Genomic DNA, 69,366 nt, shown 5'->3' with positions numbered 1-69,366 from the left:
TAAGCACCCATATTTACATTTGAGCACATAGATACAATGAAATACATGCTAATCGCTGCAAGATTTAAAAATAAGAAAGCTCTCAAATGCTCCCATCTGGAGGAACACACAAGCGGGTTGTTGCAGGCTCCGGGTTCGCGGCAGCTGCAGGAGCCCCTGCGAGAAGCGGGGCAGGACCGCTGCGTCTGCCCCGCAGGACCTCCTGCCAGAGCCGGGACCTCGGGCTTAGCAGACGGTGCTGCCTAAAACAAGTACATGGCTGCTTTAGGCCTTAAGTTTGATACAAGGGGGACTGGATAAATGTCTCTTGTCTCTCTGATACAGAAAACCAGAGTGGATGGTGCCACTGGGCCTTCCAGCCTACGAATCCCAACTTTTTCACCTCAGAGTGCTACAAGTGAGAGGCTGAGACCGACTATGATGGTCACTCCAAGCTTTGGGCTGGGCCAGGTGGGTCCATCTGTGGGTGATTTGTAAGGAGACTGACCGATGCCTAGAGCTTTCAGAAACTGTCCTCGAGGCTAGAAAAAGGCATTGGCATCAGTCAGTTTGCTTTCTAAGGGAAGTGTCATCTTACCCATCTCATCAGATCCTGCTCGAGTCAGTGGGCTTCATCTGCAGTGTAGCAAGGGGAGAGCAATCTCTTTAGGATGATGACAACTCCTCATTTGCCACTTCTACCAGAATAACTTAATGAATTAGATAGGAACTCCAGAGCCAAATATGGGATTGTTTGTCCTTCTTTTACTGGGTCAGAGTGTGACGGAGATTTCTTCCTTTCTACAGCTGATATTCAGCTGGGAATTTGGAAAAAAAATAGCTGTTTTCTTTAAAACCTTATAAATAAAGCTTATAGTCAGCATGGCTCTAGGTTTCATTTCTGTATGAGCTGCTGAAATTAAAAATTGAGGAAGAAATTACCCTTGTCTCCCCTTGCAAATGTTATGCATCTCTGAGGCATGTTTTCCAGATACAAGGTTTTTTAACTTTATTTTCAGGTTAGCTACATAAAACATTTTCTATCATTTCTTTTGTGGATCCAATCTGACCTACATTTACAAAAGTGTTGTTCATTTGTCCCTCATCGCCACAGCCCACTTTAGTCTCAGATTCACTTTTGCTCTAACTGACCTGATGTGATCTCAAGTTTATTGCCATATGTTATCTATGCCAGAAAAGCTGAATCACAAAGCTGAAATTACAGCCTCTGTGTCAGATTCTTAAATCCATGCCTGAGCACAGCCTGGTATAACTAACCAACTGAAAAATTTCCCAGCATGGAGACAGGAAACATATAGTTGACTAAGTTGACATAAGATCAGTAGATCCACCATGGATTACCCTCCAGACCTGCCTCCAGTGTAGAGGACATGCTGGAGAAAAAGACAGAAGTGTCTCTTTTTCTCTGCTATAGCGTTCTCTATTTGGATCCCTCAACAAGCCTTAAGTAATAGTTATGCCAGCTGCATAAGAAAAATGTTGGATGGATGATTCTTTTAAGCAGCTACACCAGACTGTGTTTTTCTTCCTGAGCTTGAGGCTAAATGTGCTAGCAGAAACTCCGCAGGCACCTTTCCCCAAGGAACAAACACACTACTCGGTGTCTGTATATTGCTGGGTGAGGCAGCAGCTTTCACCTCCAGCCAAGCTGAGAATTCAGTGGGAGCGGGGAGCTCTTGCCTCTCAAGTATGTTCTAGCTCCCAGCTCTCACCCCTGCACCCAGCCCAGTTGTGTCCTATGCAAATCTTGTCCATGTGCTGTTTTTGGCACTGGACATTACTGACACCAGAATTTGGTCACTTCTATGACTCCTCAAATAAATATCAGGACCCATCTTGGTGCAAATCAGCCCATAGAATCAGAGAGACGTAATTAATTCCTTGGTCATCTCCTCCCACATTCCTGCCTTAGTCTGCTGTGTTAAGCAGAGCTTAAACACCAGGGAAAATCATGTCCAGAGTTTTTAATGTTAGAGGAGCTCAGGTAACATTATTCACAAAAATGGTTCTACTTGGAAAAATGACTCCATAGAAATGTCATGGCAGGATTTCATGTTTATTATCTCTCAGTGATTACCACGACAAATCTGCTGATTTGCCAAGCAGAGAGACATTTGTTTGTTTTCAGATGGCAAACCTGCAACCCAGCCTGGAATCCAAGCAGCTGTCTGGGACCTCTCTGGCTCTTGCACTACCAGCAATGAAGATTCCACAGCTGAAACATAATCAACGTTTCTGGTGATGGCGCATGAGCCAGAATGGGCACGACCTTTAGTACTGTGCTCAGTTGAATCTGCAAAGCTAAAAAATATGGACTACCTACCTGTAAATAAAACTAATGTAAGTGTGCTAGGCATGAGCTGCCTATGGGGAAAATGACATCTTTGTGCAATCACTTTCAGGGCAGAATAACACACCAAGCTCTCTGCACAGTCACTTCTCAGAGATCAGGCTTTATCTATTGTCAGGTTTTATCTAGCTCTTAGGTTTGGACAGAGAAAGGATTGACACTAGAGAGTTTGAAGGGCATGCTGAAAGGTGAAGTGTCAAGGTTGGAAGAGCAGAGGAAGAGTTGTGGGAGCAGAATTAGGAGGAGGAAGGGGAGGGTTAGGGAGATCTGTGACAGAGCAGGAAGAGAGGGAAGGCAGAAAAAGGAGAAGGAAAGGTAGGGGGTGGTGAAAGGAAGAAAGGCATTTGCTTTTGGTGCAGAGTTCTTGCAGAGAGCAGGCACAGGGGGAATTTCTGTGTCTGTGGATCCATGTCCCAGAGTGGGGTCAAGAGAGAGCTTGCTAATCCTATCACATCAACTTTCCTCTTCGTTTCTAGATGCTGATAGTTTCCTAAACTGAATTCTCCTGTGCAGGAAGAATAAGTCTGCGCCTCCAGACAGGAGGTGGGTGACAGTGAATGCAGTGAGTGTGTGGACCTAGATCAGGAGAGTGGGAATATCTCTACCGGGATATGGGGAATCTGAAGACCTGTGGGATATGAAAACCTACAGACCCACCACCACCACCCACCTCTGCATGTAGGACAGCAAAAAGATGCCCCTTGTCTACAGGACAATGACTGAAATCTTCTCTCTCCTCCTGTCTAATTCCAACACACTCCCTGCATAACCAACAACCCTGTTCCAACAGGGTTGGAACATCCCCAACATCCCTGACAAGCTGGTTACGTTTTTTAGTCTAATGCATTATGACTAGGGCTGTGACTGTAACTTAGAGCGGTTTCTAGCCTTTATTTCAGCTGAGGCAAAGGCATTTGCCAACACAGTGTCTAGACTCTAAACAAGACTTTACTGAACACAAATAATTCTTGCTCTTGCCCATTCCCCCCTCTACCAACCTAATCTCCCACCATGGGGGAAAGAGCACATCCTCCCTCACGCCGCAGGGGCCCAGGAGGAGGAACATGCTTCTCATCTCTGAGGAAGGAGTCCTTACCTGAGAAGAACTGGCTGATGGAGTGAGGCAGAAGGGTGAGGAAGGCCAGTGGATTTGCAAAGGACATGGAAAGCGTGACAGAAATGTAAGCCATGCCTGCCACCAGGGAGTCAAGGCAAGCCAGGGAGGTGTAGAGGCAGAACATGATGAAGTTCCGCATGTTCCCGCTCCCAATGCAGTTCCCTGTGAAGAAACAGTGGTGGTCATGCCTCTGGGTGACTCTGGCACAGAGCCTACAGAAGTGAGTGCTGGGCAAGGCTGAGCCAGGGGACCTGCTTCCATCCAGCCAGTCTGCCGCCAGTTTGGCTCCTTCGCCCAAGTTTAAACCCTTGCCCAAGTCCTCAGGGGTGCTCTGGATCACAAGTATGTAGTTGCCCAGGGCATTAGCTGAGAGGAAGAGGAAGAGGGCCCCATGCAGCAGAGCAGGAGAAAGAAGTGAGGTGTTGGAAGGGTCTCTAAACATGCTGGGGATGAAGAGAAAGATCTGGAGGACGAAGGTCACTAGGGAGATGCACGAGAAGTAGGCTGGAGCAACAACATTGAGCAGCCTGAGAACTAGCATCGCGGGTTACATTCCTGCAGGGGAAAGCAAGGAGAGAGCAAACATCACCGCTTCGGCTGCACACTTCATCCTTCCATTTCCTGCCGGGTCCCCGGCCCGCGCCGGCCCCGCTCGGCTCCGGAAAATGCCCCCTGGGGGCTGCTCTCCCTCGCCGCCCCAGGCACCGGCAGGGCCGGCAGCAGGGGCTGCTCGGGGGCAGCGGTCGCTGCCCGGGCCTTGGAGGAGGCGCCCCGGCCCCGGCGTCCGTCTCTGGGGAGCCCGCAGCGGCGATGCCCGGAGGTCTGCGGCGGCTGGCGGCGAGAGCCGGGCTCCTGCGGCGCGACGGCTGCGCGGGCGCCGCTCTGCTCCCCTAGCAGAGGCTCTCTGCCAGGCAGGGTCAGCTTGGGTACTGCATGAGAGGAAAAAAGGTGGTGCTGGAGGAAGGGGGAGTGAATTGAAAGGAGGGAGGAGAAGGGGGGGGGAGGTTGCTCTAATCCACCGCAATACGGATCAAATCCAATGCTCGAATTTATCCTTTAAAGCCACGGATCTACAGATTACCTCAACGCCGCTGGCCCGCTCCGCACGGAACTAGGAGATGGGCAGAACCGCCGGTGAGCCGCGGTCCGGCTGCGCCTGCGGCGCGGGGCGCCGGGGCGAGGGGCGGCCGGGGGCGGCAGCGGGGCCCAAGCCCGGAGCCACAAGCAGCTGCAGCCCGGTCTGCGAGCGCTCTCGGCCGCAGCGCTGGGCTCCGCGGCCCCAGCAAGGTCGGTGCTGCCCGGCGCCGCGGCCGCAGCCGTACGGAGCGCAGCCCGCGCCCGCGCCGCTCTGTCCCGCCTGCCTCGTCCTGCCCCGTCCTGCCCTGCCCCTACCCCGTCCTGCTCCGTCCTGCCCTGCCCCTACCCCGTCCTGCCCCGTCCTGCCCCGTCCCTACCCCGTCCTGCCCCGTCCCTACCCCGTCCTGCCCCGTCCTGCCCCGTCCCTACCCCGTCCTGCCCCGTCCCTACCCCGTCCTGCCCCGCCGCCTTTCCCTGTCCGCCCCTTTCCCTCCCCGGCACTTGTCTCCCGCCGCCGGGCTCCCTCTGCCCTGCTGCCCTCGTCCTGGCCCCTTCCGCTCCGCACCCTTCTCCTGCCCGGCCGCATCCCCGCTGCCCCTCAGCACCCCGCTCCGTCCCTCAGCAGCCCGCTCCAACCCTCAGCACCCAGCTCCAACCCTCAGCACCCAGCTCCATCCCTCAGCACCCAGCTCCATCCATCAGCACCCAGCTCCATCCATCAGCACCCAGCTCCATCCATTAGCACCCAGCTCCATCCCTCAGCACCCAGCTCCGTCCATCAGCACCCAGCTCCGTCCATCAGCAGCCAGCTCCATCCCTCAGCACCCAGCTCCATCCCTCAGCACCCAGCTCCATCCATCAGCACCCAGCTCTGTCCCTCAGCAGCCCGCTCCATCCATCAGCACCCAGCTCCATCCCTCAGCACCCAGCTCCATCCCTCAGCACCCCGCTCCGTCCCTCAGCAGCCCGCTCCGTCCCTCAGCAGCCCGCTCCATCCATCAGCACCCAGCTCCATCCCTCAGCACCCAGCTCCATCCCTCAGCACCCCGCTCCGTCCCTCAGCAGCCCGCTCCGTCCCTCAGCAGCCAGCTCTGTCCCTCAGCACCCAGCTCCATCCCTCAGCACCCAGCTCCATCCATCAGCACCCCGCTCCATCCCTCAGCAGCCCGCTCCATCCCTCAGCAGCCCGCTCCATCCCTCAGCAGCCCGCTCTGTCCCTCAGCAGCCCGCTCCATCCCTCAGCAGCCCACTCTGTCCCTCAGCAGCCCGCTCCATCCCTCAGCACCCAGCTCCAACCCTCAGCACCCAGCTCCATCCATCAGCACCCAGCTCCATCCATTAGCACCCAGTTCCATCCATCAGCACCCAGCTCCGTCCATCAGCAGCCAGCTCCATCCCTCAGCACCCAGCTCCATCCCTCAGCACCCAGCTCCATCCATCAGCACCCAGCTCTGTCCCTCAGCAGCCCGCTCCATCCATCAGCACCCAGCTCCATCCCTCAGCACCCAGCTCCATCCCTCAGCACCCCGCTCCGTCCCTCAGCAGCCCGCTCCGTCCCTCAGCAGCCAGCTCTGTCCCTCAGCACCCAGCTCCATCCCTCAGCACCCAGCTCCATCCATCAGCACCCCGCTCCATCCCTCAGCAGCCCGCTCCATCCCTCAGCAGCCCGCTCCGTCCCTCAGCAGCCCGCTCTGTCCCTCAGCAGCCCGCTCCATCCCTCAGCACCCAGCTCCAACCCTCAGCACCCAGCTCCATCCATCAGCACCCCGCTCCATCCCTCCTCACCCCACTCCATCCCTCAGCAGCCCGCTCCATCCCTCAGCACCCAGCTCCATCCCTCAGCACCCAGCTCCATCCATCAGCACCCAGCTCCGTCCATCAGCACACAGCTCCGTTCATCAGCACCTCACTCCAACCCTCAGCAGCCCGCTCCAACCCTCAGCACCCTGCTCTGCCCCTCAGCACCCTGCTCTAACCCTCAGCACCCCACTCCATCCCTCAGCACCACTCTCCATCCCTCCTCACCCCACTCCATCCCTCAGCACCCTGCTCAGCCCCTCAGCACCCCACTGACCCTCAGGGACAGCCAAGTCCCATGGGGAGAGCAGGTAGGTGAGAAGGTCCTGCCTGCCCCAGAGCACAGAGAGCCCTTCCCTCTCGCACTAGTGCGAGTAAGGGGAAGCCAGAGCTTGGACATTTCTGGGGGCATGTGTGGGGAGCAGCCTCTCAGGCAAAGAAAACGTGAGGGGAGAGTCTCTGCAGGTTCAAAGCCTCCCTGGGCTTGTTGGGCACTCGCACAACAGCAGACACCTAGGAAAAGCTTTGAATTGGGCAGGTGATGCACAAGCAACATGGGACACTGGCAGGATCTGTGCAGACATGTTTTTGCCCTCTGATAGCCACATGTCCTCTCCCTCTCTGCCCACCCACACACCCCTTGTGCTTGTGCTGTCTACACAGATGCCATGTGCAGCCTCACACTCTCCCACACACCTACATGCCATACCCTCAGCTCTGAAGACAAGCATCCCCATCTTCCTCTGAAGCAGAGCCACCCATGACAGGAGAAGGGGAAAGAAGAGGGCTGTTGGTGTGCGGCTTTGCCCCTGGAGATAGCAAAAATCTGCACTGGTCACAAGTCAAAGAAAAGAGGATTTAATCCGATATGAAGTCCGAGGCTTGCTGGCCAAACCCTCAGCATACCCAGTAACAGACTCGGCTGTTCCAAGAGAGACTCTTCTTTCACCTGAAGGTGCAGACTAAAATTAAAGTGTGTTTCAGGTCTCAGTTTCTAGGGAGAGACATCTGGGGGAGAGAGTGGTTGTGTTTGTCTCTTGCACGTACATTACTGTGGAGACTGATGACAGTAACTGAGTTCAAGGCTTCTTTATCAGAAATAACTTTTTTTCTCCTAGATCACTTTCATGATTCAGTATTTCTGAGAAAAACAGTGGCATAATAAAAGCAAGTGAAAACCAAGACTGTAGGCACTGGATTTGTAGTGAGAAACAACTAAGAGGCACCTTCAGCAGAGCTGGAGGAAAAGCTGCTCAGCACAAATCTAGCTTTCACTCCCACCTCCCTCATTCTCCTGTCAGGGGTTCTGAGAATAAAATTCGTTCAATATTCCCTCATCTCATCAATTTAAAGTAGACTGAGCCTTGCAATAAAGATATGTGACCCCGCCTGGATTCTATCTTTAAATAATCAGACAGTGTTTTCTCCATATTTTAACAGCTTACATCAAAATAAAAAGATTACACAGAAACCTTTTCATGTACTGAAAGGTTCTTAGACTGAAGGGACTGCATCTCATGAAAGACATTAAGTCTGCCTGTATAGGAACATCATAAGCTGTATCCAAAGATACAGAGAAGGGCAGGAGGAAAGGGAAAAAAAGGTAGTAAGTAAAGAAGAAAAAATAACTTCTGAAACAATTTATCCCTGGTGTTCTCATTAAAATGCTCCTGCAAATTGATGCTTATGATTTGTCACTGTCAAAATACTAGCTTCATATTTTAGAATACAGTAAAAAAAAAAAATCCCCGCTGAGTGCTGTTGTGTTGATATGATGAGATGTTGGCAGGATGGGGAAAAAGCTGTCTGGGAATTTGTCTATGGGAGTGCATGTGTGTATGTAAGAGAAATATGGGTAAATAAGAAGAATACCATAAGGAGTAAGTGAATAACAGGAAAGGTGGTTAATTTGGAACGGACATTAAAAATAGTAATATTTACTTCAGGAGTTTGAATTTTCCTTATTGTAAAAACAACATCATGAGACATGTTAAGCTCCATGGCATTCAGAAATATTATCTTCCTTTCCCTCTCTGGGGAGACACTTTTCCTGGATGGAGAGTCAGCCTGTAGCTCAGAAGATGCTCAGATGAAGTGTTTCCCCTGTCCTCCTTTTCAACTGTAGACAAATGACTTCACCCATATGTCAGGATTTTCTGTCACTTGAGTAGGGATTATGCTGCTTGCCTCTCTCTGGAAGATCTTGAAACACTAAGCATGAAGAACATCTGTAAGAGCAAGTTTTTGAAGTTTTTGTTGTTATTAGCTACTGGGCAGATGTTTTCTAGGAATTAGCACAGTAAACTTCAACCAGTCCCTCACCTTCATCCTAACTTTAATGCAGCTGAATCTCACTACTCCACCAACCATTAAACACTCTCTCCTGCTGGCCAGTTGGATGGTGGGGGTTTCCCATTACAAACCCTTTCCCACTATGTCCCCTTAGCAAGTAGACTGGGAAGCCACTGGCATAACCTATACAGCTGCCAGTCAGCTGGTTCTTTTATCTTGTAGTCCCATAATCTGGCACACTAGGTTATGACGACCTGCAGATGAAAATCTTCACAGCTTTATTTCTGGATTCCCTATTCCTTGTGCTCAGTCATTTTAAACAAAATAAAATGCAGTTCCAGTGATTCCATGCTCTGATACATCCTGCTCAAAATCTTTCAAGGTCTCTCTTCAAACTGCATCCCAAATTATGTATCATTTCTTCAAACTCAAAATGCACATTGCTTCAAGATAGCACAGTTTGTGTGGCATTCAAGATACAGCCTGATGGTGATTTTTTTTGTGTGTGTGTGAAATGAGTGCATTAGTATCTGTTATTTGCTGCTACAGTTTGGAAGTGAATGTTCTCTGTGGTAGATGCAGTACTGCTTCCCTTAAATTAAGTACAAACGTCATGAAATTCTTGTGGGCTTTTTCTCCCTCCTCTCCACCCTCCTCCAGTTAGTTATCGTTCACAATTTGAGCACTATATCTGGAGGAGTTTTCTGTTCAGTGAGGTAAAAAGTTGGATGGCAATGATGGATGAAGGGGCAGAGTGCCTCCTCAGCAAGTTTGCTGATGATCCCAAGCTGGGAGGAGTGGCTGACACACCAGAGGGCTGTGCTGCCATTCAGAGAGACCCGGACAGGCTGGAGAGCTGGGTGGAGAGGAACCTCCTGAGGTTCAACCAAGGGCAAGTGCAGAGTCCTGCATCTGGGGAAAAATAACCCTAGGCACCAGTACAAGCTGGGGGCTGATCTTCTGGAGAGCAGCTCTGCAGGGAAAGACCTGGGAGTGCTGGTGGATGACAGGTTGAGCATGAGCCAGCAATGTGCCCTTGTGGCCAGGAAGGCCAATGGTGTCCTGGGGTGCATTGGGAAGAGTGTTGCCAGCAGGTCGAGGGAGGTGATCCTGCCCCTCTACTCAGCCCTGGGGAGGCCTCATCTTGAGCACTGTGTCCTGTTCTGGGCTCCCCAGTACAAGAGAGACATGGAGCTACTGGAGAGAGTCCAGCATAGGGCTACGAAGATGATCAGAGGGCTGGAGCACCTGCCCTCTGAGGAACGGCTGCGAGAGCTGGGCCTCTTCAGCCTGGGGAAGAGAAGACTGAGGGGGGATCTGATCAATGTGGACAAGTACCTGAAGGGAGGGTGTCAAGGGGACGGGGACAAACTCTTTTCAGCTGTCCCGTGTGACAGGACAAGAGGCAATGGGCAGAAACTGAAGCACAGGAAGTTCTGCCTGACCGTGAGGGGGAATTTCTTCCCTGTGTGAGTGACGGAGCACTGGACCAGGTTGCCCCAAGAGGTTGTGGAGTCTCCTTCTCTGGAGATATCCAAGGCCCACCTGGATGCAGTCCTGTCTACCATGCTGTAGGTGACCCTGCTGAGCAGGGGAGTTTGGACTAGATGATCTCCAGAGGTCCCTCCCAACCTTAGCCATGCTGTGAAATGTGGCAGGCAAGGTCTGACATCTTCCATTTAGCAAGGAAAGAAGTATAACATGGATGGCTACAGAGCTGCCTGCCTTTGTGCTAACTAGATTCAAATCTGCCTGGGGGGAGACATAAACACTGGAAGGCAAAGAGGTTTCAGTCTTTACCTCATCCAACTCTTTTTTATACTGTTGAGTTTTTCAGGAAGGACTTAAACGTCTTGAAATAGGAAACTAATACTAAACTCCTATCCATAGTCAGAAATTATTTTCAGAGATCAACTCAATCATCTACCCCAGTTACTCCATCTTCTTGCCCCAAGTATACGTATTCCTCTTAGACTAGCATCTAATGAGGTCTTGAGGACCTCCAGAGATGGACAGTTTCCATCATCCCCAGGCAATCCATTCAGTTTATTGTTATCCTTACAGAGTATTTGATTGTGGCTAGCTTGAATCTCCCTTACAGCAGTTCAAGGCTTTAGTCCTTATCCCGTGTCAAGTGGGTACACAGAACAGACAGATCCTCTCCTCTCTGCATCCATTTACATATTTGGAAGTAGCTACCATGTCTTCTGTAGATAAAGCCACTGTGATTACCTCAAGCTTTTCCTCATGGACTATGCTTTGGAAACCTTAGAAAGAAAGATTACAGGCCTGGAGTATTGCATCTGTTTTCGGGTACCCGAGAGAGGAGGGACATCCTGCACCGAGGTCAGGCAGCTCAGCAGTATAGTTTTAGGTAGCAGCGTTTTAATCATTTTGGCCTACATTGTCTGTTGAGCTGTGTCAGCTGTTCTGGGGGTTTCTGTGAGGAGGACGCTCATTAACAAGGAAAGAGGTGGTAACTAAACAGTTGGCAGATGGTTGTGACTTTCACACACTGTCAAGCATGTGCTGGATCTGAATTTATGACTTAAGCACTGCTCCTGAACCTCCTTTTCAGCTCCCATCTGGTCATTCTTCAGCTATGCTCTCCTCCTTCCTCCCTGAAGGCCGGTGTTGAGAAAGGGAGGAGGTTTATATGGCCACACTTCCCACCTCAGTGTGCCAAGCCACCACCACGTTAATTCAGCTGCTGTTTTCTCATTATAAACCTCGCTGCTTATTATTCAGTGTAAAACTAAACTACAAGCCAACGTTTGGTGTACAAGGTATTTCTGCAGGGATGTGCTATGATTCAGATAGTGGCATGCATCGAAAACTAGTCCAGACAGTTTTAAAGTAAATGAGTAAAAAAATCTGCCATCCGAAAACATATCCCTGGATTGTTTTATCTTTGCATTTCAGAGAGACATTTTTCAGGTCATTAATTTATAAAAAATGAAGAAGAGGAAGGGAAATGAGGAATAAAAGTGCACCTAGAGCCTCATTTTTTTCAAATAGGCTTGTTCTCTTACTTTCCCAGTTGCGATGTCCTTTAGCCCATGGGTTTCCAACTCTTGAGGAGACAATATAGAAAGTTTATCAACAAAGGGTCAATTACCTCCAAATGAAGAATGAGTTGTTGGATGAACTGTAATGGATGTTTTGCATCTATTAAACAAAATCCACCTTCCGAATGTCTAAATAACAACCTACAGCATAGATTAGGCTGTTGTAATTCATGCCAGGAAGTCCAGGACTCCTGCTATTCAAAGGACAATGCTGTTCAAATCAGTTTGAATATTATGTTGTGGAGGATGCTCTGGTCACTTGGCTGTTTTAGGTAGGCCATGCAATGAAAGATCAGATTTGTTTGAAATAAATGTACAAAGTCAAAATTTATGATGTAATCTGATGTGTTAGGAAACAATTGCAAAAATTAACATTTGATTCATTTGCTGATTGCTACTGGTGTTGAGAAACAAACTTCTGTTAACCAAGTAAGCCTCAGTATGTCAGAGAACACTAGCAAGAAGAGAAAATGTTGATGACAGGTGGGAAGGGAGAGTTGCGTGAGGGCAGACACAGGCCTGTGCTCAGGCCAGGGCAGGGGAAGGGCTAAGCACCGATGTGCTGTAGTCCCTGATTTTAGTGCACTGGGAGGTGCTAAGCCAGGAGGGGGTGAGCTCAGCGTGTGTCAAACCGAACACTGTCACTGGCAGCTGGCATCTGCAGCATGAAAGCTCTTTATCCTCAAGACTTCCTGTCCTCCCCCCTGCAAGGGGCCTTTTACCATGCACTTCTGCATCCCACTGATCCTACAAGTGTCCCCGAACTCTGTGCCCGTAAGGGTGCAAGGAATCTGCCGCTAAGGGATCCAGGACACCTCCTTCCCTGTGAGTGCCCGTGACTCCCCCTTTCCTAAGTCTGTTGCTGGCTGAGTGCCAGCTGAATGCCTGAATTCTTTGGCAGAAACCCCTGCAGAAGAAAGCTCAAGCAGGGAAAAGAAAAGAAGCGAGAGCAGACAGAAGAAAGGACGATAGGAGGGGAAGTACTGTGTGCATTTCCTCCTGCAAAGCTCTGAGCATCCTCTGTGTCCAGGTGCTCCTGATTCCCATCATCCCTAGCATTTCTCAGCACTGATACTGAGGTCTTCATACCTGCTTGTAAAGTGTCATGAACACCTAGCAAATCCTATATATAATAAATGACAACAGTGCATGCTCATATTCATAACCAAGTCACTGTTCATATAGTGAATATTCAGCACTCACCAGATGGTTTTTCTTTCACTGCCTCCAAAATGGAAATGACCAGTTACTAAAGAAAATATGCCTCCCCTTTTGCTGCTTCTCTAGAGCTCTTACTTGTTCTCTTATAGAACTGCTCCTCCCTGGGGAACCAAACCTTTCAGCCTCAAAAGCATTGAAATCAGAACATTTGAAATGTTTCAGCAGGAGCTGCAGATAAATGAACACAATGCTAAATCAGTTCCAGAAAACAGACTTGGATTAATCTACCTGCTTGCTGTAGCAGTGCTCTGTGGGCAGCGATCTCCAACCCTGCTTTCACATGGCTGCTGCCCCCTGCTCTGAAGAAGCTCCTGCAGTGGTTCAGTAAGAGCAGTTCCTAAATTGCTTTGGCTCTGCAGAAATGCTAGCTATCAACTAGTGCAATATATGCCTGCACTGTACACAATTGCAACTTTATTTATAACTGCTACCCCAGTTACAGTGCAGGTGGTAATGATTTTAACTGAATATTTGCTTGCTGCATGAAAGACCAGATTCTCCCCGCTTAATTTCTACCTATGATGTGTACATTTTCCATTTACGATTCATTATATAAAATGCATTAACAGCACTTGGAGCAGAGTCCGAGCTCCCACTCACCTAGCTGGCATCTTGATTTTTCCCCTTTTCTCTCCCCATGTGCTGTTTGCACAGTTGCTCAGCTCAGACTCAGGCAGATTTAGGAGCCCAAGCATTTCATTTTCTGAGCACATGTTTAAGCACTGGATTTGTAGCAAAAGAAGGGCTGTTAACCCGTCCAGTCTGGCAGTCACCTAGAGGGCTTTGCCATACTGAGCGCTCAGTGGGTGGAGGTGTGTTCTGTGCAGTCCCAAGCCAGACACTGCTCAGCCCCATCACTAACCAGGGTTTTCTCTAGGCAGCTCTCTGCCTCATCAGTGATGAACAGCGTCTTTGCCTGGAGCTGACCTGGCTTGCTTTATCAAAGCAAATTCAAAGGATCCTTCAGGATGAGGATGAGAGGCAGAATCAGAGCCTTATCTTAGGAGGCTGCAGGCAACCTCACCTATTTGCCTGATTCCAGGTTCCATGTGGCCTCAGCTCCCAAGAGAGGACTCTTTTTTTTTTGTGTGTGTGTGTGTGTGTGTGTGTGTGTGCGCGCGCGCACGCTCTGGGGAGCTTGAGGTGGCCATATAGGTGTGTGAGGCCATCACAAGGCCGCTAAGGCCAATATCCCTTCTGTGTTGGGCAGGACTGAAGGGCAAACTTCAGTCCAGTAATGTCATCTATCTAAATGAGCCAAGGAAAAAATAATTGAGATGCTATTTTCTTTCCTCAGCTGAAGGAAAATAAAGTAATCATTTGATTATGGGCAGCTGTTGGCTAGGCCCCAGGAAGCACCTGGTGTGTTTGCTATCAAACAAATAAAGCCTTCATCACTGCCCAAGTTCAGGATGATGGCAGCATGTCAGGAGCAATCATGCATCAGGCCACCTGAAGAAAGGACATGCTTCTGTGAGATGATAATTTGCTTTATCCTCAAGCTTCTGGGAAGCTCTAATGGTAGCAGAGGCCCTACAGAGCCAATGTAGAGTCTGCTGCATGGATTGTACCTATGGCTTTCTGTTCCTCCTTGTATTGGGATTGAGCTGAGTGAGGAAAATCCAGCAGAGAACTGCAGTGTAAACAGGAAGGAAGGAGATTAATTATTCACCTCTGAAGGCCCAATAAGGAGTTATGGGATGAAGCTAAGATGGAAAACGAAGAATAAATACAAGGGGAAATCCCCACAGCAGTTAGACTTGGACTTTCCCCAGGTATGTCTTAATTATCTCCTCTGATTCCTCTCTGGTGCATTTTGGATAAGTACAGCCATTACCCAAGTTTACAAAATGCCTGCTGGAAGCAGAAGCCAGGATTTGCTTCTCTGACACTCAGGGCTGTCCCAGGGATCCAGCAGAGGGCAGCAGCCAGGTCTGTGCCTGGGGAGCAGAGGGGGCAGTGGGACCTGGGCAGCTGGAAGTAGGGCCATCTGCTGTGGGGACTCCGAGGAAGATGAAGACCACAGGGCACAACGGGTGGCTGCGGCAAGCAGGGATCCTGAGAGATGGCTCAGGCATGAGGGGCCTTGGCACGGTGTGGATGGCAGGACTGAATGGAGTAGAGAGAGAGAAGTGGAAGAGATGAAGGTGCAGGGATAGATGGAACTCAATGGGAGATGTGAGGGCTGGGAAAGAAAAAGGGAAGTTGGAGTCAGAAATGGCAGCAGAGGAGTTGAGTGAGTGCCTGGATGGGAAGGGCTCTGTGCAGGAGGCACTGGGTTCCCAGCATGGCCCCAACTCCAGCTTTTCTAATTGGGACCTCATCAGAAGCCGAGATATCCCAAGCTCTTCCCCCTGTCCGTTGTTTCCAGGGCTGCAGGCTGTCCCCAGTCCAACATTTTTACTGCTGAGGGAGATGTGGCAGATCCATGTGATAAAAGAAACTCATTTCCTAAGGGGCTGTCCAAAGAGCAAGCAGGGGGCTAGTCTGTGACATGGTGAGTGAAGAGCCTCTCTCCCCTCTGCGTATTCTCACTCTGCTCTTTGGAGATCCCTGGAAAAGCCAATAGATGGTGCTGGGTGCCCATCAGGAGAGAAGCTCGTTCCTCCCAACAGGCATTTCAGACTGAAAAGCCCCACTAAGCTGATTTCTTACCCACTGAACAGATTGGGCTACATGGCGATACCAAAATTCCCAGGCTGAAACACTCCTGCAGGTGAGGGACAGAGGCCAGGTTTTTTGTTTTTACAGGGTGACTGTCACTGGCAAACACAGAAAGGCCTTCTTTACAACAGGCTCAACATCCACAGGCTTGTACACCTGCCTACACTCATATTAGAGAGGCATACAAAGGCAGTGGAGCCATAATCAAGGTGAAAGAACGTAGCAGTCCCCCCCTCCTCCACTTGGAGAGGTGACTTGATTCTAACCCAAAATCCCTTATTTCATAGATGGGGAAGAAGCAGAAAACGAAAGGGAAGTACGTAAAGAAAAGCAGTGTAGAGCACTGAACTTTCCCCAGTACAACCGACTTTTCTTAAAATATCTGCTTGCAGGTTCACAGAAAGGAGACAGACTACTCAAAGGCTATTTTAGCTCCAACTTGCCCTTAAGGATGTGCTTCTAGGGAGCTCCACATCCATCTCTCAACAAAGTGCCATCTTGTCAGGTGCTAATACAAGGCTGAACAAAGTGCCAAGAACTGTACAGTAGGGAATGAACTAGCTGAGCAATGGTTTTATGTCAGTGGACATAAGACCTGTGTTGCACGTGATTTTGTATTCTTGTAATATTACACTGCAGAGTTTAGGGAGTTTGCTTGGTGCACATCTCTTGTGCTCACCTCAGCAGAGGTCCCTCTGAGCAAGTGCTTTTGGAAGCAGATCAGGTCTGAGCCCCTTCAGCCTGCTTAATGTGCAACAAACTGGGGAATGTTCCTTGTCTCTCCGAGGACCTCCTCTGTGCAGACCTTCTACCTTTGCTAACAGAGGCTGTGGGTGGACTGCAGTGCTGTCCCTGCTGAAGTGTCTGCCAGGTCCGAGGAGGCCCCTCTGACCCCTGGCTAGGAACATGGCCTCAGAAGGCTACCTTGGTCAGGTCTGATCTATCTGGAAAAAGGGTGGCACAGCCCTCCTGTGCCGATGGGGGTAGGCCCGGTGCAGGTCCCCACGTCAGGCTCAGCCTTGCGATGGCAAGGCAGAGCTGCAGGACTGGACTGCGGCCGGGCTGGGTGGTTGCCCATGGGTCAGGGTTGGGATCCTGTGTGCAGGGTGCCTGGCTGGGCAGGGGCAGAGCTGTGGTGGGTCTGGAGCCCAGCCCCGCTACAGCATTGTGGGGCAGGGACTAATGGCTCCAGACTGGGCTGAAATGGGGATTTGACCTAGGCAAGGTGGGAGAGACCGGGGTGGGAGGTAGGCAGGAACAGGGAGAGCTGTCCGTGCCCATGTGGCCCTGATGGAGGGGGACCAGGGAGAGAACCAGTTGACTCCTCAAGCAGGAGGAGTACCTCTCGGCTGATTGCTCAGAGGAAACTGGGCTGCTTTCTGCTTTTTCTGCTTCAGCCTTCACCAGAAGGGTCATCTGTGAGCAAACAGTTAATTCCAGCAGCACCAGTGACAGAACAAGTGGTAGAATAAAGAAAGGAGAGACCAGCAAAGCTGGACACTTCCCAGAGGGCTTGAGCTGGTGCAGCTCTCTAGGGCCCTTGGAGATCTGGTGAAGTAGTCGCGAACCATTGTCTGTTGAGCTATCTGGGAGGGTGGTGAAGGTCCAGAAGTGGGTCTGCGATCATCTATGATAATGTCTCAGGCATCTGCTTTTATCATGGGGTATTGTTGGATATTAATACCATGCCATCCACCCACATTCCCCTTCTACTTTCAGTTCAGTAGGGAGCTCTTCTTCCCTTCCTCATCCCAACTCTCTCCTCATGCAACTGCAGCCTGATAAACACTGTATTTCCTTTACTTGAATGGTGACTTCAATTCCTGTGGAAAGAAGGGGAGGGAGAAAGGAAGAGCAAAAACCATTATGAATGAAGTCGAAGATAAATTATACAAACAGCAAAACCAGAGCTAAAACCAGCAGTGTGGGTAGAAAAAATAATAAATAATTATTAATTAATAGAAAGGGTTCAAACATTCATGGCATGCTCCAAGCTGAGAAGTGGGTGAAAGTAGCTGGTAGCTGAATCAGAGCACACAAAAGGAGGTACTACCAACAACATGTAGCTTGTTTGGAGAACACCTTGCTGCAGGGTGTTGTAGATGCTCACATTTCATATGGCTTCCAAACGTCTTTCAAGGATTATTTATTTCCTGCCCCAGGAAGCCTGTGACCACAATGGGCTGGCAACTGGGAAAGGGTGTTGCAGGAGGATTGTATTTCTGCTCTGTTCCTATATTCTTCTCAAGGCATTTGCTGTCAACCCCTGTCAGAAAAAGAATACTAATCTACACAGATCCCTTTTCTGACCAAGGACAGTCCCCTTTATATATATCTTTTCTTTGTTTGGCCCCTTTATCATTCTGATGCTATTCTGTGGATAGAGGAAAGATACAAAATAATTAGCAAAGATTTTTCTGCTGAATATTTTGAATATGAAACTGAACATTTTGTATATGCGACATTCCATTTAGAGTTAATGACTTTTGTAAAGGACCATGCCACTGTGCATTAGCTAGCTATGCTGCTAGCAACTTGTTTTAGCCGGGGAGAACATCAGTGCACTGAGCGTTTGCCACGTGCTTCTGGGAAAGCCAGGCATGTGTGCCGAGACGCATCCTGAAAGCAGAGCTCTGCGTTCGGCCTGATGGTCATATGGTTCGTTACATGATGTGCATCTTCCTCACTGCCTCTCCTCACTCACACTGTCAGCTCACATTTTCCCGTGTAATCCATTGACATTCTTGTTAAAACTACCATCACTTTTCCCTGCTTTCTTTGCAATCTATCTTTCACTGCTTGAAGCATCGTCACAAATGCCATTTCCTGATTCAGAAGGTCAAATGCTCAGCCTAGATCTTTTTGTCTGTCAGGAATTAACTATTTGCACCTTCTGACACAGAAAGATCATTTCCTTTAGATTTGCAGGAAAGATTTGGCTCTAATCTGTCCTCCATTTCAGAAAATGCTATTGACCTCTCTGCAAGCTCTGTATAACCAAGTACATAATTTGTTCCTCTTGCATACGCATAAGAGTGAATAGACTGTCTGCACACACCTCCAGGGCTGCAAGCAAGGAGTGTGCTTGCCCTGGGCTTTCAGAGTGACCTGGGCCAGCTTCCAGCTGTCACTGAAAGGGTAGGAGGGCAGTGGGCCTGACCTCTAGGAAGGTGCCTACTAGCTACTTGCAGAGTTATGCAAGGATGTTTGGTGTATAAAAGCTGGCACAGAAATATCAGCTGGAAGAGCTGGCACAGAAATATCTAGACCTGGAAGCTTTCAGCTGATGAAGATCTCCGGAGGTCCTTCTTGGAGGGGGTTAGCTAAGTGCTCAGTTTGGAAAAGGCAGGATTTGGGGATGGAAAAGTGGAGGAATATTTAACTAATGGCAGGGCATAGGCCAGACAATGGGATGGAGTGAGGAGAGCCCTTTGGTATGAGCAGTTGTGGTTAAACTATCTCAGTGGCCTATACAATTTGAGCTATTTGTGCTGAGCCACAAGCAGGGCCCAGCCGCTGCGCGTTCTGGAGCAGGCTAATGGTAGTGGGGCAGGACCTCGGGGATGTCCTGCTTTCCCGGGCCAGCCAAAAGAAGAAGGAGAGGAAGAAAAGATATTTGCAGCCGCAGAGAGATCCCATGCTTGTGAGTACAGAGCTGCCTTGTCCTGCCTGACTGGCAACTGTGAAGAGCCAATTAGCATATTTTAATGCAACTGCTTAGTGCCTGGTCATGCACCCTGAGCAGTAGGTGATGTCAGAAGCAGATTTGAAATTACAAGCATGTATACACCAAACCACAAGGGATCTGGCAGATGATTTCCCAGCTTAGCAGCTGAGGCCTGTGTTTTTCTGATATTACACAAGGAAAACTGCCCTTGAAGACCCTTGCAAGGGTCGAGGGTGAGCACTTGAAAATCAACTTTTTTAATTAGCAGAATTAAGGTGACTCATGTGATCTCAGCTCAACCTCTGCTGCAGCTCTGGAGTTCTTCCTTTCTCAAACTGAGAGTCTCTCAGCCTGTCATGTGAAGGGAGATGCGTCTTGGCAGGGGTCCAGCATTCCCATGCCAGACCCAACCAAGGCATGGGGCTGTTTTGGGTGCAGAGCCCAACATATTCGAGTGTCTTATAGCTGGCTGGCAGGTCACGGTGCTCTTCCCCTACCTGGGGCAGGAGGACAATTCCAGGGGGGCTGTGTGGGAGGATCTGTGCTGCATTGAGGCTGTGGGTACAGGCCTGGCTGGGGAAGCAGGAGGGGCTGCGAGTGCCTTGACACACCTGTCCTGGGGTGCACATCAGGATGCTGATGCCCTCGAGCTCAGCACAGCATGCCACAACTCTCCTGTGTCCTTCTATCTGGATGCGCTCTGGGGACCCAGCAATGTTGCACAACAGAAGAAGCTGCTGCCGACAAGCCCGGTTTCCCTAGTTACCGAAGTCAGGAGGTGTTTCGGGAAGGAGGCAGGCAATTCCAGGAAGAGAAAGGAATAGCAGAAGAAGGCAGCTGATGCTGTCCCGGGGAACAGCATCTCTCTGGCCCCTGCCTCAGTCACTGCACAAGGTGGGGTGTATTGCCAAAACTTTTCTTACGTGGCTACTAAATTGCCTGGACTCATTTTCTGAGTGTCCACTCGACACCCTGAAGTCCAATTTGAAGAAGTGCTGAGCAATCATGGCTATGACTAAAGTTAGCTAAAGCTGTGCACTGAAGAGCTGCAGTGCTATATAATGCCAGCCACACAGAAAAATCTCTCAGCATCACTGGGTAATTGCAAGTTTAATCTCTTCAAGTATCAGTTTCCCACCCCTAAAGAGGGAGATAATCCCCCCCAAATTTCACAGGGATGCTAAGAAAATAAATTCGTTCCTGCTTTTAAAGCATGAACATACAGTAACGATGAGAAAAAAATCCTCCGAGGAAAAAATAATTCTGTCCTCAAAGCAGCCTTCAGGTAAGAAAGCCTGGGACCACATCCAGCACTGTGCACAAAACGCAGTCCAGAGCAGCTGCTTACTACGCCGGTACCAGACACCTCGCGCAGCGGCTGAGGCAGCGCCGCCCTGTCTAACGCGCCATGGGATCGGAGATGGTGCTGTAACGCGTGCTCGCAGGGCGCCGAGCGAGGGTGGCCTAGCTAGCAGCCTGCTCTGCCTCCGTTCTCTCCAGCGCAGGGGTCCCAGCTTAGTCTTTTTCTGCTTGGCTCCACATCCAAACTGTTTTCTCCCTTTCTACCCTCTGTCCCCCACCCTTGGCCCTCCCCAGTTCCAGCCCCTGCTGCAGCTGCCCCGAGCACTTCCCACAACTCATCCCCTCACCCGGCCTTGTCCCTTTCCAACCGCCCCTTCCCAAGCCTGGGGTCTGGGTCTGTTCACACCACTTTGCCCCCAAAAAGCCCTATGCTGGCTCCTGTCCCTGCACTACAGAGGTGACTGCTCTCTCCACCGGGCTGCCTGCCTGCGGGCCCCAAGTGATGGGTAAGGCTCATCAGGTCCCGTTCTCTGCTGGGCCCATCCTGGTGGGAGCAGACAGCGTGAGGACCTCCTAGCTGCACTGCACTGCACTGGGCTGCCTCGAGGGCACGTGTGCAAGCTCCTCGGCTCTGGGAGCAGGGAGGGGGGAACTGGAGGGTATTTTCCTTCCTGTACGCTTCAAACCTGCTCTCGACCTGGGCACATTAGTTTTTCAGAGACGCATACCAGCTCCATAGGGGGATTTAAAGGCACATCCCTAACTAAAGGCCACGTCTTTACCAGTGCTTGACTCCAAAGCTCAGAGACACTAGAGCTTTCCAAAGAAAAACTATCAGTGTTTTTTTTAAACACAGGCAGAACAGTCTTTTTTTTTTTTTTTTCCAGCCCTCATTCTTAGCAGCAGTTGCACTATCTTGGATGAAATTTGTCTAGGCAAGCTCAGCCAGGACCCTTGAGCCTCCCTGGAGAAGTTCAGCTCAAATATTGAAGTCATGAACAACTGAAAAGGGGAGCTTACAATAGCGCTGCTTACTCTGGTGCCTGCCTCTTGCTCCCTATCAGCTCTGACTGTACATCAGCTTCCTGTGCCTCACCCCAGCAGCTGGTCTCTCTGGCCTGCAGATCCACAGCTCTCCCACACTGCTGCAGTTACAAGCAAAGAGAAAGGAGGTGGCAGGCTCCTCCGCTTGTAGTGCTGGAGGCTGAGCCACACAGCACATGTACTTCCTGAGCTTGTGGGGGGGGGGGGACTTAAAAATCACAGGATGGCCAAGCTCTCAGGAGAACAAACCTGTGATGTCCTCCTTGTGCCAAAGACACAGCCTACTGAAGCGTTATGCACAGAAGAGGGCAAAGGCATTTTTTGTTTGCTTGGACTCCTCAGTATTTTCATCCTGATTTGTAGCTAGGGACGATATGTACCGGAGTCAGGAAGGAACAAGTATCTTGCATACTAAGGGAATTGTTCATGCATGGGATAGGTTTTTCCAGCTTTGTGTGATCACTCATGTCTTGCCTGGGCAATGGAGGAGGAGCTGGCATTTGTGCGTTTAGGACTGGGGCAGCCCACCAGCAGCAAGTTTGCCAGGTGGAATCAAGATTTCACGCTATACCTGCCAGTTAAAGTGACAGAGCACAGTGGTTTCCAGTTCAGAGGCAATGGCTCAGAGAAGCCACAGCTTGTGGAAAATGCATCCTGCATTTGCTGAAAATTATGGTATCTAATGTTGGGGACCAAAAAGCAGAGGCAGCCCACAAGCACAAGTGATTTTTGAAAACTGCCATACATTTGTTTCTTCTACAAATGCCTGTTGCTTGGCTCTTGCAGAGCATATGTCATACTAAGCCAGCACAGACCTCTGCTCTGTCCTGATGTAGATGATGTCATCTGCTGCAACACAGAAAAAGCCAAGGTCTCAGCATCTTGGTGATGCTGTGGGACTGATGCTCTCTCAATCAAAGTGAGCAGGCAAGCTCAGTGACTTCTCCATGCGTTGTACATGTCACCACAGCTGAAGGAAATGGCAGTGAGACATTGGGAAAGCCTTGTTTCTTCTACTGTTCTCTAAAGTTTAGTCATGTGTTGTTTGGGCTATAGTAGCCCTTAGAAGTCACCAGTTGGGGATAAAGGTCTCATTTACAGTAAAATCTTATCAAATGTGGCCCACCTGTGCTCTGTGCCTTATTTCAGCAGAATAGAAATCAGCTGAGCAGAGTTTCAGGCTTGGGGAGATTGTAAAAGAAGGAAGGACAGTGCTCACGGTGTTGGTGGGACTCTCCTGCAGTCTCATTCTGGTAAGTGTTCCCTGCTAGAGCAGTTGTGAGTGGGTCCCTGATCATCAGATGGGAACAGTGGTGGCCAGATGAGATGCTCAATACTGCATCCCCTGTGTGCTGCTGGCTGCTTCTCCAGCATGTGGTGCACTGCCTGTTTCCTTGTGGCTTGGAGAGGGACAAACTGGCTCAAAGCCTCTTTGCATCTTGTGGTGCAGGTCCATGTCTCACCTGCTGATTGCATCAGAGGGCAGGAAGGGATGGCTGCTCTGCAGAGAAAAAAAAAACAGGGACGTTTCTTAGGTGCCACACCTGCTATTCAACTGAGTGATGCTGCATTGATGGGAGAGGTTTTGCAAGCGCTGCCGGGGTCTAAAACGCGCCCATCCATTTGAGCGCTGTTGCTATTGTGAGGAGGACAACCTCCTACATATCGCCACTCGGGTGGCTGGTTGCTGCGGAGTGCAATTCCCCTCTCACCCCTATGGCTCCAGCCCAGGCAGCCACCCCAGGTGCCTAAGCAGCGCAGAAGCTGCCTGGAGACTGCGACGAGCACGGGTGCAGGCTCAGACCCGCAAACAGCGCGAGAGGCGCGGAGCCCGCCCGGGCGCTCTGCGGGAGGCTCCTCGGCCGCTCCGGCCAGGCGGGGCAGAGCGGCGCCGCCGCCCGCCGCTCCCCTCCTCACGCCCTCTGCGCCGCCCGCGCTGCGGCGCTCGGAGGCTGCTCGCGGGGTAGGTGCGGCTGCGGCGCGGCGCCTGCTCCGCCGGGGCCCCGAGCTGCCGCGGGCCCGGGCGCGGCCGCGGAGCCGCAGCCGGAGCCGGAGCCTCTCCGCGGCGCCGGGGGGGCGGGCGCCGCGGTGCCTCTTCCCCGCGCCGGGGCCGGGGCCGGGGCGGGCGGCGCGGGCTGGGGCCCCGCCCGGCCCCCTCCGGGCGCGGCGCGGCCTTAGGGTGGGAGGCGGCGGGCGCGGAGCCTGCGGGGCGGCGCGGAGCCGAGCGGCGCGGAGCCGGGCGCGGGGCCCTGCCGGCAGGTCAGTGCGGGCCGTGGGGGCGGGAGCGCCGCGGCAGCGGCAGGGACCCGCGGGACGGGCGCCGCTGAGCACCGCGGAGGGAACCAGGCGCCTCGCGGTGGGGTTTGCGGGGCGGCCAGGAGCGAGGGCGCAGGTGAGGAGGTGTGTGCCGGGAGGACGGGGCTGGCTGGAGGAGCCTGCTCTGGGACCGACCTTACGGGGCTCCTGCGGATGGGACGGCTCAGGCACCCCGGCAGCGGGGTGAGCCGGGGGGAGGCTGCCGAGCACGGGGCTGGTCGCAGCCCCGGCGCCTGTGTTTGCTGCCTGGGTTTGTCTCTGGGACTTCACTGGAGACGCTCATGACAACTTGTGTAACCCACTGAGAATGTCAGTGTCGTGTTCATCAGCGCACAGGTACAGTTCGTGAGAGGAGCTGTGTGGGTGTAGGGGTGCAGAGCTGGGTTTGTTTTGTTGTAGGTGATGTCTGGATACTTATCTCCATTTAGATGAAGTTTTCCTGCCCTGTTTCTGGAGTGCGCACCAAAGAGGCTTTAGGCAGGGTTTGTGTCCACCCGACTGATGGGTGAGCTGAGGCCCAGTGAGGTACAGGGGCTTTTCTGAGCTTATGGAGTAAGTTAGTGGCAGAAGCAGAGCAAGCCACAGCCTTTTGGTGATCTTTCTGAGTGCCCTTATGCTGCTGTCCTCTGATGTGAAATAAAATTTCATGCCACCGCTGTGTCATGCCATGGCTTGTGCTCAGTCCCTGCCTCATCCTGGCCACATAATCCTCCTTCTGGGAACCACATCTGATGATATTAGAAATGCTTCATGCTAGCAGGGAAGAAGGTGGGGGCAGTCTCTTCTCTCTCTCTCCCCAATTCTCCTTCTGATTTTTGAGAGGATGATAACTCCAGCCGAAAGGGTTATAGTGTCAGGATGACCTAATGCTCAGTCTGAGCTGCTCTCTCATAGTTTACAACTTCATCCAGATTTGTCCACTGGTCAAGGCCCTGCCTTCTGTTTTTTGCTTCCACATCCTCTGTAGCCTGCAGCAGTGCTGCGTGGTGTGTCTGCAGTTAAGAAACCTCCCTAACAGAATGGACGTTATCCAGGAGAAGAGAGACACCTTTATCTGGCTGAGGGATTTTTCTTTTGAATTAACATCTTTCCTTTTAATAGTTTGACCATCATCTGTGGGAATGATCTGCTCTCCCACCTTCTAGAGGCTTCCAGTGGGGAGTGGACAGAGAGGCAGAAGGTGTGGGAAAAGCTGGGAGGGCAAGGAAGGTTCAAGAAAGCACCTTGCTTGGTGGCCCCAGCTGTGGAAATCCTGCTCTGCCTCATATTGGGGTTTTATGATGCTGTGAGACGGGCCAGGTTGCCTGCCTTGGTGAGGGCAACATGTACTGCTTGGGATAAAAGGTGCTGTTGAAGTGGTTCAGAGTACGTTTGCTTAGAGGAGAGGTAGGGGAAGGTGTGGAAAAAGTAGAAAATGGGAAGGCAGGCCCTGAGGCGAGGCTGGTGCGTGGAGGGGGAGATATCTTCTCTGGTCTGTGTAGCAGCTAATGGTAGCCTTGCTGCCCTTCCATGCTTGCCTGGGGAGTAGTGGTCAGGGCTGGGCAGCAGATGGAGATGGAGGCAGAGGCAACTCTTTCAAGAAGGATTTGTCTTAAGTAGGTCTGGCAAACAGCCACTTGCAAATAAATAAGTAGTAAATAAAATCATGGAGACCTTTTGCACTCCTGTAGCTTCTTGGTCTCTAGCATATACAGGCTTTTTTGGCTTCCCTTTAAGTTTAAACCTCTGCTGTCTTTCCACAGCAGCATCTCAGTTTCTGTTTGCTTGCAACTGTATATGAATTACCTTCAGCTCTTTGTTAGCATAATAACTTGAATCCCTCTGTAGCTCCTCTCCTCTTAAAAGCACTCCACAAGGTTAACTAATTCATTCCTGATTCAGCTACTACTGACAGCTGTAAGTATTGAGTGGTCCTGCAAATGGTGACAGAAACAGCACTGCTTTCTGGGGGTGCTAGTGAGCACGGTACAGCATTAGAGGCACACACAGTCCTTCACAGGTAAATGCAGTCTTTCTTCCGCGCGGACTTCCGGCTCAAGATAAACTAAGCAGATGTCAATACAGCTCCAAGGCCTAAATCTGAGGAGTTGTAAAAGGAGGATTGTAAAGCAGCTTTAAAATATACCTTGTAGGAAATAGAATCATAGAATCAGTAAGGTTGGAAGGGACCTCTGGAGATCATCTAGTCCAAACTCCCTGCTCAGCAGCATCACCTAGAGCATGGTAGACAGGGTTGCATCCACACAGGCCTTGAAGATCTCCAGAGAAGGAGACTCCACAACCTCTCTGGGCAACCTGGTCCAGTGCTCCGTCACTCGCACAGGGAAGAAATTCCCCCTCACGGTCAGGCGGAACTTCCTGTGCTTCAGTTTCTGCCCATTGCCTCTTGTCCTGTCACACGGGACAACTGAAAAGAGTTTGTCCCCGTCCCCTTGACACCCTCCCTTCAGGTACTTGTCCACATTGATCAGATCCCCCCTCAGTCTTCTCTTCCCCAGGCTGAAGAGGCCCAGCTCTCGCAGCCGTTCCTCAGAGGGCAGGTGCTCCAGCCCTCAGATCATCTTCGTAGCCCTATGCTGGACTCTCTCCAGTAGCTCCATGTCTCTCTTGTACTGGGGAGCCCAGAACTGGACACAGTACTCGAGATGAGGCTTCACCAGGGCTGAGTAGAGGGGCAGGATCACCTCCCTCGACCTGCTGGCAACACTCTTCCCAATGCACCCCAGGAGACCATTGGCCTTCTTGGCCACAAGGGCACATTGCTGGCTCATGGTCAAGAATATATCAAGAAAATACCCTTGTCTTAACAGCAGCAGTGAGAGAGGGAAATGTTTCGAACACCTACAAGTGAATTCAATTGATAGTAAGCTAACCAGTCACCTGAGCTCTTGTGAAAACATCAGTATGCTTGCTATACAAATGCTGACTCTTCCATGTGAGTCTATAAACACCAAAGCCTTCTACAGTCATCAGTTCTGGGTTGGTTAAACAGCCTTTCTTTCCTACCTAGTTTAATTGCTGTGAACATATTTAATGTAGCTGAACCTTAAGTCTGAAGAAAACATTGCATTGCTTATGTACTGTCCTCAGAGGAAAAGCAGTTTTGCTTTGAGATTGTTTCAGGAGAAGCAGTGGACCAGACCTGTTCCTTCTGGGTTGGTCTCCATGCCACAATTTGGAGCTCCAGCCTTGGTCTCCTCAATTAAGGCATGTGAAGGATTTGTTTCAGGACTGAATGTAGTAAAGGTCTATGAGATTCTTCAGTGATGAGGTGTCTCGCAGCTTTTGAAGATCCTATTTGGCATCTATTTGCACTATAAAATGCCTAAATATCTTTTAAAAAACTGTTTGGAAGTTACCTCTTCAAATGTAGCTCTGACTGGTAATTTGATTGTGATCACATGTTGTTACTAGGTGGCAAAAGTAGTATTAGTTTGCTTGTGCCATTACAACAGCAATGAGAAGGACCTGAGCCAGCTAACTGGGTGCAGCTGTTCGTGTTGCTCGTGGCACTATTGTCGCTGGTCAATGGGTGAGACGGGCAGGGCCCTTCCTTGCCCGCTCTGTGAGGGACTAACCCTTCCTGCCAGGCCAAGTGGGGCATGGCTTCCTGCACCCAGCCCTGCTCCCACCTTCCCTTCAGCCTGGCCCTGCAGCAGCTGCTCACTCTTGCACCCCCTGAACGGGTCCAGGTTTTATGACTCAGTTACCCAAGATGAATTTGAGGTTACCCAAGTCCCAGCATTGCTCTGCTTTGCCTGTTCTGGTACAGCCCTCACTTAGCAGATGGTTATAGCAGCCTAAGAGCTGCATCTGCGCTATGGGCTGCAGAGCAAACCTCTTTAGCTGAGAAATGACATTCTTAATTGAAGTTACCGTAATGTTGCAGAGCCTCTGGGGTGCTTAAACGCCATGGTACAGAAGTATTTCCACCTAAGGATCATTTGTACAGCTCCCAGCACAGTCCCTATGAGAGGCTGTAGCATCACTTTGACCAAATAGGGGCTTCAAGAGCTGCTGTAGTCTTAACTACCCGTAGATGGGTATGATCTGAGCCTTTGGAGCTGGCTCTTGCTGGAAATACTTACTCAAAAAACTCTAGTCTTGGGTTATTTTTGTATGTTACTGGCTTTAGCAGGATTAGGATGCTCTAAAGAGCTAGGAATAAGGGATCACACCTTCTTCCTCTCCTCTATAGTGTATGCCCAGCCGTAACCACTAAATTATTTGTCGTATCTTCTGACAAATTCAGTCACGATGGCATGATCCCCAAGCTACCAGTAGGAAGAATGACAGAAGTTTGGTTGTTCACCCGGTTCCTCCAAGCCCGCAAACAGCAGTCTGGAGGTCTATTAAGTCAGTGGGAGGCTTCTGGGGCTTGATGGTTCCAGGTTAGGAACACAGGCAATTCCCTGTATATATGGGCTGCTTTTCTCAGTAAGAAGTTAGAGGTGCAGAACCATATGGAAGAGAAATACAGTGGCAAAATGGAGGAAAAACTAACCAAAGTTCTTAGGCATTTTGGAACAAGTTTGGTCTCTGCATTGGATGTCTCTTAACCTACTGCTGAGTAGGATGGATGCATTAAAATTACAATTTAATAATCAGAAAGCCATGATTGAAGTAACTAGATTCAATCTTGTTTTCTGTTTGTATTTTTCTGTTGTTTCCCTAAGGACAAGTTGATTCTTATTGAGGTATATTGTGGTATTTATCATTAAGCAGAATGCTGCACCATGTTTGAGTAAATTTCTAGTGTAACATACATTTATTTAGATTCTTAATGTTTGTAATAATTAAAAAACAGTGAATGACACGCTGCTTTATTACACGTTTCTTCATTATTTATTATAATTTTGGCCGATCTGTATTTCAGTGGAAAATGAAATTCAATTATAATGCAGAAAACAAATTGTTTAAAATTTTTTCTACTTAGCTAAATAAAGCTACTTAAGATGTATGAATCCAAACAAAAGAAGTTAATGAAAACATTACTTCTGTTTGCAATGAATTTAACAGTAACAACTGTAGTATAGGAAAACAATTTTATTATAGGAAATGTAAAATACAACCAGTCATAAGAACTGATTATTAATGGCATTAAGAAATTAGAACTAGTAGAGACCATCCTCTCATACTTCATCTTTATTTGGATTGGAAAGGGAACCAGGATCTCCTGCTTTCTCAGTAATTTTTTGACCTTTGAATAAACTAATCACTAAATAAAATCGCCTGCTTTCAGAAAGGTTGCTGCAGTCAGAGCTGCTTCAATGTTCAGATTTTAGTTCCAGATGCTTAGTCAGTGAGCGTATCTCTGGCAGCAAGGATATACTGCTTGAATTTCTACATATTTATTTTTTATAGATTAGAGAGAGAGAAAGTTTTAACATGTAGATTGTTAAATTGGTTGTTTCTTAATTCTAAAAGCTTTTAGTTCAGACAAAATCTGATTCCTTTTAAGTTGGGTGTATGTTCCAAAAAGTCACAATTCTTTATCCATTTTGTTTCCAAGCACTCTTTATTGCTTTTTTCCTTTCATATTAGACTGCTACTAATCTTCTGATCAAGCAGTTTTATTGGATTTTTCTTTTTGGAGGTTTTCATCCACGTTCAGTTTTCTTTCATCCAAATTTTTGATTTCTTGTGTTTTCTTCCATGTAATTTCATCAAATTCCTTCTTTTCAGGAACAAAAAAAACCACAACAAAATGAATAAAAGCTCTATTGATTGTGCCACCTCCTGAGAATGTCAAGTTTTAAAGACCTTCAGTTAATTCAAAAACTGTAGACAAGTCAGGGTCTGTATTTTTTTTTTTTACCAACACACTCCTCAGTGGTCTGTGTTGCACACTGAGCTGTTTAAACCAAATTATATAGAACTCTACTAATTGGTCTTATAAAAAATATTACCATGCCACCAGCCTTGCCTTGTGCTTTTACTTACACTGTCACAGCTATGACATTATGTGTGTTCCAGGAGTAATCACTAGGTTCCAGGACTAATTTGTCACTGCAGTGATGCCCGAGAAGAGTTATCCTGATTGCACCTCGGTTTATACAGACAACATCTACACAACGTCAAATTTCAGAGGTTTCTTTCCAGGCAATGGAAAGAAATGGGTTTTTTTGTTATTTTTTTTTTCCATTATTTTCCCAGAGAGGTTTTGGAGTCTCCTTCTCTGTAGATATTCAGAACCTACCTGGATGCAAGCCTGTCTAACATGCTCTAGGTGACCCTGCTGGAGCAGGGGGTTTGGACTAGATGATCTCCAGGGGGTCTCCGCCAACCTCAACCATTTTGTGATGCAAAAGGATGAAATGAGGTTCTGCTCCTATTGAAGCTGTTGGTTGCTGTTGGTTTCAGCAGAAACAGGATTTCACTGTGGTGGGTTTTTTGTTGTTTTTTGGTTTTGTTTTTTTGAATTTGGTAATTCTTGTGGCAGGAATGCGGAGGGTCACGGCAGGCTCTGGGAGAGCCGGGAAGCATGCAGCCCGTGCAGTGTGGGCCACGCACCTCTCTGTGGGGATGAGATGGGGAAGGTGGATGAGAGCTGGAGAAGTGGAAATATCATGGAGGCAGGGGGCAGAGTATGTTTACGTCCATGAACTGCAGTCTTTAAAAGCCCATCTGGCTTCTGTGCTTGTGGGTTTCCCTCTACCTTATTGGCTGTCCATGATGGTCTGTTATTTTAGTGATGTTATTTCAGCTATTTCCTCACACCTAGCACCGGAGGTGGAGGAGCCCATCCTTTACAGGAGGAGGAGGAATGCAGATGGGATCTGCCAGTGGAGCCGCAAGCTTGCAAATACCCAAGTCCCAGACCCACAAGGGCAGGTCCTTCAGAAAAGAGAGCACGAGACCTTTTCATTTTTAACTTCGCATTTATTTGGTTTAGAGTTCCCAGTAACTCCTTGAATTTATGCAGAGCCAACAAATTAAGCATTTATTTTAAGAGACAGTAGTTGAAGATTGTTTCTCCCTTCTCTTGCCTGAGATCTGACATGATCTGTGTCAGTTTTGCTAAAATGTGAACTGTGTAAGCAAAGAAGCAATGGCAGCACTGGCCTTGTTGGCTGCTTGGGCTGCTGTTGTGCCTCCTAGGACCTTCATACTTTTGGCAGTGCTTGAGGGCAGTGGGAGTTGTATGCCAAAGTTGGAGTTCAATCCTGTTTTTGTTGCTTAAGGGTCAATGAGTACTCCTGCACTAGAGTCCAGTCACTTGAGAAAGCTTTTTCTGTTCAGTTTATCTGCTCTTGATTGGGAGGGGATGCAGAGAGATCAGCCGTGTCAGCAAGGTGGTATCTCCTTCCCTCATTTAATAAAGGCAATATATGTAACTGGATTTTGCAAACACATCCATGAATGTGTTCAGCCTGCAGCCCACTGGGCTCTGGTGGGTGTGTGGGCATTTACACATCCTGACTGGGAGGTGCTTTGCCCAATTCCAGTGGCATTGCTGGAGTCCAGTCTCAGGTTTGGCTTATGACTTTAGGTCATCCAGTGCGGGACCTCTTGGCACCCTGGAGAGTGTTACAGGGTGCATTGCCCATGCCTTCCCTAGGACCTCACTCTGAGTTACTGTCCTGGCCTCAGGAAAACCACAGCATCTGCACAATGTTCAGCTCCCCGGTGGCAGAGCTGTGCTGCCAGGACAAAGCATGGAAAGCAGCCATGAACTACTTGGAGACCTATTTATCCTGTAGGCTGCTCTACTCCCAGGGAAGAGGCAAGAGCATGGGATTCAGCATCATCTAAATATTGATCCCTGCTGCTCTGGAGGGTTTTGGTACCTGTGCAGAGCTTTACTTGCAGTTCCTGGACTATGATTAGTGTGGTATGTCAGATGAGCCATAGTCCCCAAAGCATGTGCATTTCCACAGCTTTTTGTCTCTGATAGGTGTGTGCGCAGCCTTGGGGAAGCACGGGGGATATTTTGGGGCAGGAAGTGCCCCTAGTGGACTGAAACTACTAAGTTGCAGCAGGGGTAAAGCAGAAAAGGAGAACAGCATATCCAAAACCAGCTGGAAAGCAGGAACCTCAGCTGGGACTGGGCCATGACACCCCAGCGACCGTCAATACTGCTATGTATCAGCACCACGTCCCCGAGCATTCCTCCCAAAACAGAGGTGGACCTGTCTGATCCCTGGTAACTGTGGCAGTGTCTCGGGTAGCTGCAGGTTGAGGAGCAACTTGAAGTGATGGCTGGTTGGGCACTGCTCTCTCCCCAGGCCCCCAAGTCTCTTTGGCTGGTCATATTCATGGCATAGGCACTGCCGTGGCCGCTGAGACAGGCTCAGGGCTGCCGACCTCTGCTGTGCCCAAAGCACGCTGGATGGGCTGGGGAAACTCCCTTTGCAACCATCTGCTGCAGCATCTCATGTGTAATTTCATTTCCTTTTCTCTTCCCCTTCAGCGGCAATGCTACGGAGTGCAGGCAGGGGCTGCCCGGGGACGTGGCCCTGCCAGCTGGGCTGGCTGAGCAGGCACGAGGGGCTGCCCGGCCTTTCCGAGTGCCAGCCCGGCAGTGCGACCCGGCATGCTGTGAGAGGCAGGCTTGTGCAGAGACACTGCGGGGAATCTCTGTCTCCTTGCCCCTAAAACTTTCCATCCTGATCCTTCAGCCATTTTGCCCCTAGTCCAGGTAGTTTTTGTCCAACTTTTGGCTGACTTGTCCATGGAGGATCTCTGATGCTGGCTGTTGAATTGGACATGTTTTAAAGGATGCAAACCCTCCCAAACCCGCCAGGCAAGGGTGAGCTGGCCTCATAGCTCCCACTGTGAGCCGTTACCCGGTGTTGTATCCCCTGTCCTTGCAGAGGGATTAGCGCGCAGGTTGCTTTGTAGCCGCCCTGCTGCCAAACCTGCCGTCTGCCTCGCCACATCCTTTGCGAGATGCTGTCTGTCCCAGCCTCCCGCTTTCTCTCCTGATGCCTCATTCCTTTCCCGGCCTGGCCTTTGTGCGTGCTCAGATTTGACACTTCCTGCTCTGCCTTAAGGAAAATAAACCATTTCTTACATTTCTCTCGGTCACATCCATCACTTCTGATGCTTCTTCCAGTAGCTGCGAGCAGCTGCTAACCGACGGGGCTGGCAGGGGTGGAGCAGGAAGGAAGAGCAGGGCGGATGTGGGGGCAGTGCCAGCTCTAGCACAGAGTGCAAACGAGTGCCACCTCTCTCTGTCTCTCTCACCTGCTTTATACTTGGGCACCGCGCTGTGGTATGCAGGTGTCGGGCAGGATCCCATACTCTGGGCGTTGCTGAGTGACTTGTGCCCCCTCCCTCTGGCTTTTGTTGCATTGAGGTTCCCATCTCAACAGTCTTGTGATATCCCTTTGATCTCTGATGCTTCAGGCCCTTTCAACTCTCCTCCCTAAAGGGGATTTGGAGAAGAAAGCTGCCTGATCCATGTGAGGGACTGCCTGCTCTGCTCTCCAGTGAGTATGTGGTTGATGATCTGCTCAATTGTGTCATGGGTGAAGGGAATTCCCCTGGAGGCAGGCGGCAGTGATGGGAACAAGCTGTCTTCTCCATACTTGCTGAGCATTCAGCATGCTGGGAAGAGGCTGGAACAGTAAGTACTTTCCAGATCCACGTCTGCAGCTTTGCATGTGCCTGCAAGAGCTCCCTCCCTCTGCAGCAAAAGCTTTCTTCCGATTTCCCCCCGAGGTCTGCGTAGGCTAGGGAAGATTGGTGGACATGTGCCCTAGCAAGCAGGGAGAGATGGATTGCATGCTTCATCCACTGCTTTAGGAAAAAGCAGAATTGTGCTTTCCAAGTCATTGTGAATTACGAATTGTGGTGACAGGGCTTGCTAGGAGGGCAGCTGATGCCCCAGGTGACGGCAGTGCAATCTGGTGATGAGCCTCTGAGACTAGTTCAGTTTCTTCCTTCCATTCAAGCCAGATCAAATTTGCTTGCATATCTTCCCCAAAAGCCAGAGGGGAGGTGGCCTGTTCTGAATGCTCAAATACTCCTCTGTACAGTACAGAGTCCCCTCACCCTGCAGGAGCACTGTCAACTCTTTGCAGACATGCAGGCTTTCTGTCCTGGGCAGCAGGGTACAGGGCACGCTGGGCAGCAGGCACAGCGAGCTTGCTGTGTGCATCCATCCCCAGGCACAGCGAAGCTCCTGCAGTGTGCGCTGGGTGGTAGAGTCCACACTGATTTGGTCGGGACCACACCCTCACCTCTGGATGGGTCTCCTGGGTACAAAGATGGTGTAAATGGGTCTTTGGGAGTACCTTCTCTTGCTGCCCCCCCTTTCCAGGCCACTGCATTCACCACGAAAGGCTTTCCCTTCCCTTTGATGCACTATTAACTCAGACTGATAAACTGAGAGCTAATGCCTCCATCTGGAGACAAGGAGGATGGATGCATCTAGCACAGCAACCACCAAGGCAATCTCTTGTTGTGCAGCCTGTTGGTGCCAAAATGTTAGCTGAACTGCCAACTCCTATGCCACTCAGGGTGCTGTGATTCATCTTGGTCATCTGGTATTACCAAGATCTGCTTGGAAACTGTGCAAAGGTAGGGGGAGAGCCTCATCAGGGCTAGGTTTGGCAAGCAGAGTGCTTATAGGCTCCTGTGGCAGCCCAAAATTCACCCTTTGTTCCTGGTCCTTAGCTTTGAGGGCACCAAGTGCATGCAATTAAGGAAATTTTCTAGCTTTGCAAACATTCTAAAATCATACTTTATGTTAAAAAAAAAAAAAAAAGATTTTATATATAGTGTTATAATCCATTGCCCTGAAGAAGAGCCATTTGTGCTTGGAAGGAGATGAGTTAAGAGCAGAACTAGCTGCAGGGAACATTGTGAAGGTTTGAACCCCAGCAGAAAAGCCTGCAGAGCAGCTCGGGGAGGAGGTCTTCCCAGAGAGCAGTGTGGAGGGAAATGTGTGGGTGGCCCAAGGAGAATTGGGCTTGCACCTAGGGAAAAATAACCTCAGGCACCAGTACAAGCTGGGGGCTGACCTGCTGGAGAGCAGCTCTGCAGAGAAGGACCTGGGAGTGCTGGTGGACAGCAAGTTGACCATGAGGCAGCAATGTGCCCTTGTGGCCAAGAAGGCCAATGGTCTCCTGGGGTGCATTGGGAAGAGTGTTGCCAGCAGGTCGAGGGAGGTGATCCTGCCCCTCTACTCAGCCCTGGGGAGGCCTCATCTCGAGTACTGTGTCCAGTTCTGGGCTCCCCAGTACAAGAGAGACATGGAGCTACTGGAGAGAGTCCAGCATAGGGCTACGAAGATGATCTGAGGGCTGGAGCACCTGCCCTCTGAGGAACGGCTGCGAGAGCTGGGCCTCTTCAGCCTGGGGAAGAGAAGACTGAGGGGGGATCTGATCAATGTGGACAAGTACCTGAAGGGAGGGTGTCAAGGGGACGGGGACAAACTCTTTTCAGTTGCCCCCTGTGACAGGACAAGAGGCAGTGGGCAGAAACTGAAGCACAGGAAGTTCTGCCTGACCGTGAGGGGGAATTTCTTCCCTGTGCGAGTGATGGAGCACTGGAGCAGGTTGTCCAGAGAGGTTGTGGAGTCTCCTTCTCTGGAGATATCCAAGGCCTGCGTGGATGCAACCCTGTCTACCATGCTGTAGGTGACCCTGCTGAGCAGGGGAGTTTGGACTAGATGATCTCCAGAGGTCCCTTCCGACCTTCCTGATTCTATGATTCTATGAAAGAGGGGACCAGTGTGATGTCACCCACCTTGTCCTGGCCCTTGGATGGGTATGGATGAGGATACTGGTGGCAGGATGCTCCTGGGCCTTTCTAGTGATGTCTGCTAAGTCAGGAGCAGGTCTGAAGCTAGTGTAAGCTTGCGCAGAGTCAGGAAGCCATGACAGCCATGCTTAGGGCCAGAAAATCCCAGGATCAGGCAGGAAGCTCCCTGCTGCTGGCTTTGCTCAGCCACAGCATGTCTGCTGGTCAGGTGCATGGACATCTGTGCAGTGGGTACCTGAGCTGGGATAGGAGGAATTGAGCTCTGCATCCTGGGGAGAGAAATATTTTGCAGCCCTGCTCTGCCCTGGACATAAAGCCCTTGTAGGAATGGTTGTTCTGCCTCAAGACACCTACTGCCAGATGGGCCTCAGGCAGGGGCTGCGAGGCAGGGTCCACCACTGAGGCTGTGTGATTGTTGGGCTCAGATGTCCTGGCAAGCGTGGCAGCAGCATGGCTGGCTTTGAGAGTGTGCTTAGATCTGTGGCTTGTCAGCATGGTGTCTGAAGCCTGATGGGGAGGAGAGGAGAGGTAAAGGAAGGGAAAGTGTCCTAGTGCGTCAGGCAGTCTGGGCTATGACAGCCATGCTGTGCGGGAATGGAGCAGAGCTGGGACCAGTAGTGTGGCCTGGGCTGCTACGTGCCCATGCGCGCCCTACATCACACACCAGACCTGTGGACATCAGCTGCAAGGAGGGCTTGCTGGAGGTAAACAGCTGAAAGCAACCACGCAGGGAACTTAAACAGCTGTTTCACCGCTGCCCTGGGAAGGGAAGAGCCGAGCCTTCGTTGTGGGCCGTGCTGCAGAGGCAGGGTAGGTCTGCCTGCGGCATGGGTTGTGTTCCCTGGGCTTCTGTGGCAATGAACACTTTCCAAAGGGGCACAACCAGCACCCCCTCAGCCATGCACCCTGGGGACAGGCACACTGCACGTGTGTGGCTGTGGGTGGATTCGTGCCCTTTGCCTCTCCCTCGAGTCGTGACTGCCCAGGGGACCCCAGTGTCCTGGCTGGCAGTTCCCGAGCAATCAGATCCCCAAGGGTGGCATTGACTGACAGACTGCTAATGAGCTTCAGAGAGGAACCAGGAATGGGAGGTGGGCCTGTGGAGCCAGTGCTGCCCTCCCTAGTGGGACAAGACTCAGCTTTCCAAAGCCTGTGTTAAGGCTTCTAGCCAGTTTCCCAGTGGAGTGGGCTGTACTGGGGTAGGATTTAGGCATCAGGGGGCTCAGCTGGCTCACTGCCTTTTCCTTGGATGCCATGTGTGCCTTGCCAGCCCCACTCGGCAGGACATGGGGCTGCAAAGCTGCAGGAGTTGCCCACTAGTGGGGTTCCCCCCTCATGCATGGGCTCAGTGAGTTTACGTGCACAGGTGTGAAATGCTCCCCTGCCTGGGGGTAAATCTTCCCCTGCTCTCCTGAGAGCCAGTGATGCCCATAGCTCTGCTGGAAAGGGCTGTGCCGGCAGTTTCCAGATGGAATGAAGTCTCTCTGCAGCAGGTGCTTTATAAAAGGCAACACATAAAACTCCTACTCTCCTCTTCACCTCCTACAGCTCCTAAATCCCCAAACTGCAAAAGGAGCTTGGAGAGGAAAGAGCTGCTCTTCTGTCTTTTCCCATATCTTCAGAGACCACAGTACTCCTGGTACCTTTTTGGCATTTGTGAAAAATGTCTTGTGACCTTCAATGACAGCCAGAGTCTGTCCCTGAACCGTGACATGGCTGCTCTTGGTTCACATATGGGTTTCCATAAGGGAGCATTTTCCCCAGAGGAGGTGGCCCCTTTTGTTCACACAGACCTCAAAATCCTCATCTGTTTCAACACATTTATTTCCTTGGAGGAAGAAGCAATCTGCCTCTAAATGACTGATGTCCTACCACCCTCTCAGCCTTGCTGAGAGAGGCCTTCCTTGGCCTTTGATGCCAAAGAAAAGCTGCTCCTGACAGTTTGGTGGATCTGTTTGAATGTAATGTGGTATGGTGATGGAGTTGGTAAGTGATAAGTAACTGAGAAGTTCTTCACGGAGGAGTGGGGAAGCCTAAGTCCTTCCTTAGGGACAGCTGCCTTGATGGCCCTCGGTTCTATGTTTAGCAGAGGGTGGGAGCTCTCTTTAGCTGCATGTATTACTAATCAATTACAAGTGTTGGGGCAGCTCTGGGGGCTGAAAACAGCCTTTAGCCTCCAAGCTGCAGAGCTGGGGCTGGTGATGGTGTCGGGTCTGTGGTACCCAAGGGCAGATGGAGGTCCCTGCCTCCTCCCTTCAGAAGGGACATGTGGTTGGAGGGATGTAGTCCAAAGGACTCAACCAGAAAAACAAACTCATTATTGTCATTAATTCAGAAATATTGCTTTACTGAATACCTGTGCATGTGTGTGTATATTAAGTAGATAAACATGCTTCTATATTGTTTGCAATTTGGACACTGCATGTAAAGTTGAACACTTTTCTGAAATTCACCCTCACCTAACAGTACCTTTTTTGAGGCTTAGGAAGAGCTGAGCTCCCTGGTGCCATTCCTAGTGGGGAGGAGGCAGAGTGCAAAACTTCAGACTGAGGAGAAGATGCTCTGATCTAGCTCTGCTCTTGAGGTCCCAGGTGACCTGGACAATCTGGTGTCTGTCTATGCTTTGGGAGACTGAGGAGGTGGGATTTACTGGGGAGCAAAGAGAGTGCCACTCTCTTGCTTACTGCTGCTCAGAACAGAGCAGTGTGCCCAGTGGCATAGCTAAAAGGGGAGGGGAGGTGGTTTAGAAACTTCTTTGAGTAAGGAATCAGACTTCATTCTCAGTCCCTCTTTCCTCACTGTTACCCTGATCCTGTGAGGTCCCCAAGCTATTCTTGGGGCAGCCTCAGAGACCTTGGGTAACTCCCTTCCCTTTTGCCCTGCGTGAGCCATTTGGGCCCTCCATCCCTCTCAGGCAGCCCTGTGCTCCCAAGCCAGGAGCACCCCCCCATAGTTCTGCAGCCAGCATCTCCCTGCCCTGCGGTTGTTTCTGGGCTGTGCCCAACCCTGGTAATCCTTTGCAATGAACAGCATTGATTTAAGCATTTTCAAAGTACAAGGGTGAACTGTGCAGAATGAGTGACAGGCCCCTGCCATAGGGAGCTTACAGCCTAATTAGCTAATGTTTGCTCAGTGCTTTGCACATATGAAGTGCAGCGTAAGGGGCTAAGCATTGTTATTGTGAAAGCACAATGTGTGCACAGCAGGACATTGAAATATAAAACAAACACAGGTTAAAGCCAGACTGCAGTGGCATCTTAGTCAGTTGTGGAGGAAAAGGACTAGTGTGAAAATGAATAAGCTCAGCTATGGTTATTCCTTCCTAATTGCTGTGTGCTCACTCCAGCAACTGCTTGCTCACATATGCATGGAGGAGGAGCTGGAGAAGAGCTGCTCTGTGCACAGAATTTTCCCTGTGTTTGCCCAGACCTCTCTGCCTGTAGATCTCATTGTAAATACTGTTTGTTCTTGGTTGCCTGTGGTCTTCCACAGCTCTCTAGGATTTGGCCGTATTCTCATGCTGAGAAGAGCTGCACAGAGTAAATGCTGGCCTGCCTGGTACACAGCTTCCCTCCAGGAGAGATGGATTTGTGCAGGTGGCTGCCAGATTGCAGAGGAAGTCCCCAAATGTAGCCATGCAGAGGCCCTTGCTAAAAGGCTAGGTTCTGGGGACAGCTCTCAGATCTTGCTATCCAAGTATCTTGTATGTGGAGCTTAGTCTCTCCTAGTTCTGAAACATAGTCACATCTGGATCCACATGGTGATGCTGAAAGAGGAGGGAATGGCTGGGAGTCATTCAGCAGCCACTCCCTGGGGGATGTGGCAAGGGAGGATTTTGCTTTGAAGTGCTGTGTTGGCTTAAGATGACTCTCAGGCCTCTCTTCCTGGGGCAAAGTGACCCTGCACAGATTTTCCTAAATGTGGTGGCAACCTGCCACTCCTGAGAGCAGAAAAAGGTACTTGGCTCCCTGAAATGGGAACTCAATCTCTCCCTCCTGATGGGTCAAGTAGTTTAGATGATTCATTGGCAGAGCGCACTGGGAGCATGCGGAGAGGAGACAAGGGCAGGGAGGGAATGCAGTTTCTGTCCCAGGAACAGACTCCTCCTGACCATGTCGGTTCCTTGCTGGGGCTCTCTTCAGCTCCATTTTACCCCTTTCTGGCAGAAAGCCCCCCGAGCTCTGGCAGGCGGGATTTAGCAGCCAGGGTTGCAGAGTGCCGGAGGAGGGATTGCCGCTGAGTGGAAGGAGCTCACACACAGTGTTCCTGTCTGCAGAGTCTGTGCAGGCTCAGGGGGGCAGTGGCTCCCATGCCTGCAATTGCAGCCATCACAGGCAGTGAGCCTGGCAGATGTTTGTGCCCCTTGTTGGGAAATCAGTGTAGGAAAATTCACTGTGAGATTTTATAGAAGGGGAAGGTGATGTTTATTTACAAAATCTTTGTCTTGCCCAACCTATTGGAAAAAAAAAAGAATAATCCCAAATCCTTCTGTAGCACTGAGCTTTACAAGTCAAGTGAATTACAGAAGGGAGGGAGATACTTTTAGTCTGTTCTCAGACTAAAAATGGCTGCTGAGTTTTGCCAGAACTTTAACAGCAAAAGAAATACTCTTCTCTTCCAGGAAATACTCTTTTCTCCGTGATCATTTCCAGATTTTTCCCCCTTTCCTCCAGAAGAGAAAGATAAGTGTGATCTTGTAGAGTGGTCTCTGCTGAAGTTGCTTGGCTAGAGAACCACTCTAGTACTTCCTTTTGTTTGCACTCCAAAGGAGCTCCTTTTGAGCATTCAACTCAAAGAAGCTCATCTGGTGAGTTTCAGTCATCCTGAGCTCCTCATGATGAAATCTCTGCACTCAGAAAAGGCTATGGGAGGGGAAGGTGGTCATGACAATGTCATACATTCCACTTGTATGCCTCATTAGATCAGTAAAGTAGCAACAATGAAAAGAGACCTCTTCTCCCACCAAGAGTCCATGGAAATCCTTGAGTGACTCATAAGCGTAATGGCTGGAATATGGCTGGAGGTATTGATATCCTCTTTTCTGGGGTCTCAGCCTTATGGAAGACTCGCGTATGTTGGCACAAAGAAGTAGTGGGGTCAGGGAAGGTATGTGGAAGAGAAGTATAAAACAGATTTTTTTGAGAAAATTGGGGTATTGACTTTGAGGTGGTTTTCCTGATATGGCTGAAGAGAAATGGATAATCTCTTAGCAGTTCCCAAAGAGATTCCAGCAGAGACAACAGAGGTAGAGTGGGACTCTGGCTAGTGGATGTCTAGCTGTTGCCCACTGAAACAGAGATTTCTATGGGAAGTGTGGGCTGCGGGAGCCTGGTGACAGGGCTTGACAAGGCAGTGCAGGAAGATGTACAGGAAGCTTCTCTGCATCAGTGAGTTAAAGCTTGTCAACCACGTGTTTCTGGGTAAAAGTTGTCCCTGGTGGCTTTCCCACTGAGCAGTGCTGGGGATTAGGAAAAGTTTGTCATGCAGGTATCTCTCTCAGCGCAGCCTGCTCTCTGGCCCACGTCCCTGGTGCTGGAGGGAAGGACCAGCTCACAGCACGCCAGCTAACGCCACGCGATTAGCGTTGCCTGCGGCAAAGAGGCAGCGGGCACGTGCGTAGTAGCCTGCTTTAGCGGGAGTGTTGTCAAAGGGCTGGCGCCAGCCTGTGCCCCGATGGCAGCTATGCTCAGCAGGTTTCCAAAGGGAAGGGAAGTGGCACACTAAGGCAAGCTGTGGCCTGCCAGAAGATCCTTGGCTCAGAGATGAGCCAGAAATGACATGAGCCACAGCTGGGGCGTACCCTGTAGAGCAATGCTGTGGAGGAGCAGAGCAGCATGCTTAGAGGTACTCCAAAGGGAAATCAGTTCTCAAGCCTGGTTCCTGACAGCCCCCAGGGAGAGCTCAGCTTTTAACACTGCCAGAAAAGATTGCGCAGAAATCACAGGTCCCAGCAAATAGGAGTGGTGGTTTCTCTCAGCCCCATATTCCTGGCATGGATTAGTGGTGAGCAGGGGCCTGCCATGAGGCCGGGTGGTCTGAAGTTGGGAGATGTCCTCATCAGTGTACTTCACCTTGGGAAAAGCCAGTTTGAGTAGGAAACTGTGTGGCAGTGGTGGGAGGAGAGTACATTCCCATTAAGACCAGAAGAAAGAATCAAGGAGGTACTGGATGACTGTGCTCCCACTGGAGGCAGAGGCATGGCCTGAGAGGAGAGTAACCAAGGACGGGGGAACATACAGGGCAAATGTAGAAGAGGAGCAAAGGTCCTATGATCTGGGCTGTATAGCAGAAGCAGGGAGCGCAGAGCAGCTCCAGGATCTGCCCCCTCCCCCCCCACACACAGATGTTGCAGGCAGGACTGCCCAACAGGGTCATCCTACCCTACACAGCCTAGCCTAGAGGCCATTATTTTAAGAGGGAAGGACAAAGGGAGAGCTGCTGAGGAAGACCTTGGACCCATATGGGGTTTTGGAGGGCCATATCTGTGTTCCTGCCCCTCTGTGCTTATCCCTCTTGGAGCCGGACACAGTGTGTGGTGTGCCTGTTATCCCCATGCACCGAGCTACAGGGACAGAGAGGTCACTGTGCCCTTCTGTACCAAAACTGCCTCTGTCACGCTTTCACTGAGCTCAGTGCAAGGTACTGATGTGCCTTTTCCCAGCCCAAGGTCATTATCGCCTGGTGGCTGCGGTGCTCTGTGGCGCTGAGTCAGCAGCAGTGGCTCAGATTTCCTAACCTCCCCCGCTGGATATCTCCTTGGAAAGGAAGGAAGGTGGGGAAGGCTGTCAGCTAGCAGGGAGGCTTGCTGTCTAACAGACATCAGGAATCCAATGCCCGCTTGCTAACACTGATTTCTCTGCTGGCTTTTTGTGACCACGGGCAGCTCCTTCAATAGACCTGTGTCTCAGCTGCCTGATCCGCAAACAGAAATGAGCAATTCTTATCCGGCCGGGGAGGGATGGCCAAGGCTGAGTGAGTGCAGGCATGCAGGAAAGCCTGGGTTAGTCATCTGAGCACTCCCAAGATTTTGTTTTGGTGTTTTGCTACTCCAACCTTTTGTGATTGTCTTAGCAAATGAGTTTGCTGGCAGGGTGCTTAAGGGAAAGATAATTTTTAAAAATTTTCTTCACAGAAAAGAAACATCTTATTTTTAATTGGAAATCTGATTCTCTGGATTAGTGCCCTCCCAACCAGAGAGGCGAAGCATATGCTGGTATATAAACAAAACAAACAGGGCACTGAATTTTCGAGACAAACCTGTCACATTGGAAATGGTTCATAGAAATTATTCAGCAAATCACTCTCAATGGCAAACATCATAAATTCACTATCCATTCACAGCCATTGTGAACAAGAGAAATAAAGACAGCCCTCCTCTGTTACTCTGCACATTTCTTGCTTCTAATTTAGCGTCTTTCCTCTAAGTAAGACCTTGACTGGGGAAGGACATAGTTGTAATTTCTGCCTATATATTATCGCTTCATTTTCCTAGATGTAATCCTGCCCATTCCTGTGTTTCTTCAGTTGAGTTTCACTTTTATTACTTCAGGGTGGCATGTGGCACAAAGAGACCCCTATCTTTGATTGGCATGTGGTGGTACTGTCTCCTACACGACTATCGGGAAGTGCTTGCAACATCACCAGGATGAGAATGCACTCACCCAGCCCCATTATTCACATCATTATTCCCTTTCCACTTCTTAAAGATAGGAAAAAGCAGAACAAGGGGAAGGATTTTACCCAGAATGCCACCATCAGTGATGTAGACCAGAATAGAAACTGGTCTAGTGATCCTGTCTTTTTCTCGCTTGGACCATATTTAAGATACGGTTGCAGCATGCTGTTACCAGAGTATTTCAAAATGCCGAATTATCTCATAAGCTTGATGTGAAAATTTAGCTTAAGGGTTTTAACAGTAACATTAACTCTGACCTACAATGTTCATGTGATCCTCTCACCGCAAAGTGCTATTCTTTATCTCTTCCTGTTGGAGGAAGGTTGAACGTGTCCTGTAGGTCTGAGATCAAGCTGTTACTGGAGTGCATGAGCAGAAATTTCTTTTTGCCATTTTTTTCTGCATGAGCTGTTCCTGGAACATTTACATTCTTTACTTACCTGGTTATTCCCAATGGTTATTTTAATGGTAACACTGCAGTTACATAATTTACATAAGCTTCTATATGATTGAAGATCAGTGAGATTAGCTGAAACAAACGATCTGCAAAGGTGCCAGCTGGGTATCTGGAGATGGGTATCCTATCCAGGGGTGTCTGGGGGTGAAAGGAGCTGGACAAAAGCAGGAAAATGAGCTTGAAGTATTACCTTTGGAGGAGTTGTGAACTGCTGCAGGGGCTGCGCTATGGGACTGAGCACGGCGTGATGGCTCCTTTGGGCACTGGAGTTGGAATTGCCTGGGAGAGAGGGGAAGAAGATGTATCTGTGGCTTCAGGGCCCTTCTGTCCCTAAATTTTTTTTTGTGCAGTGAGACTGTCATTGAAAAAGTGGTATTTGGTGTCATGGGGAAGAGCTGGGAGCTGGCTGGACTGGATGGGTCAAGGTTTGCTTTGGAGAGGAAACATTGGACGAGTTTGCATGTGGGCAGGAGAGTGGGATGACTAGCAGCATCTGCAGGAGGAACCCATTGCTTTTTGTCCACTGGGAGCAAAATACAATCTGCTGCTGGGGAAATGGGGCAGCAACAAGAATTTGACAGGAAAAGACAGCCTTTACTGATCCCCATGGTGCACTCTCCCTGCCATGCTGTGGTGTTCCTTCCAGGAGCAAAAGCACTGTGCACAGAAACAAGTTTTAGGACCTTAACGCTGGGCAGCAGTCCCCAAAGAAGGGACTCAGAGGTTGCTAAGAGTCCCCTTGTTTATTTGCTGAAGATCCAACAGCTCCCTTGGTCACAGACGTGCTCTCCTTGTTAACAAAAAGGCAATGAATTATTTAGCAGCAGAAAATGCCAGATGGTGATGGCTCTGCTGTTTACATGAGGATAGGAGAAAGACGTACACATGAAGAAAAACAGATTGAGAGCATCTCCGCAGGAGAAGGGCTACCCCCAGCCAGAGGCCCGAGTAGCCCCGGAGTTTTCACAGTGAGCAGGGGGCAGCTGGGCTCGGGAAGATGGCTGCAGCTTGTCACAGTGGCCCACTTATTTCCCACAGGACTCCCCTTGCTGGAGTTCCCTTTTCAGAGGTTGTTACCTTGTCCAGGCCATACTGGGCCTCAAAGCTTGGGATTTCCCTACCCTAGTTGAGATGAAAGCTGTGACTAGAGAGCGTTATGGGGAGGTTTTACCAGTCCACTCCTCACTTCACACATGACATCATGGGTAGTCCTTCGCCTTGACCCTACTGGCATGCCCTCCAGAAGCAGGTGTCAGCCCATCTCAGAGGATGACCTGGCAGTTCTCCTTCTGGGAGCTACCTTGTCAGCCATCCCAACTTGGGCTGGGATGTCTCCAGACACCATAGACGAGTCAGATCAAGGCATGCGTGGCTGGAGAACCTCCAACAAGTGAAGTTGTTGCAGGGAACAGCATGGGCAGATCTGTAGCAGAGGCTGAATCCAGTGCCCCAAGTGACAACATATCACATATACAGTAAGAGAGACTGCTGTGGTTCTTTGTGTCCTGGGGATCCTGATGCCTGTAATTCAGTGGTTTCTGACATCTCTTTGAGGCATCTATGCAGGTAGCAGGGTATCAGCCTAACCCTCAAGAAGGGAGACCCTCAGATTTTGCTGAGCTGTAGTCTTAGTCAACGCTCCACAGCCAACTCTGTGGCTTCCCTTGAAGATTTTCTCTAGGCTGGAATTTAGGCATCAGAAGAAATAGCCAGTCACTTTCTTTAATTGGAGACAGCAGGCACTAAGACTCAAGCTCAAGATATATTTGGGAATCCATGATGTCCACCTGACTGCATTCATCAGACTGTCAAAGCCAATTTTTGTCAGCCTTCTGTTTGAAAACCTTCCTCCTTCTCTATCTTTCCTTGCGCTGGATGTGGAGCATGAGCACCATCAGTGTTTCAAGCCTGAAATCTGTGTCACTTCTACCCCAGCACCCCCTTCCTAACTGCTCTGTTCAACAGTGGAGGGGCATATCTGGTCTGCTTCTCAAGAACTGTAGGTCAGGACCATAATCTCCTCAAGCAAGAGGCTGCTTATTTGAAGAGAGAGAGCCTGAGGCTATAACAGAGAACATAAAACCACATGCAAATGTAGTCTCCCATCTGTCGCACTGACACAGTAGAAATAAATGTTTCCCAACAAAAGCCAATCCACATAGATATGAAGAAGATCCCCTTTCTAAGCTGAAGCATTTTTGTATCCATTCTGTCTGTGCTCCCCAGGGGCCTCTCAATAAGATTTCCTTTGGTGTTGAAGCAGAATTGTTCCAGTTTGGTCTTGATGGAAAATATATATATATATATATATATATATATAAAGGTACTTTGTGTGTCCAGGCCACTGAGGTCTTCACTTCTCCTTCACTGCTGAATCAGGCTGTGGCTCCTGATTCTCTTGGTCTGTCCTGTCTGCGTGGACTGTCAGCATCTTGCAACAGGGATCGACTTTTACTGTAGGGTGACTGCAGGGGTCACAGCGGGGTCCTGACTGTGGCTGGAAATAGATAAAAAGGAGGAAGATGAATGAATGCCCAGGGACTTGAATACAATACTCACAGGAGTCCATGTTAATGAGCACAGTGAGGCTTCATGTGGTTCTTGCACAGGCTGTGGTCACAACCGTATGCCTGCAGTGAACGGCACTCGTGCAAGACACTTTAGACAGGATCTCAAAACAACTGAGGTGTCTACTGTATGAGGGAGAATTGAAAAGACTCATTATGTGTCAGTGTGGAAAGCTGCCACCTCAAGGGGAGTCACAGCAGCAAGGCAGAAATCCCAGGGTGAAAAGAGAAACATTCAGGGGCACCAGGGAGAAAGGGATGAAATTATAGAAAGTGAAGAGCAAAAAAGCATTTCCTTTTAATGAGAACGGTAGCCCATGCTATCAGCACTCAGACAAAGTGTGGGGAACCTTAGCATTTAGGATATTGAGAAGCTGATTTTTTCTAAAGATTTCAATGCGTCCTGGAAGTAGCAGTCTTGTTCTGGCAGAAAGATAGAAGGGAAATCCCACAATTCTCAAATTAAACCAGTTGTGATGCTAGAGGAGAAGAGAGCGGGTGAGGGGAAGGCCCACAAACAGCTCTTTTCTGGATACAGGGAGCAAAGTAAGTGTGCCCCCCCTTAACAATGTCATTGTTGCTCTTATTGACAGAAGTTCAAGCAGATGTTCCTTGCTCCTGTCTGCTGACTGTGCCAGGGTGGCTGTGATTCAACCCAGCTTCCAGGAATGAGAGGGAGAGGTGGTGAGGTACCTATCTCAGGTATGACGGAAACAACCAAATAGCATGGAGTTTAAGGGAGTGGGGAAAACAAAAGAAGTAGCTGTGAAGTTTTGTCAGCACCATCCTGCCCTATGCCCCACAGCCTTTCCCTGGTAGAAGGGGAACTGGAAAAGACAGGATTATGGGATGTGCTCAATCAGTTCTGTTCTGATCACTCTGGCATTTCTGCTCCAAGGCTACATGCCAGCTCTATCCTCTCCCTACACTTAGTGAGCTCCTCAGACCTCTGTGAAGGACCTGGAGGAGCCACAGCCCCTTTTCTAGCAAGAGCTTTCCCATCCTCACCCCAGCCTCTGTGTTGCAGGGTGAGGCCCCACTGCGGCACCAATGGACAGTGCATACTCAGTGGAGCCAGCACCAGACGGTGCCGACTCCACCTCACTGGATGTGCTCAGCTTCCTTGACACCCTGGCAAACAGCACAGAGGAGCAATGCTTCAGCGCCCACTCCCGCAGCACTGTCCTGCAAGGCCTGCCCTTCGGCGGTGTGCCCACTGTGCTCGCCATCAACTTCATCCTCTGGCTGGTGAGTGGCACCATGTCTGTGGGCACCACTCCCCCATGCCCATGGAGTTCCTAGGAGAAAGTGAGGCACCAGGGCTGGAAATGGCCACCTTGGCCAGCAAGCTCAGTCCCCATATCCCAAACTCTAAGAGGAGGCATCCTTGAGAAACCAGTGGTGGCTGTGTCCTGAAAGAAACCCTTCGGGCTCTTCTCTTCCATGCATTAAGTGGAGACAGTGCTCCAGGAAGAAGGTGAGCCGGAAGGTGTTGTGGTCTCTTTATGTCCTGCTACCAAGTTCAGTGTGTTCCAAGTAGCCTTCCAGCCCTTTCCTATGATTCTGTAGGAATCCTGTAGGACAGCCCTTGCTATAGTGGGATTTGGTAGCTACAGTTACACCAGAGTCTGATAAATCCCTCTTGCTGGGGCTGTGGGATGATGCAATGGAGCAGTGCTGTAGGTTGCCTGCTCCGGACACTGTGACTTGGTGGGAAAGGGGCTGAGCCACCCGTGCACATGGGAGCTTCTGCTACTCATCCTACCAGCAATGCTTGACCAGGAGGGGGAAGAGTAGACCGAGCCTGGGGGCTGTGTGTGTGGATGTAGCATCCCTGAAGAGAGGCTGGCTGTGAGCCTGTGGCCGTATGTGTGCCAGTGTGGCTGTTGTTTGGGAGAGTGTGGGTGAGTTGTACAGCATGAGGGCCAACAGCTTTGCCTGCACTGTAGTAGGGCGATAGGTGACCACCTGGGCTGCCACAGAAGTTGTGGTTGCTGTAACCTTGGGGATAGCTGCCTCCCACTTGCATCTGTCATAGTACAGGTGCATTTGTGATATATGGGATGGTGTGGGGTCACCTGTGTCAGTGTTTGTGTTGCCATTCTCCAGCAGCAGTAGTGAAATCATGGAGCGGGAGGAGACTGGCTAAAAAGGCAAATTTTGCATGCACTTGGGCGCGTCAGCAGGAAAACAGGAAAGAGGGATGTGGCAAGACCCCAGAGCAAGACCCTTCACCTTTTCGCTTCCATCTTGTTGCAGCTTCTCCTTCTGATCTTCTCCTGCCTTCGGAAAGCAGCTTGGGACTATGGGCGCCTGGCACTGCTGATGGACAATGATAGGTGAGAAGGGTGTAAGGCCACCTGTGAGTGACAGACTCCAGCCAGGCAGGCACTCCTGCCCTGGCAGCAGGCCAGCCCCACAGCCCTCAGCTCTAGCCTCTTGGCTGAGTGGGGCCAGCAGAGAGACTGGGGCTGCAGCATGACCCACATAGGAGCTGGGTGGGTGCTTCTGGTCCTCCTTTCCTCTGGGAATGGCCTGGCTGTCCTTGCACCATCAGGGACAGGTCTTCTGGCTGGGAACAGACGTGGTCCGCTACAGGGAGAGGGAAAGCCCAGGCAAGCTTTGATTCCTTCTTGCAGGTTCAGAGCTGAGGCTTTGCCTAGGGGCAGCATTTTATGGGAAATATAAAGGAAGTAGAAATGGCTAAACAACATGTCCCTCGGCAAGGTCTGAGAGACGATCTGCTGGGGTGACAGGCAGCACTTCTGATAGTCGCCTTTTCTCTCTCCCAAGTTTGACATCGCTTTTCTATGGCGAGCAGAGTGAGAAAGAGAAGTCCCCATCTGAGACCAGCCCCCTGGACACAGACAACAAAGATGTGGTGAGTATCCACAGGATGTGGTGAGGATGCCAGCTTTGTCCTGTCCAAGGAGATGCTGTTATTCAAAGGAACCTCAGGTCAGAGGTTAAGCTCTCAAACATAGTGTTTCCTGTTTAACAGCAGGCCTGGGAGATGTGTGCCAGGAAAAGCTGAAGGGTGTCTTTGTCCTGGTTTGTCTGGGCACTTATGATAAGGGGCAGCTCGGAGGGGACACTCCCCGCCAGGGTCTCCATCCCTAGCTGCGCTGCTGTTGATGCTGGCTGCAGGGACCCAGTTGGAACATGCTGCCTTCATACGCTCACCGGGGAATCGCTCCATGCTCCTACGAGGACACTTCTTCCCCTGGTGGGACAGTCTTCCCCAGAAGCATGTAGCCTTGCTGCAGGGCAAGGGCCACTTGTATTTGCTTTAAGTACAAGTTACTGTGAGCTGCCCCACAGCCCTGCCCTGAGGGAAAGGGAATTTCTCTCCTTGGCTCCTGAAGGGCACTCTGCTCCCCACAAAGCATGGGGGACACAAAGCAGTCAAGCCCCTCTTCAGAGGAGCAGTGAGGACAGGCAACTTCCTTGGCCTGCATTTTTCCCTCCTTGCCTCCCCTGCCAGCCCCTGGGAGCACCACTAGCTCCCTTCGCCCACATGCGCACCTCAGGGTATTGGTGGGCTGCGAGTACATCTTTTTGCAGTTGTCTTTTCTTGTGTGTCTGATGGCATCAGACACAAAAGAGGCTTCACTAACACCAAATATGGACTGACATGTTTCGCTGTCCATTTCTCTTCCTTTTCTGGCAATAAAAGCTGAAAAATCTGTCACTGGTGTATTAAAAAAAAAAAGAAAGAAAGAAAAAGAAAGGCGGGAAAGCTAAAAAAGTAAAATATTTCCAGGTGTCAGGAGAAATATTTAAAGGTGCTGTACTGGATGTTCTGGGAAAGTGTATACTACTTGTCAAAAGTAATTGAGAAAGACCAAAAGGAAAGCCAGAATGGCTAAACAGCAATTTAAGAGAGATTACTAGATGTAAGAAGACAGTCTTGAAAAAGTCGAGCTGTTTCAAAACAAGGAAGATCTAAACTTTGCCAGGTTAGATGTAAAATGCAATAAGACAGAATGGGAAAAGGGGTTTTGAGGAGAAATTTGTAGAAGTATTATTTTTTGAGGAGAAATTTGTAGAAGTACTATCTTTTTCTTCAAACATCAGAAAAATACTTTTTTTCCCCCTTCGAACACATCAGAAACAGGAAACTTGAAACAGAGTTGGTAGCATCAGTACAGGTTCAGGATAGAAAATGGCTGCTTGAGAAGCAGGAAATCTAAACTAAGTTTGTGTCTGTATTCAGTGTAGAAGGGCTTGAAGAAATTCCCCTATGGGAACCCTTCTCTGTTTGTGCAGATGTACTGGAGGATCTGTCTTTAAGTGGGATTGGAGGATAAGGTGGTAGAAAAAACAACCTAAGGAATTATTCTTACTATTACAAATTCCCAAGAGCAGTGTTCACCCAAGACTTCTCACTGACTGCTGATATGAATAGCTGAACTATTAACTTTAGTATGTAATCCCTCTCTTGAAACTGGAAGTCCTAGAGAGCTGGAAATTGGCTAATGCAGTGCTGTTTTTTCAAGACGGTTTCTGGTAAAACCCAGGAAACTGCAGACTAATGAACTTGGCATCCATATGGACAAATTCTTAGAAACTGTTTTGCAGAGTACTGAACATGACATATGAAGAGAGTCAGCCTGGCTTTCTTGACGGGCAGTCAGACCTAACAGCTACAGGGAGTCCTTGGAGCCAGCTGGGCACATTGGAGAGGACGAGATTTGCTGGAGTCTACTTGGATTTCCAAAGTCTCCCACTGCAGTTGTTCAAAAGAAGCTTAGCTGTGGGTTAGGAAAGGTCATGGCATGGATAAAGCCAGGGAATGGAGAGGAGGAATAAGCCGTTAACTTTCACAGAGGAAAGGGATAAAGGGAGTCCTGCAGGGATCAGCCTGGGGCCATCCTTTTCAGAGTCTTCATAAACTGGCTGGAAAGGGGGCAGAGTGGGAGGCAGAGTGTACTGATGTACAGCTGTGATGGGGAGGACTGCAGAAGGACCTTGAACTCAAATAAACTTTAGGTAAATGCGAAATAATGTATATGTGAGAAAAAATCCAAATATACCTACATGTAGTGGTAGGTTCAGAGCTATTACTAGTAAAGAACAAGATCTTGACAATGTCCTATATTGTTCTGTGACAGTGCTGGTTCACTGGTCAGCCGTAGTCAAAAAAGCATGTTGTGTGTTTGACACTATGAGAAAAGGTATGGAGAAGAGAATTTATGGAAGCCAGGAGACTCTTTCACAGAAATATCACCATGTTTCCTGCTCTTTTCTAGCATCTGCTTTTGGCCACTATTGCAGCTGAGTCCCTGGACTAGGTGTACCTACAGACAGCCCTGTGCTTTCCCTCTGTTTGCTTAGCCCACAGCAGAGTGTGGCTCAGTCCCTATGGGCCTGCCCCACCTCTGCAGTGTCTCACAGGAGCGATGCCTCAAGCCCAGTCCCATGTGGGGATGTTGGGGTGGTCATCCCCAGCTCATTCTGACTCTCTTTCTTTCCAGGGATTCTGCTCCTGGCTCATTTCTATCTATCAAATGAAGTAAGTGCATGCCTCTGGTGTTGCTTTTACTGGTGGCACCCTGCCACTGCTCAGCCCCAGGGAGCTGGTACCTGCAGAGGGTCATTGGCTCTGGAGCCACCCAACATTCAGCACTGCCGAGTGAGCTCTCGTGTGGACCAGAGATGGAGGAGGATGGAGGGAGCCCTGCTAAAACACTCCACCAGAGAGAGGGAGCAGAGGGCTCCTCTCTGCGTATCCTCTGTGGCTCTCCTGTGCCCAGGCTCACATCCCAAAAGAAAAAGCTTTAAGCTCTTCTTGTAGTAGCAAGTCCTGTGGTGTGCTGACAGCCTGAAGGCTCTTTCCTACCCCTGTTTCTTCTGTGCCTGAATCCCCTGTGCCACAGGCAGGATACCATGAGTTTCTGTAGGTTTTGGGAAGCTGGAACAGCCAGTGTCCCTGGGGTAGGGAAAGTGGGGGTGGCAGAGGAGGAGAGGCAGCACTGCCAGCACTAACTCGCACCCACCTCTCTTCCTCAGGGATGAGGAGATTCAGAGTAAATGTGGGGTTGATGCCACCACATACCTCTCCTTCCAGAGGCATCTCCTGGTCCTACTCATGCTGGTCTGTGTGCTCTCCGTGGCTGTTATCCTGCCCGTCAACTTCTCGGGGGACCTCCTGGGTAGGTACTTCCCCCAGCTTGTGGGTGATTCAGGAGTGTGCCACAAGTGACTCCAGCCTTAGGGTGAGCAGTGTGCACTGCACTGCACCGATGGAAGGCAGGACCACACTGTCATGAGCCAACCCTTGAACAGAATTAAGCTATCCGGAGGGCTAATCCTGCATAGCATGACTGCCAGGAGCTGGCCCCATAAAAAGGGATCAGGCTCAGTTGTGAGGCAGAAGAAATGAAAGAGGCTCAAGAATTTCAGGGGTGGCAGGGGCTTGGCAGGGAGCTGGGAGATGAGAGGAGACAAGGGAGCAAAAATCAGAGCAGTTGCCCTGGGAGCACACACTGCACAGGATTCCTGTAACCTCCCCACTTCTCCTCTTCTCTTGTAGGAAGCAATCCCACCCACTTCGGGCGGACAACCATCGCCAACATTCCAACACAGTACGTGGCTCCCATGTCTTGGGGGACTGTGTGCTGCTGTTGTGTTTAGCACTGCTGGGAGCGCCAAGCCATAACACTCGGCACAGCCCCTTGACCATGCCAGGGACTGGTCCATGTGAGCAGCACGCTACTCGCAGTTGTCCATGTGTCTGTTTGCACTGCACACAAGTACAGTCGTGGCAGCCAGCACGCTTGCACTGCTTGCTATACTCCTACTACCAGCAAAGGTTGTATCAGGAGTAGCCTGGGCAGCCTCATTTCTACAATATCTCAGCTAACACCCTGGAAGCAGCCCCTCCAGTCCTCCGAGGAATGGGTCTTGCAGTCATTGTAAGGACCAGGAGGGCTGGACAGCAATGTGTATGGTGCTGAGCACTGAGCTGGTCTGTGTGACACATGCCCACTGCATGGGTAGCTGATACAGCCTTTGTTTCCTCCAGGGACCGTCTCCTGTGGCTGCACAGTATCTTCTCCCTCATCTATTTCATCCTTACCATCCTCTGCATGGCTCATCACTCTGTCCATCTTGAATACAGGGAGAACGAGAAGGTGAGCAAATTCCCCACTCTGACAGCCATCATCTCTGCCTTTTTCAGCACAAATGGACAACTGTATGTGCTTTACAGAAAAGACAGTCCCAGTGTATAAAGAGAGCTTTACAGTCTGGTACTGGGCAGGAAGGGAAAGATAAAGTGGATTTCCTCAAGCTTCTGGAGAAAGCCTGGCAGCCCAGAGGCAAAACTGTCTCTTATTGCTGCCTTGTTGCTGAGATTAAAACTTTGCTGTGTCCAGCTCTCTGTGAGATTGTCAAGTCCAGCTATGCTCCTGGAGTCTGGGAGCAGGCTTTGAGGAGGTCTGCATTGACTCATACTCCATAGCTGGCAGATAACACTCCCGGTAGGTTGGAGGATGAGGGATCATTCTCCTATCTCCGTCACCATACGAGAGCAGGATCATACTGAGTCTCATCCCTTCCCTTTGTGCACATCCCTTCCCCGTCCATACGGTGGAAGCAGTGACCCTGGCCACAATGTGCAGGCAAGCAGGACAGCAGTGAGATGTCCTGCAGACCCTCTGCTCCCATCCGTCACCTCTCCCCCTTCTCCTCCCCCAGGTCGCCCGGACACTGATGGTCACCCAGATTCCGAAGGAGATAACAGACCCTTCTCTGATCATCAAGCATTTCCAGTGAGTAGCACCATATGCTAGTCTTGCCTTACCAGGGCAGCTGGTGCTCACCATGTGACGAAGGCAGGCAACGCACCACAACCCTTGCAGGCAGGATGGCTCTACGCCAGTGCAAAGAAGGCAGCTGGCCTCTTCTCACGTAGCCTGGCTAGGGGTCTTACTGGGGCTGGTGGACCATGTCAGTTTGGCTCACCTTGCTGGGGAGAGAGCCAGAGGCCTGGCAGTGAGCTCCCCTGCTTTGGGGAAGGGAGGCTGTCCCTGTCCCCCCAGCTCCCAGTGTCACTGTGTTTCCATGCCCACAGCGAGGCCTACCCCAGTTGCACCGTCACCAATGTCCAGTTCTGCTTCGATGTGCGCAAGCTGATGAAGCTGGATGCAGAGAGGTAAGTGTGTGCCGGGGCCCCTGGCAAGCAGCTCTGCCTTTCTGTGTGCTGGTATGGCCCAGATGCGCGTGCCCTAGTGAGCCTTGGTGTTTGCACCTAGTGGGCAGATATCCCACAGCTTTGCTGGCTATGCTCAGGCGACCTGCAGGATTCAACAAAGCAGCACTCCTGTGCCAGATGGAGTCTGCCTGGCAAGGAGGGACAGCTGACTCAGATCACAATGGTCCTGAGCTGCCAATGTGGCTGTGGAAGTCTGGAATGACTCCTGCTCAACAACTTCGGAAAAATACTTTCTCTTTGGTGGGGGAAATGGAAGGGAACTCCCTGAAAAACCATCGTCTCTGGCCCTGTTCCTGGCAGGCGCAAGGCAATGAAGGGGCGACTTTACTTCACCACCAAGGCACAGAAAGAAGGGAAGATCATGATCAAAACCCACCCTTGTGCCCGCATCTTCTGCTGTCGCATCTGTGACTTTGAGCAGGTAGGAGGGGAGTGGGCAGTCCTAGAGACAGCATGTGCCCTAGTAGAGAGGCCAGGGGCTGCCTCATGGCAGGAGAGCCTCTCCAAGAGCCTTCCATTCACCTGCCCCACCAATTTCTGATGAGCTGCTCAGAAATCTCCCTCTTGCCATGAACATCAGAGTTGAGGAGCTCCCAGAGCCCCTTGCAGGCTTCAGGACACCCAGGAGTATCTTCTCCCCGGCACTGCCTTTTGAGGCCTTGATGGGCACCGAGGTACTGAAAGGCACTCAGCTTCCCATTGCAGCCCAGACTGCTGCCTCCACGACACAGCTTCTGCCACTCTTTTGCAAGCAGTGTCTGCTAGAGAGGCTGACATGACTCGCAGCAACTTGCACGCACTGCCCACGATGGCTGATGCGCTTCCCCAGTGTGATTTGGCAGTTCTTGAATCTGAAATTGCAGTCTTTCTCCAGTGTGGCATGAGAAGGCAGAACTCCTCCTCTCCCTACTGCATGCTGAAGGGACCCTGGTCCTGAATGGGTGTTTGTGAGCCTGCCCCCCTTCTGCTCTGTCCCTTGCCCTCAGCAAGGAGAGCTCTGCAAATCCGCCTTGCCTGCAGGTGGATGCCGAGCAGTACTATGGGGAGCTGGAAGAGAAACTTACAGACGAGTTCAATGCCGAGCGCAATCGCATCACGCTCAAGCGGCTCAACATGGCCTTTGTCACCTTCCAGGATGAGAGGATGACGGCGGTGTGAGTGCCTGTCTCCAAGGGGAAGGCTGCGACCTTGCCAATCCAAGCATACAGAACACACTGCTGCCAGGTTGGGGGTGAAGTGCAGTTGGGGCCACTGCCCCTGGGACAGCAGAGGGCTCTCAGGGCACCTCCCTGAGGTGTCAAAGCCAACGATATATTTGTCCCATTTGTGTCTCCCAGCTGAAGACGGGACTGCTCTGCTAGAGGACCATAGTCTGGGGTTGTGGGAAAGGTGTTACAAAAAGTGGGGGAGGGAAGCAGGGTCAAACCTGTCCCCTTGGCTCAGACCTGTCACTTTAGCTCAGACTCGTCCCCTTGGCTTTCTTCTCCTGCAGGATTTTGAAGGACTACAGTCACATCCACTGTCGGAAGCACCCCCAGCAATCCTCTGTGACTACAGTGGTCAAGTCACACCACTGGAGTGTTTGCTATGCTCCTGCACCCAGTGATATCATCTGGTAAATCCTGTTGTGGGCCAGGGTGGGAGGGAGAACGCAAAGGGGGAACCTGTGGCCATAGCTACAGGGCTTCTTCCCGGGGTGGGCAGGGGCTGAAGATCCCTGTCTCTGTGGCCTTAGCAGAAATCACCAGTGATGACTGGGGTGATCATCCTAAGGGTGACAGGACTTGGCCCAGCAAGGCTTAGGGATGATTGCCTGCCTCTGATTTCTCTGACCTGCCTCCAGAGTCTCTTTGGCAGCACAGAGCTTGTCCTGCTGTGATACTCTAGTCCCAGGGGCTCTGTCAGCAGTGATACAGTGGTTCTGGAAGCAGGGGGTGGGTGTCTCAGAGCAAGGGCTGCCAGGAGGGTCAGTGTACAACAGCGACTGGGAAGCAGTGTGGTAGCATGCTTTGGAAGGCACGCTTGGAAGCCCAAGGATGCATGGCGTGTCCTCTGCACCATGTCCGAGACACACTTTTCTCTCATAGGGAGAATTTATCAGTCCGTGGCACATCCTGGTGGGTGCGATTTATCCTCCTTAACATCTGCCTCTTCATTCTCCTCTTCTTCCTTACCACACCGGCCATCATCGTCAACACCATGGACATGTTCAATGTCACACGGCCTGTGGAGAGTCTCAAGGTAGTCGACAGGGCCCAGTGCCAGCCTCCTCAAAGAGTGTTACAGGCTTGTCTGTGTTGGGGGAGAGCCCTGGCTTTGTGCTTACCCAAGGAGATGAGCCATCACTGGGACTATTGTTGATGAGAGGCAAGGAGAGCTTGTGCCACCAGTTGCCATCTCCTCCTTCTCATATGCATTTTTGATGGCAGAGTCCTGGGGTCTCTATGGATACCTGAGGTTGGATGTCTGTGCCTCAATCTTGCTGTGTCCACATGGAAGGACAGCTTGTTGTCTGTGCAGGAGGAAAGGGATGGGAACAACTCCAGGCTGCTTAAAGTTGCCAGCAATACATCCCGCTCCTGTGCATTGACCTGCTAGCTGTTGTGAGTGTTGGGTCTTAGCACATGTCCATCGTGCCTTTTGCTGTCCTCACACTCTTCCCTTCTGGAATAAACGCTCCTGCAGTGCTCCCAGAGGGGATGCACCAGCTAGCCCCATTGCACACACCATCCTCAGGTGCACCTGTGCCAGGAGGCCTGAGTAGCTGCCTCCATCATGGATGAGTAGTGTTGGCATGGGCAGGAACAACTCGTTCCTCCCTGAAGCCAGCAGGCTCCTAAGCAGGTGTCTGACATCTCTCCTCTTGCAGAATCCCATCATCACCCAGTTCTTCCCTACGCTGCTGCTCTGGGCCTTCTCCGTCTTCCTACCCTTCATTGTCTACTACTCTGCATTCTTCGAGTCGCACTGGACAAGGTAACAGAGCCCAGCTGTGATACTCTCCCCAAGGTTACTCAGGGCTGCATTAAATGGGAGGAACTTCACTAAGATTCATTGGACCCAACCTGTGGGGAGGCAGGCAGTAGGTTCAAAGAGTGGTAGATCCCCACAGCACCATGGATGTTGTCCAAGAAAGGGCACCAGCTCATGCCCAAAGGAGCCATTTCCTTGCCATGAATACATTCAGGGTGCCAAGAAGTGCAAACAGAGCTGGGTTTATGAGGATCTGAAGGCGTTAGCAAAATAGAGGTTGTGACAAGGGACTTGCAAAGGCAGGGCCGTGGCTCTGATTTGGGAGGCACACCCCAGTCATGCTTCCAGACCTCCAGTGCGAAGGTGCAGATTCAGAATGCTCAAAGTCTCCTAGCAGAGAAAGTGCCGTTACTGCTCAGCTTCTACAATTTCCTTCCTCTGTCTTGACTCTGTGTCAATCCCAGCCGCAGTGCCTGGTCTACTGAGTCCCCTCCTTGCAAGAACCTGGCCCCCTTGCTTGTACCCATCCTCCCTTCCTCTTCCCAAGGGCATTAGAAGTATCCCTGGCTCCTTCATCCAGGGTAGAGATCCAGCTCTCTTGTGCAGGCTAGCCCTGCACAAGATGCATGACCAGCAGATACTGTATTAGGAGGAGGCAGGGATGAAGGCAGTGAGAGGCTAAGAGAGCAAGAGCTTTCGTGATAGCACATTTCCTAATGATGATTCCTGCACAGCCTGGGGAAAGGTTTTCCAAGGCCCCTGCAGATGCACAGCTCAAAAGCATATGGCTTCCTCTGGTTGGTAGCAGTGCCTTGGTAAAGAGCTAAAATCCATCCCAACCTTCTCTCATCTGTCTCTGGAAAGTACTAAGTTCTCTCTCTCTCTTTCTCTCTCTCTCTCTCTCTCTCTTTCTTTTTTTTTTTTTCTCTCCTCTCTCCAGGTCAAGTGAAAATCAACTCACAATGCACAAGTGTTTCTTTTTCCTGGTGTTTATGGTCATCATTCTGCCTTCACTGGGGCTGACTAGGTACTGGCCAACCTGCTGTGCTGCTTCCTTTGCTTACCTTGCTTCCTGCGGGCTTGGGATAGGAATCACTTTAGCTGCTGTTGAAAAGCAGCTGTAGGGATTGTGCTCCCTCTTTAGCAGTGCCCAGTCACTCCCAGCACCATCACAGACAAAAAACTTCACTGCAGAGGGAGTGGGACAGCTGCGGAGCCTGGCTAACTCTAGGGCACTGTGGTGGTGTTTATTTATCACTAACAGCCCCATGTGAGCCAGGGAGTCAGTGGCAGGGCCTCTCTACCTTGGGGCCGTACAGGTGGGCACAGGACAAAACTCTGCTAGAGCCTTTGCACAGCCACAGCTGTGCCCAGGTTCTGCTGACCTGTGAAACTTCCCTGTTGATGGATCCTGAAATAACAGCATTTGATCTGCCTTTGAGTGAACTGGCTCTATGCACATGGAAAGCACACGCTTGTGGGATGCTCCCCTCGTATTTCTCTGTGCTTGCTTTCTAAGCTGCTCCTCTTCTCTTTCCTCTAGTTTGGATCTTTTCTTCCGCTGGCTCTTTGACATGCACTTTCTGGATGAGGCTGATATCAAGTTCCAGTGAGTACCAGGGAGCTCCCTGACTTGCGCTGGTCCACACAGCTCTCTGGGCGAGTGGGGAGAGCCCAGCACCACCCCCAGCCGCCTCCTGCCTCGCTGGCTCTCCCGGCTGCCTGCCTCACTCTCTTCCTTCATTGTCTCTGGGAGCAGGTGTGTTTTCCTCCCTGATAATGGCGCTTTCTTTGTCAACTACATCATCACCTCCAGCCTGATCGGGACAGCTATGGAGCTGCTGCGCATCCCTGGCCTCCTTGTCTACGCTACTCGGCTCTGCTTCGCCAAATCCGAGCCCGAACGGCTCCACATTAAGCGGGTACGTGGCTCCGCTGTTTCCACACACACACAGCCTCCGTGGCATGCCAGACACGTTTGGTTGCCAGGGGCTGCCTGGAAAATCAGGCTTTCCTGGTCCTTTGGGGAGGCATGTGATGACAGGCCATTGCATAAAGGGTGCTGCTGGACCTTGGCTCTGTGCCCGTGGGGAGTGAAGTGTGCACAGGCTATCGTGTTTAGAAAAGCAAGGACCATCTAAGATGCAAAGGTGCCCCGCTGTGTGAGGGGCTGTGGGGGGCTGAGGTCTGCAGGGCTGGTGAAGGAGAGGGTCCTCATCAGGGGTCCTAGGAGGCCAAGTACCAGCTTCTGGCTCTTGTGTGGTCTGTGCAGGACCCACTGTCTCTGGGTCTGCTGTCCATCTGGCTTGTCAGTGCCCTAGGGGAGGGACCAAAGGGCCTATTGCTGGCACCCTGGGTGCTCCAGTTACATGAGGTGGGAGCAGGAAGGTAATGATGCTGTTGGTTGTGCCTCAGAGCCAAGCCTACCAGTTCCAGTTTGGGCTGGAGTACGCCTGGACCTGCTGCATCTTCTCAGTCATCATGACCTACAGTATCACTTGCCCCATCATTGTACCCTTTGGTGAGTACCAGCCTCCCATGCTCCCAGCCCCACTGCCCCCGCTCTGTGCTGAGAACAGGCTGCTCCAGTCACCAGGAATGGTGGGGGAGCACAGCTTCCTCAGCGCATGAAGGTACCCTCCCATGCTGTCTCCTAGGCCTGCCCCACTCTCCCTGCACCATAGCTTTCTGCTCTGTGCTCCCCACAGATGTCTCCTGTTCCTCCCTGCCAGGTTTGCTCTACATGCTGCTGAAGCACATGGTCGACCGGTACAACATATATTATGTGTACATCCCCACCAAACTGAACCAGCGCCTCCATGTTGCTGCTATCAGCCAGGTCGTGGTGGCCCCTATCTTCTGCATGTTCTGGCTGCTCTTCTTCTCCGTCCTGCGCCTCGGTAGGGAGCGTTCTGGGCTGGCTCATCCCACCATTTCTGAGTATTACAGGTCTCAATCTCTATGGGATAAACAGCCAGCATTATGCCTGAGTTAGGCACAGCCTGGAGGGTGGGGGACAGGAAGGGAGAAGGAGTGATGGAGGCCCAGCAGATGCAGGGGCAGGTATCAGCTAATGTTTGGGAGGTGATTGAGAGCTCACAACACTCAAAGCAGACACCAGCATGGGGATCAGCCAGATCTGCAGTAAGTTCCAAGCGGTCTTTGGAGGCTCATGTGCCGCCCTGGTGTCTCTTGGCTGTAGGTCCCACCCGCCCTGTTACCCTCTTCACTTTCGTGGTCCTTCTTTCTTGCATCATCTTTTCCTTCTTCGGCCTCTGCCTGAAGAAGTTGCAGCCACGGAAACCTTCCAGCTACCAGGTGAGTGTGGGCAGCTGCCTGTCTGGTTCCTTGGACCAGGCACAGCTCTTTCCCATGTCCCACTTTGTCCCTTTCCCACACCTCTGGGTAAGTTTTCACAGAGGATTCTGAGGATTCGGTTGCATCCAGAGCAGAGCAAGGGCACAGATCAATCCTGCCTCCAGGTTGCTTCCTACCCGCTCAGCTTGGCAGCTCCCTGCTCACCATGTTTTGTTACTCACATGGTCACTCTCTGTCCCTGGATACCTCAGCACAGAGTCAGTGCTCACCACGTTTCCCAGTATCGCAGCTACAAGCCCAGCTGCAGGCGAATAGTCCCTGTCCAGCTGCGGCCCCGGCTCTGGTTCGCAGCTGGCCAGCTGCAGGGTGCTCGGCCACGTGGCCTGCTCAGCTGAGTCCCAGGTCTGGCTGGGGCCAGCTCTGTTGCAGGGCCTCGTGCGTACCCCAGCTGCAAAGGGAGGCTGCACGGTGCGGTGCCCCTCGTCTGCGTGCTGCTAGCTGCCTCCCTGCTTCCCTCTCCAGATGTCCAACCAATCTGACAGCACCTTCAACGATACGGAGCGGAGCAGCGTCTCCTCCACGCCCAACTCCAACGTGAGTACGCCTCCCCAGGGCCCCGCGCCGCGTGCCCTCCCAGCCCCCCAGGGATGGCTGCGGGCTGGCCCTGGCCCAGCCTGGGCCCCCTTGGCCCTGACCCGGCTGTCTCCCGTCGCAGCTCTTCATGGCCACAGTCCTGCAGGAGCCCGAGCTGAGCCTGACACCGGCGGCCTCCCCGGCACACCAGTCCTATGGGACTATGGGCAACCACCTGGAGCCAGCGGATGACAGGGAGGAGGGCGGCCTACAGAGCTTCGAGACGGAACTGGAAGCAGTGGAGGGCGAGTACAGGACCGGGCCAGTGATGGAGAGCCAGGCCCGCTACCAGTGAGCATCCCCACCACCAGGGCAAGGACTGACGATGCCCGAGAGTGGAGGATGTTTGGGAGGAGCAGGAAGAGGCCTTCCCCGCGAGCCCAGGCTCCCACACCACCACATCAACCTTGCTGCCGCCTCATGGGCACCAGCACCCGTGGGGCCAGCACTTGCCTACCTGCCCCAGCTCACCAACAGCCCTGTGCATGGGTGGTGCCAGGGGCCTAGGTCCAGGCGGCAGCAGGACTGATGTGCGGAGAGTGCCCCATGTCACCCCATCCCAAGTGTCTGCACGAGGCAGCAGGAGGCTGCGCACCCTTGCTCTGCAGCCCACCTCCACAGCCCCTGCCCCTGGCAGGGATCGAGCTTGGTTGCCCCATGCCCTCTCTTGCCACTTCCTCCAGCCTATGCAGGGCAGAGGGGTGCAGCAGTGTGTGGAGAGGGTCTCTGTTAAAGGCCACGCTTTGGGGGGGGGGGGAGGGAAGATGTGTGCCCTGCGAGGAAGGGGAGATGACCCAGACAGTTCAAGTGAATGTGTCAGATGGAGAAGCACAGCCCCACAGGTCCCTAGTGCCACTGGAGACAGCCATGCTCAGGTGCAGTTGCCAAACCTTTGCTTCTCACTGTGCCCACTTGCTGCTGCCACTGCCCTCAGCGGCTCTTTGCTGCCCCTTGGTGCCCAGTGTGGCCAGGTGCCTGCCCACTGGCTCAGGAGTGCATCCTCCATTCTGCCCATGAGCTGCACGAAGGCTTTGCCAATTAAAGCAGGGCTTCTGAGACACTTGTGCTTTTGATTGGATGAGCGCATGGGGGTTGAACCCCAGGCCCACACAGGGCTGGGTGAGTTCTGGCCTGGTCTTCCTGAGCCCCAGCGTCCCTTCCTCAAGTCAGACGTGAAAACACGGTCCCAGCTCTTCAAAGGCAGACACCCCACACTGCTGCAGCAGCCAGCAAAGCACTAATGATGTCCACAGCCTTGCCCACAGCGCCCACAGCAACCTGCTCTCCTTCCCTTCCCCTCCCATCCCATCCCACCTTATCCCTCTGTAGCTGGAATGCGCTTGTGCTCTCAAGCCAAATGTTTGGAGAGATGGGTAATGTCAAGGGAAGCATGTGTTTGATTACCATGACAGCATTTCCTCCTTAGCACCTATCGTGCCACTGCCCCAGCAGCAGCCCTCTCTGCATGGTGGTGCTCTCGCCAGGGTTGCTTAGGGACTCCACATGGCTCCATCCCACTGCCAGAGAAATGGGGGCTGGTGGGACCACTACCTCCAGGTTGTGGGTCCTGTCACAGCACTGCATCCTGCCCTTGCTCCTGGCTGCACTCCAGGAGGCTCTTCTACCACCATCGCCTCCTCTCAAGTGTAAATCCTGCTGGGGTCAGCATGTATGTGCCTGTTCTTCCCTGCACTGTGTACTTGAGGATTTCTAGCTCTCCTTCAGCAGCAGCGTAGGCCCCTAGGATGCAGGCGATGGAGGTCCTTGTCCTGCTTAGCCCTTCATCTGCAAGGTTAACCAAACTGAGTGCTACCGGTTCCTTGATCAATCTTTTTGTGGCCTCAAGTTTGTGCTGCATCAAGGCAGTTTGTCAGCAGAGCAATGCTGGTTTGGGGTGGGGGAATGTGAAGAGGGGGTGTCTGTCATATTGGCTATTTAAATCACAAGCTGATGCTCCAGCCACTTGAGTGGCTCCTTGTGAGCTGGATGGCAGGCATGGCTGGACCCCTACCTCCCAGGATGGCCCCTTCCTCCTAGCCCAGACATGTGCAGCTGTGCCAGTGATGCTCCATGTCCCCTGCATCACTACCCAGCAAATGAGCTGAAAGGGAGCATCTTGCCTTGCACAACTATTTCTGCCCCTTCCTGCTGAGTGTATTCTCTCACAAGAAGAGACTTTTGCTCAGTACCTTCCAGCCTGCCTGGTGTACCGGGCGAGCAAAGGCACCCCAAGCTGTTACACCCACAACTGCGGCTTACTGACCTCTCCACTGCTGAGCTCAGCCTCACAACAGGATCTCCTAACAATAGAGAAATTGCATTGGCTGGCAAGGGCTGTCTCCACTGCCCTGCTGACTTCAAAGCAATTGCAGTCACCATCACCTCCCTCCCTGAGTTATGCAGCGAGGGAAGGAATGCTACCGCAGCCCTCCTCACACTGAGGCCACCAGTGCAGGAAATGTTGCAGTGCAAAGGCAGAGGCTCCACCATTGCAGCTTGCTCAAAACTGGGCCTGGAAGTAACCACTTCTCCCCATGCAAGAAGGCAGGCTCAGCAGGTTTGTGGCCCAGTACCTGAGAGGATGCCAGCAGGAGGGACCGAGATGCCAGGCACCCTATGGAGACCCTACAACCTCTGTGCTGTGCTAGAGGAGATGCTGGTACTTCCAACAAGCTCAGGCCTCTCCCTGACGAGTTCCCCATGGCCACCAGTAGGAAATGCAAAAGGAAACACTGGAAATCGTTCTTTTCTAAGAGCTGGACACCTTCCCCTGGCTGCATCACCCTCTGCCTAGGAGCAGGGCAATGTTTGGGCTTTCCACTGCAGTGACCTGGTGAGACGCAGCATCATAAGGCAAGGTTGAGAGCTGAGCTGGTGCCTGTCCCATCTGACCAGATGGCCCATGACCTTGCCCAGGATGTGGGTGAGCTAGACTTGGTCTTTCTCCTGCCCAGAAGACTTTGTGCTCAACCACCCTGTCCCCTCATCACTAGCTAGACCCTAGGCACTGTGGGAAGGGGTGGCACAGGGGGCCCAACCCCCAGCTCGGCTTTGAGGGGGATGGGGGAGTAGGGCCACCCTGCGCTGCTCGCCCTGCTCAGCGCTGCTGGGGCTGTTGGGAGTGGGAAATGTGATGCACAAGTCCTGGGGCATTAAAAGGCAGCCTAGGTCTCAGTAGGACTCAAGGGCACCCTGACACCATCCCCATGGTGGCAGCGGGTCCCAGCTGTCCACGCCGGCATCCCTCCCCCACCACACTCGCACCCGCACGCGCAGGCCGGTGGCTCCGGCATGCTTGACGCTGTGGTTGCCTTGGCAGGGCCCCTTGCACCACCGCAGCCCTCAAAGCACTGCCCGGACTGCACCTCTCGGCGGGGCGCGCGGCTCCCCGCTCGGGCGCCAGCGCCGCCACCCGTCCGCGGTGCAGGCAGCCAGGGTCTCAGCCAGCGCCCTTGCTGTCCACGCCTGGAGCAGGCGCCCGGCCGAGGCCGGCGGGACGCGTGCGGCCCCTGCCAGAAACCCTGAGGGCTCTGCCCAGCACGGGAGCAAGTGCCTGCGAGTAGCACCGTGTCCTTGGGCTCGCTGCATCCTGGCCTGACTTGCCCTTGGCTGCCACGCTGTAGGAACGTGCCAGAGGTCTGTACCTTCTTGTTATTTATTGCTATGACCGTGCCTTGAATAAAATGACTTCACCTAGTCACTGGCCTGCAGTTGTCACCCCTGTGTGTCCCACACAGCGGCGGGCAGGAGAGACTGCGGTGCAAGGGGGACCCCCAGCTGCGGCCTGCGGAGTATCCCAGCGACCGCCCAGGCTGCGGGCTGCTTTTTACCTGGATTGGGTATTCCTCGCAGGAAAGCCAGGCTGACCCCCAGCCGACCTGCGCGTACCGGGGGGAGCGCAGCTCGGACGCCTCCCGCCACCAGGCCCCCTGCCAGGGCTCTACCCACCGCCGCAGAGCCCACGGAAGCAAGCCCAGGAGCCGGGTTTCGTCCCCCGAGAGCAGGGAGCGCAGGGCAGCGCCTGGGCCCGTCTGAGCTGCCAGGCAGGGAAGGGCGCGCGCGCTGCGCGTGCCCGGGGAGAGGCACAGCGGGGAGAAAAGGGCAGCGATTACACCAACCACATGGTCTGGGAAGGGTTTTTAGCTCTGTAGGGGAAGACAGGGTAGGAGGGAGTGACTGGAGAGAAGCAGCACAGGCGCAGGGGCTGACGGCCCCTTCGGGCAGCGGCACGCCGAGAGGCCGCCGCAGCCGCCAGCCCGGCCGGGAGCCGCGGCCGCCCCGGGCCCTCGCGGGAAGCCGCGCGCGGCAGCTGGGCCGCGGCGCAGGTTCGGGGCCGCAGGCTGAGCTGCCCGCCGTCAGCCCCGCGCCCCGGGACGCGGGCAGCAGGGGCGGCCTCGGCCCCGCAGAGGACGAGCGCCCGGCAGCCAGCCCGCGGAGTGACACGGGTGGGTCACTGCTCGCAGCCTCCCGCTCAAGGGCCTTCAGGAGGAGCCGTGCCATTTCGGGTGCCTCTTTCTAGGATGTGAGCAGACAGCAGTCTTCTGCTCCTCCTTCCCTTTCCTCAAAACACACGCTTTATACCCCAAATCCCGATTTTGCTGGTGCAGGGTTGAGCTCCCAGAACCCACGATGCGCCCACGGGGTCAGCGCCGCTCCCACCAGCCTGGCTCATGGCCGAAGCAGGGGGCTTCACTTTTGGGTGCAAAAATCTAAAAGCCATATACACACACGCACACACGCGCTCGCTCACTGAGGCATGTGTTGTGGGGCTGCCCAGGCACGTGGAGGCAAGCCTGGCATTCCCACAGCTCTTGCCTTATAGAAGTTACCTCTTCGGCCCACGTAATCTACTTCGCTGAGTTTTATTTTTGACCTAAAGATTGGGGTTTTGAGTGCCATGCACAGCATGCATTGGTTCCCATATTCTTTTAACAAGATTATCTATGTATGTCCTTCAGTTGTTTCTTCCAAGGGAGTAGTTGCTGCAGGACTTGCTGGGGAAGCCCTGATGGCAGGATGTGAAAAAGACACTTTGACTACATCCAGTAGAAGAAATGTAAGCTGAAGGATCAGGCCAACTAACTGCTTGCCTGGGTTTATTACCCAGCAACATATTGTCAGTTTTTTAATGAAAAATCATAATTGATCAAGTGCATATTCATTCTGTGAACATTAATGCAAAACTGTGAACGTTACTAGTGTCCCTCTACTCAGCCCTGGGGAGGCCTCATCTTGAGCACTGTGTCCAGTTCTGGGCTCCCCAGTGCAAGAGAGACATGGAGCTACCGGAGAGGGTCCAGCGTAGGGCTACAAAGATGATCAGAGGGCTGGAGCACCTGCCCTATGAGGAACGGCTGCGAGAGCTGGGCCTCTTCAGCCTGGGGAAGAGAAGACTGAGGGGGGATCTGATCAATGTGGACAAGTACCTGAAGGGAGGGTGTCAAGGGGACGGGGACAAACTCTTTTCAGCTGTCCCGTGTGACAGGACGAGAGGCAATGGGCAGAAATTGAAGCACAGGAAGTTCTGCCTGACCGTGAGGGGGAATTTCTTCCCCGTGAGAGTGACGGAGCACTGGAGCAGGTTGCCCAGAGAGGTTGTGGAGTCTCCTTCTCTAGAGATCTTCAAGGCCCGCCTGGATGCAATCCTGTCTACCGTGCTCTAGGTGACCGTGCTGAGCAGGGAGTTTGGACTAGATGATCTCCAGAGGTCCCTTCCAACCTTGCTGATTCTGTGATTCTACGATAGTGATCCTCTAAAGCAAGTCCATGGCACTGAGGTAGCATGTATAATGAAGACTAAATACAGTGGTAGCTCATTTTGATGTTGTTCTCTTACAGAAAAGGACTTAGAGCAGATTTAAACATTTGTTGCACTATTTTATTTATTGAATGCACCATGATACTAAGGAAAACCTGCAGTGAAGGAGACACAGTAGTCAGTTTCCTTAGAGAAAGTATCTGGTCATGTGCTTTAGGGCGTACTGTAAACTTTGACAGAAAGTAGTGAATGACAGGTTTCTCTAACCCCTGAAGAGCAAAGCTCTGACTCGAAGGCAACACATTTCTTGCAGCAGGGTTTGAAGAAGCTGGCTACCAATCAGAAATAATGACAATTCTGTGGAGTCACTGGAAGTTTTTAAAAGACAGTATTTACCTTTTATAGAAGGCTATGCATTTTTTTTAATAATACTTGTAGTAATCAAGCCAGGTAAGTGATACAGAGTTGATCAAACCATTAGTCTTTTTCATATAGTAATAGCCTTTAGGCTGTGATAACTGTTATAAAAGTCCAGGAATTTTAGAAACTGAACAACTCTTTTTATCTTGCTTCCTGTAGTATCACAAAAGGTGATCAGAATACTAATGCTTTCTTACTTAACATGGTAGATATGCTCTGTGCAAACATCTCTTACTGTTTAATAGTAAAAATGGAGCAGTCCATCAAGAAAATTGTACAGCTTTCTTTTGGCTATTTATTCTGTTTAACAATCAACAAAGGCAAGCAGCTAAAAGCCCTAAAGATGACCATTGCTTGTTGAATGGTTGCAAATTGTCCCATAAAGTAGGGGGAGTGTGGGGGGTTATGCATATTTGTTGTCTGTGGAGTATTTTTGCAACGTTCAAATGAAAGGTTTATTAATAAAGCCTCTAGTATAAACAGCTTGACTGTGAAACAGAGAGAACCTGTTCCTAGCACCAGGCACTATACATAATGGTAGATCAACTCGGCAATAGCAGTGAAGTATCTCCAAGGGCGAGTGCCGAGGTTGCACGCTGGCACACTGCCCCCGAGCTGCTCCCGGCGCGGACCCGCGCGCGGGCACAGCGCGAGCGCGGCGCGCCCAGCCCCGCCCCCACCGCCGGGAACACCGCCCGTCGAGCAGCGCATGCGCACGAGGCGGAGGGGCGTGCAAGCGGGGCATGCGCAGTCCCCGCCGCGCTCCGCTGCCGCGGACGCTGACCAGCGAGCACTGCGCGAAGGACGTCGAGCATGCGCAGTATCCTCGACGCCTCTCGCCGCTGCCCGCGCGTGATGGCAGCCAGCGCCCACAGAGAGCACAGAGCGCATGCGCACTGGCTCACATCGCTCACTGCCGCCATGCGGAGTCCGTACTGCACTAGTGCGTGTAGAAAGGGGCCGCGCATGCGCGCTGCTTATCCGGTGCCCCGCTCACTGCTGTTCTCGCGTGTACAAAACCCAGTACTGCCGCCCCCCCCGGCCTCCCCTGCGTGCGGAGAATACCGCCGGCAGCAGACGCGCGCACTGCCGCGCCTCTCCGCTCTTTCGGCCGCAGGTAAGCGCACGGGCCCGGCTCCTCGCCCCTTCCCGGTGCTCATGGACCGGTAGCGCAGGGCGCTTCTCCTTATCGCTGCTCCCTGGGGTCGCGGGGACGGCCAGTGCCGCCCCGGAGCTGCTCCGCGCTACTCTCGCACCGGAGCGGCCCCGGAGCCCGCTCGCTGATGCCCGTCGGTTTCTCGGGCACGGGCAGAGCAGCCTCGGGGCGCTCGCCGCTCGGGGCGAGCCCCGCGGGGCCGCGGCGCCCTGCGGCTCGCACGCGGGAGCCGCGAGAGCGCCGCCCCGGCTCTCGCCTCCTCCCCGCTCCCGCCGCCCCTCCCGCCGCGGCCGCGGCCGCAGCCGGCGCATGCGCGGTGCTCGACCGCCGGGCCGCTGCTGCGGCTGCGCCCGGTTGGCGGGCGGCGCATGCGCGGCGCCGGGGAGCAGCATGGCGGCGAGCAGGGACGGAGCTTTCGCGCGGCGGCGGCGGGCTGAGGCTGCCTGAGGTGGAGGAGCGGGGGGTGCCCGTGAGGCGAGCGCGCCCCTTCGGGTGGCCGCGGGTGTCGGGCTGCCGCCTGCTCGCTGAGGCCGTGGCTGCGCGGAGGCGGCGGTGCGGGGCTCG

The 69,366-nt window shown here is 51.7% G+C and overlaps 2 protein-coding genes across 8 annotated transcripts in view; one reads left to right on the top strand and one right to left on the bottom strand.

Moving 5' to 3' along the window:
• Positions 1–4,008, bottom strand: part of ZDHHC22 (zinc finger DHHC-type palmitoyltransferase 22) — a 5,172-nt gene extending 1,164 nt beyond the window's left edge. Inside the window, exon 1 of the mRNA XM_062577882.1 lies at positions 3,447–4,008. Coding sequence (XP_062433866.1) covers positions 3,447–4,008 — 562 coding nt within the window. The remainder of the gene's footprint in view (positions 1–3,446) is intronic.
• Positions 4,009–23,499: 19,491 nt separating this feature from the next.
• Positions 23,500–65,164, top strand: TMEM63C (transmembrane protein 63C). Of its 7 annotated transcripts, none has more exons than XM_062577134.1 (24): positions 23,500–23,562; positions 46,920–47,028; positions 47,354–47,574; positions 48,586–48,665; positions 49,120–49,207; positions 51,804–51,841; positions 52,339–52,481; positions 52,862–52,913; positions 53,354–53,462; positions 54,028–54,101; positions 54,404–54,484; positions 54,845–54,965; positions 55,565–55,698; positions 56,037–56,159; positions 56,632–56,785; positions 57,414–57,520; positions 58,458–58,544; positions 59,061–59,126; positions 59,277–59,439; positions 59,933–60,038; positions 60,250–60,417; positions 60,720–60,835; positions 61,358–61,429; positions 61,551–65,164. In XM_062577134.1, the coding sequence occupies exons 3-24, from the start codon at positions 47,377–47,379 to the stop codon at positions 61,761–61,763; spliced, it is 2,493 nt and encodes an 830-aa protein (XP_062433118.1). In that variant the 5' UTR covers positions 23,500–23,562; positions 46,920–47,028; positions 47,354–47,376; the 3' UTR covers positions 61,764–65,164. The 7 variants fall into 7 exon arrangements, with proteins under 7 accessions (XP_062433118.1, XP_062433119.1, XP_062433120.1 ...); XM_062577135.1 differs by lacking the exon at positions 23,500–23,562 and adding an exon at positions 23,792–23,858 and having other exon boundaries at positions 46,920–47,015; XM_062577136.1 differs by lacking the exon at positions 23,500–23,562 and adding an exon at positions 23,792–23,858 and having other exon boundaries at positions 59,334–59,439.
• The last annotated feature ends 4,202 nt before the right edge of the window (positions 65,165–69,366 follow it).

This window comes from Rhea pennata, chromosome 5 (assembly GCF_028389875.1).
Source record: "Rhea pennata isolate bPtePen1 chromosome 5, bPtePen1.pri, whole genome shotgun sequence".
Lineage (NCBI taxonomy): Eukaryota > Metazoa > Chordata > Aves > Rheiformes > Rheidae > Rhea > Rhea pennata.
The sequence above is the reverse complement of the archived record's forward strand: the minus strand, read 5'-3'. Positions and strand labels throughout refer to the sequence as shown.

What these genes read in the sequence shown, in the direction of transcription:
- TMEM63C (XM_062577134.1), top strand. Translation starts at nt 47,377, where the DNA reads ATGGACAGTGCATACTCAGTGGAGCCAGCACCAGACGGTGCCGACTCC. An exon ending in CTGCTGATGGACAATGATAG is followed by an intron (nt 48,666 to 49,119) that starts GTGAGAAGGGTG and finishes CTCTCTCCCAAG; the next exon opens with TTTGACATCGCTTTTCTATG. An exon ending in AACGGCTCCACATTAAGCGG is followed by an intron (nt 59,440 to 59,932) that starts GTACGTGGCTCC and finishes GTTGTGCCTCAG; the next exon opens with AGCCAAGCCTACCAGTTCCA.